The following is a 72,089-nucleotide window of genomic DNA, read 5'->3' on the forward strand; positions in this document are numbered from 1 at the left end:
TGCTACCCCAGGCAGTCCAAGAGTCCCTCCCTTGCATGGATTTTGTCCAAGAGTCCCTCCCCTGGAGGGGAGGGTGGGGGAGAAGCCGAGGCCTTTGACAAAGAAGGTGTGGGTGAGCTTAGCAGAGGGGGAATTAGCAGCTTCTCGTCATCTGTTTGGTTGAATTCACAGGCACTGCCTCAACAACCAGCAATGGAGAGGAAAAACGATGCACATGAGAAGTCGAAAGACATACTCAAACATTCCTCCGGCGACCAAGTTGACTGGAATGGAGTTGAATGGAAACAGAGTTGAGGCATGGGGAAAAAAAGTGTCCAAGAGATGTTGAATGGCTTTCCAAGGATTTCTATTGTCGCTTCAAAGACTCCCTTCAAAGACTCGTTCAAAGACTCGCTTCAAAGATTTTTGTCGTCCGCTTCAAAGACTCACTTCAAAGACTCATGGACGCCTGAAGCAAATTTCCACTTATATCATGAATGACAGGAAAGCGCATCCTCTTACGCATTTCATCCTGAACACAAGAGCAAAAATTCCTGGCAGCCGCAGTAGTGCGAGCCGCATTAGAGGTTGGCTATCATCATTAGAGGTTTGCGACGGGAGGATTTGTTTGTTACTTCTAAGGTTTTGTGCAAAATCTCGCCGCTGATGTGTATTTGAGGGACATGTTGAATGTATACTGTGCTAGGAACCGAAATGGGAATACAATCAAGCTTGCCCAAGCAATTTCGAAGCTTCTTCCTCCAATGCTAGTATTTTAGTTTCTCATATCCAATGCTAGTATTTTCAATATCGCCAAGGCCATGATCGCTTGTATGCATAGCCATGATCGCTTGTATGGTGAGTTGATTGTCGTCCAAAACTTCCAGCAAAGCTTCAGGCCCTTCACTTTTGCAACCTCCAGCAACCTCCAGCAAAGCTTCAGGCCCTTCACTTTTGCAAGCCCCACCCTCAAGACGATTTTCTGTTTCAAATGCTTTTACTCCTGAATTACTCGTCGGCACGTCGCCCTCAGGATGCCTAGACGATAGTCGCCAAGAGCAAGACTGAAACGACCGCGCGGTTTCAACAATGGGAATGTAGAGAACGAAGAGTGTATTACAAACGTAGGTGATGAGGAAAGGGGAGACGCCACTATCAACGATGGATTGAACTACGAAGCTAGCAACGATCCAGATGACGGCCACAGCGATGACGTAGAGCATGCTGACTATCCATTGCCATGTCTATGGCACAAGCAAGGGAGACTTGGCGAGCAATGGAGCAATTGGAGCAATTGGCACAGATCAGCTACAGAAATCAGCTCCTTGGCGTTGTTAATCAGCTACGGAAATCCTTCAACCGTCAAATGAAATGATCTTTACCTGGCATGATCTTACAAAGACTCATTTTGCCTCCGCTCAATCTACAGCCTCCGTTCCATCACAGCCTCCCCCCAAAAACCTCCGCTCAATCTACAGTCTCGAGCACGCCATTCTACTCCACCTCGCAAAATTTCGCTACCAGCACGCCTTTCGTCCCTGCAACTTCCACGCTTGCAACCCATCTTTTCGCTACCCGTCTCTGCAACTTCCATCTCTACCACGTCTCACCGCCATCTGCTTGATTTCTGCCCATTTTCCCCTATTATACTAAAAACCTTTGGATGCCTTTGGTGGCTTCCCATGCCAAAGGCGCCACTCTCTACTAATACTCATGCAGCAGTCCATTCTGCCGTATCTCTTCATTATGGCAGGAGGTGACATTGCATATGCTGAGCCTTCTGAATTGCACTTAGCGGCAAACTAGTTTTCTGTAACGGAGGCTTCAGACCATTTGAGCACTCACATGGGAGGGAGACTCTTGGACTGCCTGGGGCAGCAAAAGAGGCAGCGCGTTAACGCGCTGCCTCATTTGCTACCCCCGGCTGTCCAAGTGCCCCTCCCTTGCATGGCTATGGTCATTGAAGTTCAGAAGAGAAAAGAGGTGTGCTTACCTCAGAATCTCTTTGCTCCTCGAAGTTCGTTGCTCGTTCAACCTTCTTCTGGTTACCTAGCTTTTGGATTATCAAAGCTCTTTCCTCTTTGAAGCTCTTTGCTCGTTGCCCAACTCCTGGAATATGGAAGCTCGCTAAAGCTCTTTGTTTGTTGCCGTTTGGACTTTCTTCTGGTTGCCTAGCTCCTAGATTATAGAAGCGAACAGAGGTAAAGGGACCTGCAGGCTAAACTGTTGAACGTTGACATCGCTTGGTCTTTGTGTTGGTGGGGAGGAAGGGATGGTTGAGGAAAAACGGCCTCCTTCTGACTCCGCCCTTCCTCATTATTAGAGCCGCTTTAATTCTGCCTTTCCTCAAGATTTTGCAAGATACCATGTCGATTTTGCAGTAATGATTTTGCAGGCGTGGCCTTTATAGAAACGATTCTCCAGTGATTCTCCAGTGATTTTGCTATCAGGAGAAGACGTGGAGAATGCTAGCAACCGCATAAACCCATTGTACTAACTCATGATGTCAACCGCATAAACGGAAGGTGGGGGAATAGTAATATTGCTCGTTCATGCAAACGTGAAGTGAACTAACACATTTTAATAGTTTTAAATTTAGATATAGATTTGAGAAGACACACATTTTGATAGTTTTCAATTTAGGCATAGATTTGAAATACTACTCATTTAGTTGTATTTTTTGTGTTCAACTATTGTTTTGAGAAAAAAATTGTCCATCAGTATTAGAAAAAGTGTTATATATTAATATAAAACTATTATGTATTAGTTCTTGTCTTATAATATGTGTTTCTATTCCTCTCTAACTATTGCTAGTAAAATATAATAAATATTAATATTTGATTTTTCAATACCAATATATAAATTTGAAAGTGACTTGTCTCTTTATTCATTTATATTAAATGTACACCCTTACTGAATGAAATGCATGGAGGCATCGTTCAAGTTACTATCTCCATGCTGGCATCTTGTTCAATGATTACCATTATTCTAAACAAATAAACACATATTGTTCAATAAAGACTTACAGTTAAACGACCACCTTGGATGCTAATAGTGGCAACTCTACAAACTTTTTAGTAGCAAGCCATTTGCATTTGACACATAGAGAGACAAACTTGCTCCATCTCTTCTCTCCCATAATCCCTTTCAGTGTCTCTTTCAACACTTCTCTCTACTCCATTCTCTTCGGTCTCAAACTTGTCTATTCCATTTCTTCTTTTGCCTCCCTGTCTCTAGAACCTTTGTGTAGCTAATGCCATTTTTAGTTTTCATTCGCTTTGGAGAACATGAATCATTGACCATTCATTATGACACTCCTTTCCTAGAGGTTTTGTTGGTGGAGCTTAAGGAACACTTTCACATTGAGAATGAGGACATTGAGATGCATCAAGAAATCGGAATAGATGAGCTTGCCATTGTGCTTCCAGTGGTGAACTTAGAGGATGGTCATAAAGGGTTCAAGATTAGTGGCAGCCAACAATCAACTTTAAGAGTTCATGTGCTTGATAAGAGAGGTACTTATGGTGACTTTATGAATCCTGGGGTGAATAGTGTGGGTTCACTTATAGAGAGGATGCCTTTGAATAGTTCTCTTCATGTTGCACTCAAATCTGCAATTCGGGTGGAGAAGGTTACTAAGCTTCCTCTAACTTATGTTGGATATATTGTCTTTGAACTTCCACCTATGCCTAAGGGTTCACCAATGTCTGGAATGGAACAGAATGCTGATGGCCATGTTTGGACAAAATATTCCACATGTTCGCAAGACTGCTTCAATGGTGTTGTGAGGATGAGTAGATGTTCAGGTTATTTGAGATGTTGTAATTTGGATTGTCCTTTCCTTGAACGAATGGAAGTTTTTAATGATACACAGTGGAAAGGAAAGCTTAGGAGGCCTCCTCTACCTGGTCCCATTGATCCAGCTTTGGGGTCACTTGTGTGCAAGCATTGTGATGCAATACCAAAGTGTGTTCACCTATGCAGTGCTATTATATATTATTGCTTTCCCCATGAACGAGTGAAGACAACAAGATGTGCAGTGCATGTGGGTTTCCATGACCATCCAGTTGAAAAAGGTTGAAGTCGAGCAAAGGAAATGCAAGTAGAGGATCTTCTTTCAATGTATGCTAAGTTGAATAGAAATTCATCTTGCAAAAATATCGAGGTGTTTGTGGAACAAGAGTTTGTGATGGATATGATGCTAGCAAAGGATGGGGTTGTTGTGGAGCCGCTAGATGATCAAATGTTTGAAGAAGTACTTGAAACCATTCCACCAATGACCCAGAGATGGAGGCTTCAGAGAGTGGTGCAGAGAGCAAGAAGTGAGGCTAGAGGAGGGGATGGTGGAATGGATTCAGTACTTGATTTAAAGAGGAGATGTAGATATCCATACCTACAAAGTATCCTTTTTCTTGAATAATTGCAAGATGAACAACAACCACATATCTTCAAAATGTCGACCATTGGTCTAGGATGAGGAGTTGATCTAGTGAATCACATGCAGCATGGTGGAAGCTTGGGATCACAATGGGTTCATTTTGACCATGTGCATCGAGTGAGGGGATGGTCAACAATGGATGCTCATGTGTATGACCCATCCATAAGGGAACTGTTAACTATAGCAATATGTGAATTCAAGGTGGAGGATAACCATGCTCAGGTTCAATTCTGGGAGCTACTGAGCAATACAATGGAGAAGAATGGTCTTGAAAAACCTCAATTCCGTGGATTCATGGTAGATGGAGTAGGAGCAAATTGGCTAGCTGTCCGCACTATTTACAATGGTGGACCTGAAAATGTGATGGATGGTAGATAAAGAACTTATGTTTTCCATTGGGAGATGAGCATGGTTGAGCACACCAAACGATGCATTAAGCCACAATTTCAAGAGGAGCATAAAGTTCTATGTCAGAAGTGGAGAGAGGCAACAACTTCAACTTTTGCAGACCGATGCAAACAAACATTGAATTTGTATTGGTCCCCCATTCATGTGAAGGAGGGTGAGCTACCAACATTGCATACGTGGCTAGCTTGGTGGGATGTTAGAGTCAACCAGTGGGGGGGAATGTTCTTATGGCAAGAAGAGCACTCTGGATTTGTTCCTACAGTGAACCTTTCAGAGACAACATTCTAGCATGAGAGCAGCACATGAATATGAAAAACACATAACATTGTATGATGCTTGTGCAGCAGATCTTGCAATGAGTGTCCTTCAGAGTGCCCACTACAATGCCTTTATGAATGGAAAACACTTGGGTACAGGACCAAATTTGGATGCTCTACGTCGAAGAATACTAGGTGGTAGTGGGTCTGGTAAAGGGGACAGAAATAGGCTTGTGGATTTATCACACACAGTGATTGAAGAGTCCGGGATACAATCTCCTGAGATGCATAGACCAGTAACAGAACCGGTGAGCATAAGAAGAAAGAGGGGTTCAAAATGTTCGACATCGGTCCATGCAAATGATAGTCATCAACTAGAGTACATCACAGTGACAACAAGGAGAGTGATAGGAAAAAGAAGACACATTGATTTTAAAAGTCCATCACAGGATGGGGTTTGTAGAGAGATAGATATTCCTGAAACCAATTGGGCCATCAGGAGAACCGAACCACATAGCGTTGTCACATGCTTTGGCTACTTGGCAGAGAGTCGGAGATGATGTGGGGCACTAATCAATGCACTTGGTAGAACTGCAAGTTATGGTGTGCCAGCCCCTTGTTTTAAGGGAAGAAGGCAACATTCTCATGGAGTGACAGAGCAGTTTGTATGGTTTTGTAATACTTTTGTCACCCATACATGGAATGTGGATAAATCCATTCAAGGTGTTCCTGGGGTCTCTCCAGGTGTATGGAAGGTTGCAAGTGGGACATCAATGACTATAGATGAGAGGGGTGCTCTTGTAAGGGCAGGGTTTGTATTTGATAGTGATGATTCTATTGGTGTGATGGGGCCTCCTTGTGCGCAGCAGATCCATACACCTAGCCATGTCCGCCCTTCTCGTTGTGATGGAAAGCTTGTTTCATGGAGAAGTAAGTTGAATAAAGATTTCAAGGAAAGGATACACAAGGTAGTTACGGAAAATGGGGAGGTGGTGAGAGAGAACATCATTATTCCACATGAGGTGCATGTATTCCATGTTCGTACAGCAGGATCAATGTCCAAGGGGCTAACATATAGTGTCTCGATTTCAGAGTTCCCACGTTGCACATTCCTTGATTTCATAGAAAGGGAAGCAAGAAAAAGTCCCTACATGCCTTGCAAGCACATATACTTTGTGTTTATTTGTGTCTTGGGCTTGGCTGAAACGGTGCATCAGTTTATGCAGCAGGCTGCAACGACAAAAGTTGAATTGTTTTAAGCTCTAGGTGGTAGAAGAAACCCATCAAGTATATAGTGTATGGCTTGGATGTCCTTTTTTCGCATTTCCTTCAGAAGCGGATAATATATGTAGTAAACACATAACAATGTGCATTGTTGTTTGTCCGCGCTCGCTTATTTGGCCTCGCTCGCTTTTCTTCGCTCGCTTTTTGGTAATCCCCCCATATTTGGACAGCATGTCCAATCCATACTGCCTCTGTAAGAGCCCTATCCCACTTGTGGATCTAATCACCTCGATACCCAAGAAGTAATGCAACTCTCCCAAATCCTTCATCTCAAACTTCTGCTTCAATAGCATTTTCACATGAAGGATATCTTCATCATTATCACCTATGATGATCAAATCATCAACATAAATGACAAGCAGCATAATGCCTTTATCTGTTTTTCTCACATAAAGTGAGAAATTTGCCTTGGAAATTTGAAAGCCAATAGTGACAAGATACTATCCTATCTTGTCAGGCCATGCTCTGGGTGCTTGCTTCAAGCCATACAAGGCTTTCTTCAACTTGCAAACAAACTCAGGATGAACAACACGCACATAACCTGGTGGCTGCTCCATATAGACCTCTTCTTGCAAATGACCATGCAAGAAGGCATTCTTTACATCCATCTGATGTAAGACCATCCCTTTGATGCAACCATAGCAATGATTGCTCTTACGATTGCCATCCTTGCAACCGGACTGAATGTTTCTTCATAATGAATGCCATATGTTTGTGCATACCCCTCGACATTTAATCTTGCCTTGTATCTATTCACAGAACCATCTGCATTGTGCTTCACCTTATAAACCCACTTGTAGCCTATTGCATTCTTGTCTTTAGGCAAAGGCACCAATTCCCATGTAGCATTTCCTTCCAAGGCATCCATTTCTTCATCCATGGCTTTCTCCCATTTTTCTTTTCCCATGGCTTGCTCAAAAGAAGTGGGTTCTGGTTCATGTATCACTTTGACCATATAGGCATAGTGAATGGTTGTAAATCCATCATATTTCAGCCTATCCATAGGATACTTAACTCTGGTAGACCTGCACAAAATAGGCTCACTACCAGGTGCTCTCAAAACATCCCTTGTCTTCCTTACTCCAGGTATAACAATAGAAGGAACACCCAACTCATCATCAAGGCTCTGCTCTGAGCCACTGGATTCACCATCCACATAAGAGTGACCTGCATTCACATCAAACATGGGCTGATCTACTTTCTCTTTTCCTTTTTGTGATACTTGCATATCACTATCTGCATTGCTTTGAGGAGATCCTCCTGATCTCAATCTGCTTGTCCATGGTAAAGTATGTGAACCACTGCTAGAGGACACTACAGGTCCACTAATATTTTGTGATTGCTGCTGTGAATTCGGTGCAGCATTACCATTTTGTGCATCTACATCATCAATCACATTTACTGGTTTATACCAGCTACTCATCTCATCAAAAACAACATCTCTGCTTACTGTAAACTTATGAGTAGAAGGGTTATAGCATCTATACCCTTTCTGCTGTAAAGGATAACCAATAAAGATGCACTTCTCAGCTTTTGGATCCAACTTGGGTCTCAACTCATCTGGCACATGAACATAGGCAATGCAACCAAAAACTTTCAAATGAGAAATATACGGTTTCCTACCAGTATACCTCTCCTCTGGCATCATGCCATGTATTGCTGCAGTGGGAGTCCTGTTCATTATGTAGACTACTGTAGCAACTGCTTCAGCCCAATAATAATCTGGCAGGTCTTTTTCGTTGAGCATGGCACAAGATACCTCTCCAATATGCCTGTTTTTCCTTTTTGCAGGTCCATTTTGCTGTAGGGTATGACTGCATGAATATTGTTGCTTTATGCCATGCTCCTGCAGGAACCTTGGAAACTCATTTGAGAGGTACTCTCCCCCTCCATCTGACGTTAGGCATTTTATTTGCAGGCTTGTTTCTTTCTCAACCATAGCTTTAAAAGCTTGAAATGCCCAAACACTTCACTTTTCTTTTTCATAAAATACACCCAAACTTTTCTACTGTAGTCATCAATAAAAGTGACAAAATAATCAGAGCCTCCAATAGATGCAGCTTTAGTAGTCCCTACATCAGAGTGGATTAATTCCAATGGCCTCTTACTCTCTTGAACATGTCTAGGAAATGGTTTCCTTGCCTATTTTCCAAATTGACATTCTTCACATAACTTATGCATTTCTGCAACCTTGAACTTAGGCAATCCTGCAACAATATTTTAGGCCTGCATTAATTATAGTCACTGTACATTAACATGACCAATGCGTTTATGCCAGATATCAATATCTGCAACTACACTGGCCCATGTGCAAACATTGCTGCACTCAATTCAAGCATGTCCGCATCCAATGTAAACATCCTGCCCTTCTTCTTCCCTTTTGCTATCAAGCGACCTTTATTTTTCATATCCTCAACAAAGCATCCATGAGGATTAAATCTGAGCTGCAAGCCCTGCTCAACAATTTGACCAATAGAAACCAGGTTCTTGGTGGCTTTCGGGACATGAAATACATCAGACATGTATTTCTTTTTCCCATCCTGCATAGACAAAGGAATTTTACCAATCTGCACAATAGGATGTGCAGTATCATCACCAGTCTCCACAAATCCTGGTCTTTCCATTTTCCTTGCATCCTGCATCCATTCTGCATGACCTATCATGTGGTTTGACACACCTGAGTCAACATACCACACATCATTGCTTTCTTCTACACTTGTCACAGAATTGGTCATGTGCTGCACCATAAACAAATGCTCATTTCTGTCATCACCCTGTCTACTAGAGGATGCATAATTGCCTTGCTGCAATTTTCCAGTCATGATGTCATTTTGCTTTTTATAGCAGTCTTTAACCATATGACCCATTTTACCACAGTAGTAGCATTCAACATTGCTATTTGCATTTTGGCCTCTCTACCATCCACCACGACCTCTTTGGCTCCCCCTGCCTTTAAAGTTACCACGTCCTCCATAGGACTAGTTTTCTTGAATTTGCTGCATATTATGATTTCTGCCACGGCCTCCAGATCGGCCTGCTGCTCTACTCTGCCTCTACCTCTTCTAGCATTTGAGTAGAAGACAGTTTCTTTTCAAGTTTCTCCTGAAGAAGATGCACCACCATTTCTCTATTCTGCAGAAAGTAGAAGAGCAATCAACTCCTCAAAATTAGGAAAATTCCCACGGACAGCAATGGATGTTAATCCTTTCCTAGACCATTCAAGATCACAGAAACTAATTCATCATCTTCCATTGGCGACCCAATAGAAGCAAGTGCATCTGCAATCTTCTTAGTCATTGATGCTCATATTTTCTCTCTGCACATTATGCAACTCCTGCTGGAGCTGCATTTTCCTGGCTTGTGTATTTGTGCTATACAGTTTTGTCAAAATATCCCATGCCTCCTTCAGTGTGCTTGCATCTTGAATATGCACAATCATAGAATCTGAAATACTAATAGATTGCCAGTACATAACTTTTTGGCTCTCTCATGCCAGCTTTTAAATGCCTGCAACTCTTGTTGATTGGGAGCATTAGGAATAACGGGTTCTTGTTTAGCTCTAGTAATGAACTCCCAATAGCCTTTTCCCTTAAGGAAATTCGTCATTCTAAACTTCCATGCTTGGAAGTTGTTCTTGTCACGCTTTTCAATGACTATCTGTGAAAGAGCATTAGACACCATTACAAAACACTGCAAAAAACACAACTTCTGCCTCACAAGGGCAAATCTGCAAAACTGACAAAAGTGGTATTTGACACACAATCACTTCCTAGTGACGATTTTGCATCAACAGGCAATAAGAATGATTCTGTCACTCCCAATATCTCTGCGTACAAGCATACAATGCAATTTTTGCAGCAACTTTTCACTGACCTGCGGAACAATGGTCGTACAGCAAAAAATAGGGCCCTTTTCTAAGTGCCTGCGGAAAACTTCCGCCACCAAAACGGGCCCCGAAATGGCCTCTAATCGAAAAAATAATGTCATATATTGCCCTCTCGCCACACCGTGAAGGGCGTCCCAATCTGAGACAGTGCACTCTTGCACTTTCTGGCTGTGCTACATGCAGAGATTTGCTCCCAAACTCGAAAAAGGAAAGCAACATTGATCCTCTTACCAAGACATCGCGAACTTGGTTTGCTTTCTTGAGCTCCTTACCACGAACCTGGCTTTGATACCATGTGAAGAGAGTGGGAGAGAAGTAAGGAGTCTCACTTGCAGCTTTCTCACATACACAATGGGGGAATACACACAAAGGTGGAGGCTAAAAACAATTTTCCTCTTCTTAGTTGTGAAAGCCAAAAGAACTCTCTCTAAGTACAAAAGGAATAGGTGAACCCTATATGTGGTTCTCAAACCAAACTCAGCTAACCTAGGTGGCATACTAACTGAGCCACTAACTAGAGTACATAAAGATAGCTGTCATCCAGTTATTATTCATGGGCGGTGTACCAACCGCATCTGCAACTAACAAGTCAGTGACATAAATACACAACGGTCACCCTGGCATATCATGAGTGGAGCTCGATATCTCAACATATAAGCCTTGTACCTACTCTTTGAAAACTTCACTGCAAGTGCTTCTGTGTGCATTTTGCCCATTCTTGAAGTGTTCTGTCTTTCCTCTTGTTGTAAGGCACTGATGATGCCTTTTAATGAGGGTTGAGGAAGATTCTTCAAAGTAGTAACCACATAGTCAAAGTCTTGAGGCATGCTCTTTAAAAGCATTGCCATAGCATCATCCTCAGTGACATGATAATTAATTGAGGCTAGTTGTGTCATAAGACTCCTCATAGTGTTGACATGTGCAGCAACATTATCTCCCTCCATTTTAAGTTCAAAGAACTTAATTTTCAGATTTAATTTGGAAGTATGAGAGCTAGCACTAAACAATATGTCGAACTTATGCCATGCTTCAAAAGGGGATTCCAAATCTGAAATGTGGTGTACATAATCATCACCCAAACCTAATGTAATGATTGCATAGGCTTTCTCTATCCTTTTTGCATCTGCAGGTGTAGAAGTAGAGTCAGTGGCTTTTCCTTTACCTTTGGTTGTAGTTTGATTCACCTTCTTGAGAGGATTGAGTTCCTTCCTTGACCATGGATGATTTTTTCAAGTTACTTTCGTTAAGAAGCTAAACTTTTATATTGGCATCGAAAGCTTGTATGTCCTAATAAAAATAAATGTTTGAAACATTCGCCATGATTTGAAACTTTTATGCAAAAAAATTTAAACTTTTGCTAGGATTTGCATTTTTTCCTTCAAAATTCAAAAGAAAATATATAAACAAGTACTACATTCTAGTAATATTGTGAAACTAAAAATTTTATCTTGAAAACTTTCGCCAAGATTTTATATTAATATATAAGCATAGCTTTGATAAAAACGTCCCTGTCCTTGACTAAGTCCCATAGATTTTCTTTCATAAGCATAAACTTTATCTTCATCTACCAAGTATGGAAGCCTTGGCCATTGAACTTGTCAATTTTATAAGTAGCCATGAGAGGGTCTTACCTTTGTCAGGTAGTGTCTACTCTCTTACAAATGACTAATCTTGTTGAACAAAGAAATCTCCCTCACCATACAAATGTATATTTCTAGAGATAAATTTAGAGAATCCTAATTGTTTTAGCATATTCATCCCCAGTTGGCTTCTCCCAAAGTTTCTTGGCTGGGGTCTCTCTTCCCCACGTCCCCACTTGCACGCTCCTCCTCTTCTATGTCGCTTGGGGTTTTGGTGGGGCCAAAATTACCATCTTAAGAATGAAAAAATCTAAAAAATGAGATGACATCTTAATTGTAAGATTGATGATATGACCAAAGATGCTTGAGAACAATGATGATTGGAGTAGACTTACATGATGGACAACCACTGCATCCCAATCAATGACATATCCCTGACGGTCTATCTCTCTGAAGAATGGCTTCACTCCAACTCCCTGTGCGTATCTATACTCCGCATCTACGGGCCATCAACCAATCACACATATTCCTATGGATCCAAATTAAGAGAATTAGACGAAGTGCCATATATGGGTAATTAAAAAACTAGAACAATAAATTATAAGAGAAATAGAGTTACCACCCATGCCTCATTGCCTGTCCTTTTGCCAGTCTTGACATGCAAAATAGCCATGGTATTGTGACGTCTCCTTGTTGCCCTCTTTTGATTTTCCCACTTGTCTGGAATTTATTTGATCTCTTTCTTGGTAAGCTTCCAATCCTCTTTATGCACCCAGTAGGCCTAGCCTTTCCTCCCTGAGCCAATCTCTTATGTTCGACCTACAATATTGAAGTACCAAACCGATGCGAGCTTTCATGTACTCGTCATCAAATTAGTATCTCGGGCGGGTTGGGAATCCCTCCTTGAGCACCGCTATGAGAGCATCCTTCATTGTATTTTCCTACATATGCCACTCTACATATATACCTTGGGAAAGATACGAGATCATTAGGTGACTCATATGAGCAATGACTAAGCTCCTTTGCATCCTCAATAGTCTCACACATGTTATTGATCTAGTAATGAAGGTCCTCAATCATGATAAACTCTCCCTTTCTAAAGCTTGGGATGCTAGATGGACTGGCGGTGGAGCGCTCTAGGGATGGGGGATTAAGCTGGAGTGGAGCAAGCTGGGGTGGTGGAGTGGGTAAGCAAGGGGCCAGTGGCAAGCTATGTCTCATCATAGGTGGGGAGGCAGGAATGTGTAGACTCATCTACATCTAGACTTGCACATAAGCCACAACAAGCACCCCTCTTACTTTTCCTATGGCGAGGGGTGGTATAGCGAGGGGTGACACAGTGTTTTGTGATAGGAATGGATAAGGGGCTACTGGGAAGCTACATCATTTCATCTACTTCTGGGTCTATACCTAAACCACAACAACCACCCTTCTTACTATTCATATAGCCATGCTGCCAGTCCCCAAGCAAGTGATCCCTGTAGGATAGGCATAGCTAATGGCCCGCACTAGGAAGATCCAATGCGGTAGGAGAGGCACGAGATGTTGCAATCCGAGACTAGATTAGAGATTGATATCTCTCTAGTTCGACTAGCCTCATCTGCGAGACAAAGTCCTCTTGACTCATGAGTCCATGGCCTCCTCTCGAATGGATGGACTGCTTTGAGCTAGAAGATTTATTTTGTGAATCCATGATCTATTACATTTGATAGCAAAACGCATATGCAAACAAAAAAAGAAAAGTCAATAAATAAAATTGTGGAAATACTAATGCCAAAATAAGAAGAGAGGAAGGGGAAAGAGAAGGGAGAGAAAGAGAAAATAGGAGAGGAGAAGAAAAGAATGCAGGAAAGAAGAGTGGAGAGGAGAAGAGAGGAGAGGAAAAGAAAAGAATGAAAAACGGAAAGGAGAAGGAACCAAAAATGCTGAAAAGAGGGGTAAAATGACATGGGAAGGGAGGGGAAAAGGAGAGAGGAAGAGTGGAAAAAAGAGAGAGGAGAAGGATGTGAAAATGGGAAAAGATTGCAAAAATGTGGAAAAGATTTAAAAAGAATGCGGAAATATAGAAATATTCTTTTTTGTGGAAAGAAAGTAGAATTGTAAAAGACGATGGAAATGAATGCAAAAATATGGGAAAGAATGCAAAAATACAAAAAGAATGCAAAATTCCAAAAAAGAATGCAGAAAAGTGAAAAGAATGTGAAAAGAGAGGGAAACAAGAGAGGAAAGGAGGGAAAGGAGCAAGGAAACAAGAGAGGAAGGGAGGAAAAAAGAGAGAAAGGGAAGGGGGAAATGAGGGGGAAAGAGGGGAAAAGGAGAGAGGAAAGGTGAGAAATAGAAGAGGAAAAGTGATAGGAAGAAACATATAAAAGAGACGGGTAAAGTCAAAAAGAAGGGAGAGGAAAAAGAGAGAGGAAAAGAGAGAAGAGAGGGGAAAAAGAAATAACAAACGGAGAGGAAAAAGAGAGAGAAGAAGCGAGAAAGAGAGGGGAAGGGAGGCGAAGGGAGAGGGGAAAAAGAGGGAAGAGAAGGGGAAAGAGAGGGGAAGGAAGAGGGGGAAAGAGGGAAAGAGGAAGAGGAAGGGAAGGGAAGCATAGGAGAGAAAGAAAAGAGAGAAAAAGGGGGAAGAGAATAGGAAAGAGACAGGGAAAGAGAGGAAGAGGAAAAGGAAGGGAAGGGAAGGAGGGGAGAGAAAGAAAAGAGACAAAAAGGAAGGGAAGGGAAGGAGAGAAGAGAAAGAGAAAGAGAAGATAGAAAGAAAAAGGGAGAAAGATGAGAGAAAGCAAAGAGAGAAAGAGGAAGGGAAGCAAAGGACAAGAAAGAAAAAAAAGAGGAAAGAGAGACAAAAGAGAGAAAGATGATAGAAAGATGAAGTGCGAAGACGAGAGAAAGAGGAAGAGGAAAGGTTAAAGAGGAGTCCATGATATTATCAAGGTGTTGGCAATAGGCAAAGACGGCATTCGTAGCTGAGGATGGAGGTGGAGCTGGAAGAGCCAATACATTAGCGATGGACGAAGTAGGTGCTTTCGCATCCTTTTCGGCAAGCCACTTCGAACAATCCTTCTTGCCATGCCCAGCGATGTGGTGGCAATGAAAGCAGCGATGTTCTTGGTGGTATCACTTCTGCTCATCGGGCTGTAAATAGCCTCCTGTAATACCCGCTTTAGCCTTCTCATCCGGAGTCATCTTTGGCTTGGATTCCCTCTTTTGATCAAATGCCTAGCCGTCTTTCTTTTGGATGAGAGAATTAAGAGAGAAAGAGGGAAACAGAAGAGAGAAGGAAAGAAGAAGAGAAGAGTATAAATAGAAAAGATAAAGAAGAGAGGGAAAGAAGAAAGAAAGAGAGAAAGAAGAGAGAAAGAGAGTAGAAAAGGTGTAGAGGACTAGAAAAGAAGAGGGAAGTAGAAAAGAAAGAAGGAGAGACTAGAGTTGAAAGAATGTGGGTGGATGTAGAAGAAGTGAATATGAAGAGTAGAGCTAGAAGAAGAAAGAGGGAATAAAGAAAGCAAGTAGAAATAGCAGAAGAGAGTAAGACAATTAGAGGTAGAAAAAGGAAAAGGAAGGAAGAAAGAAGTAGAAGTAGAATAAGCGAGAAAGACATAGAAAAATAGAGAGGGAAAGAAGAAAGAAAGATAGAAGAAGAGAAGAGGGAGAGAAGATAGAAAGAAGAAAAAGAAAGAATGGAGAAACAAAAAGATGAGAAGAGGGATAAGGGAAGAGAAGGTTGAAAAGAAGAGAGTAGAAAGAAAGGAATGAAAGGAGAAAAGGAAAGGAATGAAGAGAAAAGAGAAAGAGAGAAAGGGAAAGAGAAGAGTAGAAGAGAGAAGAGCATAAGTACTACTACTAACTTGCATGGATGATTTTTTCAAGTTAGTTTCATTAAGAAGCTAAACTTTTATATTGGCGTCGAAAGTTTGTATGCCTTAATAAAATAAATGTTTGAAACATTCGCCAGGATTTGAAACTTTTATGCAAAAAAATTTTAATTTTCGCTAGGATTTACATTTTTTTCTTCAAAATTCAAAAGAAAAAATATATAAAAGTACTACATTCTACCAATATTGTGAAACTTAAAAAATGAGCTTGAAAACTTTCGCCAAGATTTTATATTAAAAATGTCCTGGCGAATGTTTCAAACATTTATTTTCAAATGTTTGTGAGCGAGGATGTTCTTGGCTGTATGAACCATGGCTGCTAGGGCCTTCATAAAAAATTGTTATTTTTGTAAGGTACTCCTATCATCCCTTATTAGCTAAGCATATTGTAGCAGAGGTGCAATGGTTGAGCACCTCAAGTGTCAATGGGTGATGAGGCGACTGTTGCTCTGCCTAACCTTGTGTTTGTGCTCGGTGCTTTTGCTTCTTTTAGAACTTGTTCTGCCTTAAGATTTTCTTCTTTGGTGCTAAAGGGACTCGGTGGTGAGATCTTCCTAGGTTCTTGAGAGAGGTCTGTTTGTCTTGAGTGGTTGGCTTATTTAAAGCTTGCGCTAATGCCATGAGCCTCTTTGCCACCTCGGTATCCATTTTCCTGGTCTCTTCTTTCTGCTTCTTCCTGAGCTTGGATAAGAGATGTATCATAGGCATGAAAAAAATGGGATTCCCTATCCAATGCAAGGAGTTGGTGTAGACATTGAGTAGCTCTATGTAAAATTTCTTAGTCCAATGTTTACCCTTTAGTTGATGTAGGCGAGCGAGTAGATTTGGGAGGATCACTTTATGATGCTCCCTATGTGAGACTTGGGCTAGCAATGTGATTGCTCTGGTAGCCTTGGCAATCATAGGATTGCTTATTAGATTTATGGGGATCCCCACCTTGTAAGCCTTTGTTTCATATGACACTATCCCTTTAGAGTTGTTGATCCATTCAGCAAGAGTTTAATATGGCTTAGATATCACTCGTGGACTAAATTCCCTCCGTACTATGCTAGAAATGAACTAATGAAATTTACAGCATGCATCCATTCTATTGTTTTTGTGGCAGTATTGAACTTAGCCCCACAACATCTGTGCCCTGATGAAGATTTAGGTGGAAAGGGAGTCTATCTACCACATATTGAAGGCCCATGGCCTGAATGAAAGGGGCCGCTTTTGGGTACTGGAGTTCCTGGTAGCTCACCACATTGTGATAATATAATAAAAAATATTTGGCGTTACATTCAAAAACCAAGCATTTGCACATGCATGTAATGTGGACTATTCCATTCAAGAACTCCTACAAAACTTTTGACTTGTGTGGAAGGTTTCGTTGGTGATCTCACTAATGTAACCGCAAGCCAAAGGATGTCTTCACTAACAACTTCAACCCAACAATATCCAAGTTATGGGAAGCTAACACTGATCTTCCATTCATTTAAATCTACATGGAGTAGCCTAATATTGCACATCATACATGACCAAGGTAGACAAAGAAATGACTGAAGCCATTCGAAAAGAATTTACTGAGTGCATGCAATCAAATGCGCCTACCAATGAGCACATATGTAAAGTTGGCAATGCAATACTCAACACATAGCATATAAGTGCCCAACAAGCTATGTACTTGTGCCAATCGCTACCTCTAACTTCAAGCACTAGGGAATTCTCCTACATGAACATGAGCCCTATTGAGGAGAGGACCTTGTTGTTGAAACGAAGAACAGACTTAGAAAAGTTGGACCTTGAGAGCAATTATATATTTTCCACAGATTTTGTCACAAAGTGCTTACAACAAAAGGCAAGCATGCAGCAAGTTTGTTTGGCATCATTTGTAAGTGAATATGGAGGGGGAAAAAATACTACAAAAAGATGAAACCGTGAGAGAAAAATCCGTTTCAACAACTATAATAAGAATAAGGACCCAAAGAAATATTACAGAGAATTATGTCTGCTCTACTTGCCTTTCTTTAATGATGAGCATTCACTAAATGTGGACATCCCAAGATGGCACGATCTTAATGAATACAACAAAGAATCAATAGAAAGAAATAGTGCCTATATAACAAACTAATGGCGTTCAAGGCCATAATTTCGAATTCTGCTACAACAAATTCTTCATCATCTCTAAATTATGCCCATCACCACAAAAACCAAGAATTTGACTTGCATTGCATTATCACGTGTGCGAGATCCATCTAACCTCTACATGTTGCAAACATTGGAAATGAAGAACATCAAAGTGGACATGTCTGCTTTGTAGGAAATCGAGTGTTTTAAAAGAATACGTGCATGGAAATTTGACTACATTAGCTTCACCCAACAATACGCTACACTACCAATCTTACAATCCTTGAACACAAGGACAATTCAAAAACACAAGGAAGACATACTTTCTAGTAAAACATTCTCGCCTCAGAATATTTTGCCTACAAGAAATACACCCCAAATCTTGTCACGACCCTCACATTCCAAAGTTCAAAAATATCACTCAAACAATGGGCATCGGAATTTCAACTTACTATAAAAGAGAAATAAATAACTCTAGTAGGGAAGGAATATTTCTTTGATGATGGCCTTCAATGCTTGTTCACAATTTTTCAATCCTCACATATATAAGCCACCAATAAGACAAACAAATACCCTAATCCATTCACTAAACCGCATCCTCATACAAACATCTTAGGAGACTTCAACATTGACTATAGAATGAAAACAAGTAACATGGACAAATTCCTCATGTTAAAGCCCCCTACAATTCATAATTCCACATTGAATCGTATTTGGACAAACACATTCATCAAAAACCGAGTTACAGGAACACTACGCATATTGGTCTGACGATTCATTAATATATATTGCCCTTTCATAGACATCCAACCTACTTGGCAGGCCGCTTGAATGTAATTCATCTTGTTTACATAAGCATACACAAGTGGGCAAGGTTTTTTTTCTCCATACAGTTATAATATAGCATGACACAAGGCTCAATGAGAGTTCGAATATTCTCTTGATCCTTCTATACTGCTTGATTAAAGAGGGCAATACGAAGCTTGGCATTTGAGTAACTTTGCTATGGTTGGGCTACCCACAGAAGGGCTCTCCCCAAGCATGAAGTGGCATTGACAAAAAAGGGCTTCCCCACGCTGCTCCCATTGTTGGAAATGTTGGCAACCCTCTGCCCACCCAAGCACTTGTAAAATCGCAACCCCATGAAGGCTTAAAGTATCATTTAATGAGGCTCAAACAGGTTTGGCAGCTGTTAGAACCAATCCCATGGCTTACAAGATTGTATGGGCCAGAATCCTGAGATTTCAGGACGCTGGCCTAGAGCTACAATGCAAGCCCAGCATGCTCACCGCTCTATGGGGAAGCTCCTTGCGAAGTTTTTGGCGTAATTCATGCCATGAAATTCTGGTGACCATTCCCCCTGCGAAATTCCACCATTTGAGGATTATCTCTGTCTCCTTCGCTGCTGAGACGCTCTGCTGCGAAATCCCAGCCGCACAACCACCTTCGGATCTTTAGGACCTCCATTTTGTTTTTGGCCTGTCGGGAAAAATAGGTGGCATGTGATTTCCACCTTTTCTTCCCTTTTTCTCTCTCTTTCTATTTCAAGGCAAGCCCTTTCTTCCCTTTTTCTCTCTCTTTCTATTTCAAGGCAAGGGGGCTCTCTCTCCCCCCTCTGAGAATCCAAGTCATCTCTCTCTCGTTCTCGCTCTTTCACTCTCTCCCCCTTTTTTCCTTGTTGCACAGCAGGCCACTTGAACGTCGTTCACCTTGTTTGGGACAGTGTTCCACCGAGTCTCTGTTCTCCGTCTTCTCCCGTGCCTCTGGCGCTATGCAATTCAAGCTACAGTCGTCTGCTTGATCGGCTCTTTTTAGCTCCTCCTATTTGCACGCTTATAACATCCCGATGTTAGCGGAAGCCTCTAGAGCTCCTTTTAATTAGTGACGGCGAGATACAAGCATGTCTGCATGGGCGTTGCGAAGAAATAACGGACGCTTTTCATGGGCGTGGGAATGCCCTCTCATCAGAAGGAAGAAAGAGCCAAGGCGTTCCATGTGTAGTGGGCTGATCGCGCCTCTCCCATTCGTTAGTTTGGCTGCCCAGCGAGGTCTGTGGAGAGCTGAGCAGCTTGCAGCAACGCAGGGAGATCCTCTTGCTATGACGCAATTGCATAAACACCAAAGTTCTTACAACGATCGTCAATTGTTTAAGCTTCGTGCTTATGCCCCATGCTTACCAATACAACTCATAATTAAGCTGCGTGTAACGTAATGATATGCATCCTTCCAGAGTTTTAGTTTTATGCGAGTTCAAAGGGGGTAACGCACGTGAACAAGGAGCGGATAAGACGCAAAGCCCATATCAACAGAACATGTCGAAGCTCCAAAACAGCAACGAGCTTCAACAAGTACAGACGAATAAGCTTTATGAAGAGCACTGAAAATATAATGAGACGGTTTCGTTACACAGGCCATACAAAACCCCACCCAAGCCAGTGCTCATGAATGTCTGTACATACTGGGTTTCAATCTGCGCAGTCAAATCCCAATTCGTATGATGCTTATACTGGCCCAGTTCTAGCGCAACAAATCCTCCTGTTGTGCTTCTCATCCGCTTCGGCCATGCCTCAGCTTGCCATTGGGCGGCTGTCCCTGGAGAGAAGCGAACCACTGAAGGTAGCATATGGCATGCCTACAAGCTTGAATGTCTCAGAAACGCTGGGCCATTGGACTACGAAAACAAATAGGGGAACGAAAATAGACATTGGTAGGCACAAGGGCAAATCGTTTGCTAAAGAGGTCCTATGTGAGCTAGGGGACAGGAAGGCCCCTTCTACTCAGATATTAGATGGGCACCATCGGAGTGCTGAAACCTTGCATGTGGAAATCGTCAGTCTGCTAGGACCAGAGACAGATCATGCTACCTATGCCTCGCTTTTGAGGAGCTGCACCAGTGCCAAGGCCCTGTCTGAGGGCAAACTTGTGCATGAACACATGAGCAGCCGTGGATATATTGGCAATACATTTCTGAGTAATCTGCTCATCCAAATGTACAGCAAGTGCGGGAGCCTGGAGAGTGCACGTGCTGTGTTTGACAAAATAGTCCATCCAGATTTCTATTCATGGAGTATAATGATTTCAGCGTCTGCCCAGAATGGTAACTTGGGTGACTCGTGGGCATTGTTTGCAGAGATGCCACAGCGGAATGTGGTCTCCTGGAATGCCATGATCGCTGTTTGTGCCCGCAATGGGCATGGCAATGAGGCCCTGCAACTGCTTGGTCAGATGCAGGCTGCAGGCTTCGAACCAAACAAAATCACCTTCATCTGCATTGTGGATGCCTGTATTGGTATCGCAGCCTTAGAAGAGGGTCAACTGATACATGCTACTGTTGCTGGCAATGGATGGGAGTCGGATGTCATTGTTGGGACTGCCCTTGTTAATATGTATGGCAAGTGCCGGAGCCTGGATGATGCAAGGGCAACGTTTGCAGATATACCACAGCGGAATGTGGTCTGTTGGAATGCAATGATTGCCTCATGTGCCCAGAATGGGCATGGCAAGGAAGCCCTGCAATCCTTTGATCAAATGCAGGCCGAAGGCTACAAACCAGACAGGATCACCCTCGTCAGCAGTGTGGATGCATGTGCCGGTCTGGCAGCCCTAGAAGAAGGTAGAGTGTTCCATGCTATGGTTGCCTGCAACAGATGGGAATTGGATGTTGTTATGGGGAATGCCCTCGTCAATATGTATGGAAAGTGTGGCAGCCTTGGCGATGCAAGGGCGGTATTTGCAGAGATGCCACAACGGAATGTGGTCTCGTGGAGTGCCATGATTGGTGCATGTGCCCAGAATGAACATGGCAAGGAGGCCCTGCAACTATTCGATCAAATGCAGTCCAAAGGCTTTGATCCCAACAAGATCACCTTCATCTCTATTGTTGATGCGTGTGCCAGTGTGGCAGCCCTAGAAGAGGGTCAAACTATACATGGTACTCTTGCTTGCAATGGATGGGAGTCCGCCGACGTTGTTGTGGGGACAGGCCTGGTCAATATGTATGGTATGTGTGGGAGCTTAGATGATGCAAGGGCAGTGTTTGCAGAGATGTCAGAGAGGGATGTGGTCTCCTGGAATGCCCTGATCGCTGCCTGTGCCCAGAATGGGCATGGCAAGGAGGCCCTGCAATTGTTTGGTCAAATGCAAGCCGAAGGCTTTGAGCCAAACAAGATCACATTCATTTGTGTTGTTGATGCGTGTGCTGAGATTGCAGCACTAGAAGAAGGTCGAGTGATCCATGGTCCGGTTACTGGAAATGGATGGGAGTCAGACGTTGTTGTTGCAACGGCCTTTGTCAATCTGTATGGCAAATGTGGAAGCCTAGATGATGCAAGGGCAGTGTTTACAGAGATGCCATGGCGGACTGTAGTCTCCTGGAATGCCATGAGCTCTGCATGTGCCCACAATGGGCATGGCAAGGAGGCCCTGGAACTGTTTGGTCAAATGCAGGCTGAAGGCTTCAAGCCAGACAAGGTCACCTTCATCTGTGTACTCACTGCATGCAGTCATACAGGTCTGGTTGCTGATGGGAGGCAATACTTTGCCTCTATGATTAGAGACCATGGCATAACACCCTCAGTGGAGCATTATGTTTGCATGATCGATCTTCTGGGGCGAAGAGGACTCTTACAAGAGGCAGAGGACCTGATCATCAGTATGCCATTTGAACATGTACCTTCAGCATGGTTCAGCTTGCTTTCTTCATGCAGAATTCACAATGATATGGAGAGGGCAGTACGTGCTGCAAATCTCGTTTTTGAGCTAGATCCCAAAAATGCTTCATCATATGTGCTGCTAGCAAACATCCAAGCTAACTCAGGTGGGTCAGATGATGTATTGCAGGTGATAAAGACACTGCTTGATGATAGTGTGAAGAAATTGCCAGGTTGCGGTTCTACTGACGAGAATAATCTCAAATTGCATCCTGAAGAGGAGGATATACATGCTGAGTTGCTGAGGTTGAATAGGCTCATCAGGGAGTCTGGATACATACCTGACATGCATGCCATGCTTCATGATTGAAGAAAGAAGAGGAAGAAGACATGCTTTGCTACCATGGCAAGAAGCTGGCCATTGCGTTTGGTCTCATTTCCACTCGCCTGGAACAATATTGCCAAGAGCCTTCAGGTTGCTTTGACTGGTCTGCCACAAAATTGTTCAATGGAGAACGATCCTGAAGTTCTCATGTTGATCATAAAGTACGTCATATGGTGCTTATTGGTGAGATAGTTTAAACATAGCTTTGAAAGTGTCTTACGCCCAGCAAACAATGTCTCTCTTTACATGAGTTCGTTTGTGGGGGCTACATGTGAAGATATTGATACGTCGAATTTATTTTGTATAACTTGTACATGCACCTGCATGTTGCTCTACTAAAATGGTAAGCTAATGGTTATGATGCCAACATTAAAATAAAAGGACTAGTGAAGAAAGATTAGATAAATACAAATCACATAAGATACTAGCCTAGTAGGCAAAGCACAAGGATGGTATGTGCTTCGTGCTTACATATTTTACTTCTGAAGTAGGGAATGATCCAATGTAAGGATAACAAGAGTCAATTGTAAGGATCCAATGTAAGGATAACAAGAGTCAATTGTCTGACGTAAGACATGGCTCAAAGAGAGCTAGAGTCCATCAAGGCAATTCGGACACTTCAAGGCTGAGAGTATATAGGAGCAGTACCTATGTTGACATTGTAATGAAGCATGGCATAGATTACATTCATAAGCCTTTCATGAACCACATTGTAATGAAGCACCATAGATTGCATGTCCTTTTGGGTAGAAATGGGCCACAAGTTCATGATTGAGACTCTTGGAAACCTAGACTGTAATGAATGTCTCAATAGACCTTGAGGATGAAGAAGGCTATTAGTTTTATGCAGGACCAAACGTTCGACATTAGTCTATGATTTTGTATTTGTACGATTAGATATATTCTAGTCTTACAAAGGTATATATATCATTCTGTTTACGACTCTCTCTCTCTCTCTCTCACACACACACACACACACACACACACACAGAGATCTTGAAGGGTCTCAAGTGGACTTTAATAAAACCGTATTATAGCCTTTCGAACTATGCTGGTTATCATTTTCCTCTCCTTCTCCCCCTGTTTTGTGTAGTTCTAGGATTGGGCAAAACTTGTGGCCAAGGGAAGAAGACTCGCTAAAACAAGGATGTCTATATACAAATCCCCTTTTTGTGTTGTCTAGTAGGGAACCTGCGATATGTCTATATACAAATCCCCTTTTTGCGTTGTCTAGTAGGGAACCCGCAAGATGCTGCGGCATTATGTCGATCAAATGATTGTTTGATCGCCTGCATGTGTATGTATGTGTGTATACCCCCTGCCTATGTCTGTGTTGTGTATGCATGTGCATGTGTGCGCGCACGCGCGCTCCACCATGCTTGTGTGTACACGTGCATCTGTGTACGTGTTTGTGTGGTGTGCACGTGTATATGTGTATGTGCGCCCATATGTGTGTACATAAGCATGTGTTTGTATGTGTATATGTGTGCGTATGTGTATGTGTGAGAACGCACATGTGTGTTTTTTTGTGTGCATGTATACATGTGTATGTGTATGGCGTACACATATGCATATGTGTTGGAAATAGGAGGATAGAATCTCTCACAGCTCTCTTTGACCTTCAGCTCCAACTACACTCATAAAGACTTGATAGATGATCACATTGATACGATGAAACCTTACTAGAACAGCACACGAGCGAGCGCGCGTGCGCAAGAGAGAGAGAGAGAGAGAGAGAGAGAGAGCTCATAGTATATTCTTCCACAGAGTGTGGGATAGACAAGCTCAAGATGAGCACAAAATAGCCACGCAAGGATGCTGTCCAAAACTGCTAAGTATCCTCAGTGATGTCCTCCCTCAGATGAACGCTGCATGTCTGTAAAGGCTTCAGTCCAGTGGATGGAGAATGGAGGAATGAGGAGGGCTTTATACCAGGGCACCAAAACCAACCAGCGGGAGGTCAGCCCCCTGCCTGCATACCTGACCTGGAGGGCACCCTAAACCGACCTGATTGGTCAGCTATATGAGCCGACGAAGGCCAACCAGGCCGACTTGGCCTGGCCTATAAATCCACCCTTATGCAGGGCTCTTGGGCTGCTGCTGGTGGGCTACATTGCTGACCTGTATGCCCTCTTCAGAGACCCTGCTGCTGCTCCAGATGGCGCCACAAAAATGTGCGACATGCTTGCTCTTCTGGGTATCCCTCCCCAGTCCCCTAATATCTCCTGCCCCCTTGTCCCCTCGAATCGGGGGCTCACAGGTGGGGACAGTGATATTCTAACACCCCCTCTCAATGACACAACTGTAGGCCTATTCCCATGCGTCGAATGAGGTGATACCATCTTCTCCCTAGGGAGCGCCTTTGTGAAGATGTCACATGCACCCCTATGACACACTGGCTACATTGACAAGTGCGTAATAGTCCCCTAATAGGAGATTTTGTCGTATGCTATGACCCCTTTGTGAGCCCTTGTCCAGGGACAGTCAGGCAGCTGCCTTTATGAGGCCTATGGCTGCCATTTATGGGGCCTAGGGTTGCCTTTATGGGGCCTAGGGCTGCCATTTATGGGGCCCGCCAACCAGCCCCAAAAGCCCTATTCTCTTGCCTCTGTCGATGAAAGGGGACCACGGGGTTCTTGGCAATGGCAATGCAACTTTGGTTGTCGCACATGATCACCGTCACATCCTCCTAAGTCACATCCATGTCCTGGATCCACTTGAGCCACAACGTTTCACATGCTGCTATGCAAGCAGCCCTGTACTCTGCCTTTGTCGATGAAAGGGCAACAGAAGGTTGTTTCTTTCTTAGCCACCATGATTTGGCCCTTGATATAAGTATGAAACAATACCCTGTAGTTGATCTTCTGGTATCACCATCACTTGCCCAATCACTGTCACAGAACCACTTAACGCCTTTACTATATGTAGTGCCCTTCAAGTACCTCAGTATTCTCATGCCTGCCTCCCAATGGGCCTCCCTGGGTTTGGCGGAGAATCGACAAAGTAGCCCTATTGCAAAGGAAATATTTGGCCTAGTGTTACTGGGTTTAAGTAGACTGCCCACCATCGTGATACTGGGATGGGTATCAATTTGAAACCGCTTGAGTAACTTCCTGCAGTACTTCTCCTGAGAGATGAATATGTTGCTCTTTTCTTGCTTCACTTCGATCCCAAGAAAATAATGAACAATCCGGAGTCTTGTCATCTCAAATTTTTCCATGAGTAGTTTCTTGACTTGAGCAACTTTTTTTGAGTGATCTCTTGTAAGGATAAGATCATCCACGTACAGGATTAGGACCAGTCGCAAGCCCCTCTCAAAGAAGAGAGAAGTTTTGCCTCAGATGGACTCCGTTGTAGCTCGATCTTCAAGAAGGACCCATCTATTCGCTGGTAGCATGCCCTCAGGGCTTGTTTCAGCCTGTACAACACCTTCTTGAGCTTGCATACCTTGGATATGGACCCTGGAACCTGAAAGCCTGGTGGCTGATCCACATATACCTCCTCCTCTAGGGTTCCGTTCAAGAATGCGGACTTCAAATCCATCTGAAAGATAGGCCATCCATGATGGGCAGCCTAAGCAACAACAGTGCGTATTCTGGCTGTGGGGGCGAAGGTCTCATCAAAATCAAGTCCCTCTGATTGTGCGTAACCTTTCACCACTATTCGTGCTTTGTTTTAGTCCAAGCTCCCATCAGACTTGAACTTCAGTTTATACACCATTTGGTAGCAATGACCTCCACTCGGGCAGCTTGTCCACTAGGTGTTGTTCTTCAGAATGGCGTCCATCAAAAGGATGGTAATCCAAGAGGTAGTGATACCAAGAGTCCAAAGGTGGCATGTGGCATAGTCCAAGAGCCCATGGTAGTCCAAGGGTGGTAGCCCAAGATCTTGTGGTAGTTCATGAATCCATAAAAGTCTTAAGAGTCCAAGGGTGGTAATCTTAGTGGTAGTGAGTCCAAGGGTGGCACATGGAAGCATTTCTTAAGATCTTCACCTCACCCTTCGACCTACCCCGTGGAAAAAATTGGTCCATTGGTTATCAGGTAGACGAGATATGAAAGTACAAGTAGCAAGATGCCTAAGTAGCTGGAGTCAAAACTCGAGCTTGGTTGTAAGGATTGATAATGGTGAATTTGGAGGAGTTAGGTATACCAATGCAATGCATCTCAGTACCTTCTTCAATCAATATTTAGTACTCCTAGAAGGTAGCACTAGATGACATCCATAGACAACCCTAAAAGGGCTTCCTCGAGTAAGGAACCAAAACCTCATAGTTTGGTGCAAATGTACATAAAAATCTTTTGTTCCAAAGTTTATTTCTGTCAAGCCATTAGTTTGAGGATGGTATAAGCTTGTGAAAGTAGCCTGAATTTTTAGTGATTGAGTTCTCAAGCTAATGTCCATCAAGCAAACAACGTGGGGATGCTTTTGGTCATCAAAGCCTACTAGTTTTCTTCAACTGTTACATTTGTGTCGTGAAGTATGATTGGTAAATACCTCCTCTGTAGCAGAATAATTATGTTCAGCTTTAGACACCCATGGCTAGTCTCCTTTTTTAAGCTTTGGAGTCTTGTTGCCTTCTCTAAACCCACAATTAGCAGCGTATATCTGTCTCGCAACAATTTTCGAGTAGGCCTTGTTAGCAAAATTGGAAGTGCTTGCTGGCTATCCACATCATTGATTTAGATTTTCCATTCAAGGACAATATCTAGAGTGTGCACATGAAACTTGTGTGGAGTGATGCCACAGATATTGGAGAGATGACCCTCATGCTTTCCCTATCCACTCCTACTTCTGCTCTCTTCGCTATATGGATTGCATGTAAGTCAGTCTACAAAATCAAACTTAAACGAATCATGACATTGGAAAGCCTTTTAAAACTTGAGTTTCAAACCACAACATGCCTATGCCAATCACAACCAATTGCATCCTTGTTGGACAAATTAAGAGCTCAATTGACTTATTAATGCATATCATGCATGTGTGCAACAAACCACAATGATATATCTTCATAAATTTTCACCATCCAAATTCAAGAATGGTTCAAAAGTTTCATTGCATAGAAGCAAACATTAAGAGTTCAAAAGTATGCTCTATGCTATAGTAACATGAGATCACTGAATCACTCATCCTTATCAAATGAACGATCAATGCTCTTCTCACATTTTGTGCTATGGGCACAATTCCTTTAGCAATTTGTTTGAAAATACACCCAATAGCATACACGTCCACGAGCTACAAGATTTAAGAGCTCGAGAGCCAACTGCTTAAAGAATCAATGTGCCTCTTGGCTTATAAATTTTCCCTTCGTTTAATGAGGACCTTTTTCCTCACTATAGTGAAGAGCACATAGCCCTTTGATAACACCATCTTGAATATTTCATCTTGGAGCATAATCTAACACAATATTCGCCACATGCAAGTTGCAATGAATCTACTTTTGCTCATGCTCAATCTCAATGCTCTATGTATTTCATGTGCCTTTTCCCTCCAAATGCACTATAGACAAGTCATACTTCTAATTACAAGGGTAATTTTATCATAAGGCATTTAAAGTTCCACCATTAATGTATGGTGTGATTACCTAATAAGGTTTATCAGCATTGTCTCCATAGAGGTAGTGCTATAGTGGAGGATTGAAATGCTTTTGTGAATTCCCACGTGTAAGTTTTAAAAAATAATTAAGGTTGGTGTTCCAAATTGCCATTTAATTGCCTTTTTAATAGCTCAAGGCCCTTTAAAAAATCATTTTCTTTCCCTTTTGCATCCAAAAGCACATGCTTTACCACTATACTATGAGGCAGTGCCCATGCATTTGTGTACTTTTGTTTCATACTTTATTCCAATGCAGACACCAACAGTGGTCATTTAACTACAACTATTAATTTTGATAAAACCTTATGCAAAGTCTTTTCATCATCTCCACCATGAAAGTGCAGTGCAAATGTTTAGGAAAGCCTAGCACTTCTCATATTTGTAACCTTGAATGTTGTACAATATCAAGCAACTTTTCTATCTCAATTAGGTCATTTGCATATGAATGAGACCTCATTAACATGCCCAAAGGCATCACTTCAGCTACCACATGGATGTTATCACCCAAAAATCAATGTATACCTATTAGAGAAGTTCGAGTGTAAGCTCTAAGAGCTTAATTTGTAAGCTTCCCTCATTCACTTTGACACTAACTTTATTGCTAAGTCATCTTGGCTCGTTGACCTTGCCACAAGGTGATCCAATATATGATCTCTTCTTTGTCTACTCTTTGTTGTGTGCCAATAGATAAATCCTTTGTATATACGTCTAAAAGAGTGCCAACATATGAATTCAACCTCTAATGACCCCTATTTCTCCCAAATATTTGTACCTAAAATATCACACCTTTCCAAGTCATATAACTATTTATTTTGCAAGATATATCTACCTTGAATCTAAATATCAATGTCATTGTTGATAATCATTTCTATCTCATTGCATTACAAATCATGTATGAAGTTAACCATGCAATGGTATTTAGAGTGGTGAGAATTGTGAAGGTGGAGTGTGTGTTGGGCTAAGAGTCTAAATGAGAAGAGTGAGCATAAAATTTTTAAGTGCTTATGTAGTAGGGTGTTTACTATTTCCCACCACATCTGCCCACCAATTATTAGTTGTGAAGGTCCTTTAAGATTGGTGCCCATCCAATGACTCTTTGTGGGTGCCTCAGAGAATTCTATCCCAATGAACTATGCTATGGCCAAAACATTTGTTGTTCATCTCATTGATTCATTTTGGTAATTTGTATTCTTCTAGGTTTTCCAAGGTGACGATCCGATTGTTGAAGCACTTCTTGATTTAGTATGGTTGTACCCACAACCAATGAAGGTTTTTCTTCATTTCTCCTAGTGGAAAATTTTACATCAATAGAAATCATACCATCTTTGAATGCCCTATTTTTATGTAGCAGTCATGCCATGCCTTTCTCCTCCACTGGATTATGCTTTACATCAATAGAAGCATACCATCTTTGAATGCCCTCTTTTTATGTAGCAGTCATGCCATGCCTTTCTCCTCAATTGGATTACGTTGTACATCCAGATTGCACTCAAGGCAATTTGTCCATCTTGGACAATTTGTCTAGTAGTTTTTTGGAGAGCTTCTTCTTGGCCATTTTTATGTTGGAAACACACCCTTAGACTTGGCATAAGGAAACCCATTATATGACTGCTTCGAGGCTGAATATCAACTAAAAAAGATTGTGGTTTGTTGTGACTTTAAATGTCATTCAATCATTGTGGTGTTATTCATCATCATCTTGTAAAGAATCATTTTGAGCACTTTGTTTGCTACTTTGCTTTGACCATTTTGCTTGGGGGTAGTAATTTGTCAATTTCTTGTGTTGAATAAGAAATTTCTTCATCACAATCTCATTACCAAATTGATGAATTGAAATCCTTGGTTGGACATGATTTCAATTAGACTTGAATCTATAGATGATATTCTCATACAAGAACCTTGTAGTGCTTTAGGCTAGCTTGTCCCTCAAGGCTTTTGCTTCGACCTAGTTATAGTGACATAATTGGTCAGTACCGTGATGCACTTGTTTTTACCAAGGTAATTGGTGACTTTGAGAGGACCAATGAGATCAAATCCTGACTTCTAGAAGGGTTCCCATGGGTACATTGATCATAATGGAATCTGATCTTGGAAGGTGGGCCTTTCAACTTGTTGGCATGCATCACAATTCTTGTTGTGATTTGCAACATCTACATAGATGGTACTCCACCATAACCTACACTTAGAATTTTTCTAATCATGACTTTTGTATGAAAGTCATCAATTCTCTCGATGGTAAGTGTTGGATCGCCTCTTTGCTAAGTTAGAGCATAGATGTGCATGCTGCTTTGCTAATTACTCTACAAAGCTATTCTTTGCGATAAGAGCTTTGTAGTCATTTTTACTAGGAGCAGATTCTAACATTGAGAAGACTATCCTTTATCCCTTTGTAGGGCTTATGAGGTCAATCATAGCTTCACGTGTAGTTACTCTCTTAAAACCTATAGAACATGTGTGAGCAAACACATATTTAAAATACCCTTATATTTAAAAACTTACATCCTTTTGCACAATTGTTTACCCCTCTTCCATACATATATATGTTGTAAATTTGAATTTAAAAGTCCCCTTTGTACATGTACATACTGTAATTATATTAGATAAGTAATTTTTAAAACCCCCTCTTGTCTGTAAATGGACCATAAGTACCCAAGATTAAAAAATCTTCTTCCATTAACAAATCTACCATGTTATGTGTGACCACCCCATGTTATGTGTGACTACCCCATGATAATACCAAAATTTCTAGACGTTGTACACCATCCAAAAGGGCTTCCCTTTCTTTCTTGAATGGTTCATCTCTATCATTGAGAACATTCCAATTTCCCATCCAATTAATCTAAAATGGACCTAATTCCCACATGAAAAATCATGGTTGCATTTAAGGACTATTTGTAAAACCCCTTAAATTTTTTATTAATAAAACACACCCTTTTTCTATTCAATCTGTTAATCCCCCTTTATATGATACCCTTTTGTATTTGAAAAATGTGTGAAAAGGGTATTTAATTTATTCTGTTGAAATTTATAAGTGACCCCTCGCCCCCCCCCTCGCGAGCCATGGTTCAATCTGTAATCTTGAGAATGGGGCTTTTATAGCCATCTTGCAAGACTAGGAATACTTTGGCTCATTATTCCTTCCACTCAAACTTTGTATCCTACCTTGTGATCTGATGAAGGGGCTTGGCTAAACCCATAAATTTCTTGATGAACTGCCTATAGAAGCTGAAGAACTCCATGAATGATTGCACGTGCTAAAGAACCCCATGAATGATTGCACTTGCTTGAATTTCTTTCATATTTATATGGCATCATTTTAGAAATTTTCCTTGGGGCGCTCACTCTCTAATAACTTGTAAAACACGTGTAAGAAGGCACACATTTTAAATATCTCCATATTTAAAATTTTACATTTTCTTGTGTGATTGTTTACCCCTCTTTCATACGTATGCATGATGTAATTTTGAATAAAGTCCCCTCTATACACGAACATACTATAATTTCATTATATCTGCATTTTTAAAGAGCCCTCTTGTTTGTAAATGGCTCATAAATTCCTAATATTAAAAAATCCCCTTCCATTAATGAACCTACTTTGTTACAACATGACCACCCTAGAAATTCTTAGTCATGATGCCTTTGCTTGGGATCATGTTGAGAACACACATAACATGAATTTGTAGCTATTGAGGGAGATCCATGTCTCTCAACTCTTGTAGAATCCCTTTTGTAGGAATTCTAAGTGTCGTGCTTTGTGCTGTAGATATCCAAGAATATTGTGTGAAAATCATCGATGTACTTTTTCACCATGAAGCATTAGAATGTGGCTAGTGAATTCAATGGCATGACTTATGATCCCCACATAGTGATAAATCTCGGCTTCTCTCGATGATCTTTGGCTAGCGTGATTTGATTGTACCTACAATATCCATTCATGAATGAATACGTCTTGTGCCCTACTACTTTTTCCAGGATGCTATGCATGAATGGTTGTGGGAATGCGTCTTTGATTGTCGATTCAATGAGCTTTCGACAATACACTAACTCTGTACTTACCATTTTTCTTTGGTGCAATTATGATTGGGAATAACCAATACTTCTATTGACCTAGTAAATGAAGCTTGCCTTTGACAATTTGTTGATTTTGGCCTTTACTAACTTGGCATATTTGGGATTCATTTGGTACCTCTGCTACGTGAATTGGCTTTGCATCTATAATGAGGTAAATTTGGCATTGAATCAAATTCTACATCAAGCCTTTTATGTCCATGTATCCCCATGTGAATACTTGCTTAAACTCTAGAAAGAGTTCTTGGGCTCTTCCCCAAGAATTTTTCTAGGATCTTTTTATTGATTTTCATATTGAGCCTTCAGAACTTCCATCAATGCGCACTCCCTTCACCATATGATTTTGAATTTTGACCCTCATCTCATTGTCCCAAACACCATTTTGGCCACTTACGCAATTGTGTATATTGTCTCTATGAAACAGGTTGTTTTTCGACTATCAAGAACTTCACATAAGTGGGTAGAAACTTCCAATTTTTGGCCGATAAAAGTTGTTATGTTCAAAGCCTCTCAGATTTCTCCCAATTTGTGTTGATTTGTTTTTGGACTATTGGGCCTTTTGCTTTAGCTTCGATCCTTATTTTTTTTCCATCCTTTCTTTTGTTGTTCTTTGGCTCCTCCATTTGGTCATTCATTGCTTGACTCAATGGATCCCTTATCACGATGAGAGGTTTCAGGGTGTGGCTGATTTCCTTTTCCATTTTCTTCTCATCCTTCTTGTAATTCCCTGGCTCATTTGACTTCTTTGGACTCATCTGGGATGGACCTTGTGATATTGTGATCTCTTGTGTATCCATTTTTGCTAACACTACTCCTACCATGGTGCACAATCATACTGATTGTATGCCTTTTATAGAATGTCCAATTGCTTCCTAGTAATATCATTTAATGGCTTTGTCCATGAACATAATGGGAAACTACATCTAAGTACTCTTCCTCCATCTTAATTTGCAATATTATTTCTATTCACATAAAACTCTACAAATGGGATTGGGGGAGAACACCTCTTGGTCCATGTATTTTTGAAGTTTCATTATTATCTTTGGTCCTTGTGTCACTTTGCCATCTCATGCAGACTTGGTGGGGGGATTGCCCCAAACATGTCCACACCCACATTTACAATCATAAGCACTTAGTCTTTAGAAGGGTAGGTGCCATTCTTTGGGCACTAAAATAGCCATGACATTTTTGGTGTGGCTCACTGAATACAATCATAAGCACCTAGTCTTCAGAAGGGTAGGTGCCATTCGTTGGGCACTAAAATAGCCATGACACTTTTGGTGTGGCTCACTGAATCTTTCTCTTGAAGAGCAATGGCTACCTTGGATTTAGCTTGGTGAAAGCAACATTGGATTGCATGAAGGGGTCAACCTCCCATTTTTCCTTATCCTTTGTCAAATCCAATATTTTCACTCCTCTACTTCACTGCCTGTTCCTCTTCCATCCACGCTTGGCCTTAGTTGAATCCCTGCTAAGTTTGATTGGGTTTCAACATTAGCCAATTCAATAGAGCTTTGATTATGTATGAACAAAAGAGTTGGATCCATTTGAGTAAGACTAACATCATTTAAGATCCTTCTTAACAAAATAGCCTCATAGGCTATATTTAAGATCCTTCTCAACCAAACAACATCATAGGCTATTTTCTATATTCAAACAACCTCTGTGGAGGATAAAGTAATAGTACTTTGCTTTGTGTTGCTCCATGATATTATGTCTTATTAAATGCTAAAGAAATATCCAAAGTTAGATCTTATGTCATTTAGACATCTTGCCTAATCACTATTATAGTAAACTTTGATAGTTTTAGCTTATTGCTCTTTTTGCATTCAATTCCATTTGTTATGTTCCCTTGGCGTAACTAAGGATACTCTTAGCTATCTTGTAATGGCTTTCTTTTGGATTTGTTGGCAATATATTGGGACACTAGATTAACTGAAAGAAATATATCTGATCTTGCAAATATGTGAAGCTTCCTATGTGTTGCTTGTATAAGGTACTATTTACCTATCCTGATCCTTTCATAATTTCTCATGATCCTTTCATAATTTCTCACGATCCTTTCATAATTTCTCACCTAGCTTCATTGGTATATTAATTGGATTGCAATCCCCCATCCTAAATCGCTTGAGGATTCATTTTTCACACTTCATTTGGGATGAATGTCCTCTCCAAAATTTGATTCCCAAATAGTAATCCATATAGCCAAGATCTTCAAGTCAACAGCTTTATTTAGGTGTGTCTATGCTTTTGGGCTTTTTGTTTGAAAAGTTGTATGGAGAAGAGAAATAGATGCATAGGTCTTGGAAGCATAGTGAGAGAATGAGATTCCAGTAGGAAGCAAGATATTACAAATGTACCTAAAAGTATAGAGACCTCACTCATTCATATTGCTCATAATGTGGTTGTTGAGTGTATGTCTAGAGCTATGAATGCTAATACAAGTAAAAATAAAGATCTATAACCATAAGTGGATGCAACATCTCCCCAGCATCATGTTTATGAGAGTTATATAGTCAAGGTAGAACTAGGGCCTTTGTTGCAGCTTCTCGAACAACACAAAGGATAGAAAAAACTAGCGGGAGTGAAAAACATAAATCTATTGGTCTAGATGGGAGTCTGTAGTCAATTTGCATGACTATGTTGAATTTTCATTCAACATAGTAATGAGAAAATATATGGAGGTACCCCTCATAATAACGGGTCAGCTACTTGGCTCTGTAAATAAATCTACATCACTTTTCCCAGATATCACCAAGCTCAGTGGGTAAGGGCAAGTGCAGTTGCTTGACAATTAAAAGATGAACTAAGGCCAAGTGAAAAAGGGCAAAAAAGAACAATCTAGAAAGTTATAAGTGATAGTTCCAGTGTCACGTCTGGCACCATTTCAACACAGTCCCAGACTGCAACCATACAAGTTCCCAAAAGTAGCAGGGGTACTTAGGCCAATTTCAATAATATTGATGCAAGCATGTCTGGATTGAAAATTTAGGAAACACCCATATTTACACCCCATAGAACCACAGTTATTACTAAGAGTGGAAATCATAACATGAGGCAGCCATAAATTATACATAGAATTTGGATCTAGAACCTGAAGATGGCTTAATACGTTCTTAGGAAATCAATTTTTCTTGCTGATATCCATTGATTATGGTTGATAATGTTGACATGCAAGATGCATAGATTTTATACAAAATAGTGCAGGTTTTAAACCTCGTGAACTCTTATGTCCATTTGCCATGATAATTTTGGTATAACCGTGCTCCAACTCACGCATTGGAGCCAATATAAGTACATTCACAATACTTTGAGGAATAGAATCCTAGAAGATTGATATGAGACACTTCTCTATATTTATTACAATCATAAAATGTTATACCTTAAGAGACACAGGATATGAGAAGAACGCTTCAAAATGGACATATGATGTTATTTTGAATTTCACCCCTTGTGAAGAGGTTCCTCCCATCACTGAAATGGCCATTACAGCCTTAATAAGCACGAAGGATCAAGAGGTAGCAGAAGGTGATGCTACTGATGAGGACGATGAGGAAGACCTTATTGGCCACAATGATGATGAGTAAGATGAGAAAGATGAGAAAGATGATGATAACTCTGATCCTTGTAGCCTTGATGATTAAATTTTTTGAAAGTGGAGAAATTTTTTGAACTCTTTTAAGTTTTGACAAATGAGATAGATATTTTGAATGTTAAACTTTCTTTGTGGATGATTCTATGCATTGTGCATGCATTGATTTGACAATATGCATGTGTTAATGGTTTTCTCCAATGTTTTGCATGCTTGCTTCTTATGGTTTGCTTCAATCAGTATTCCAATCGCTATTTATCATTTACTACACTAATCCCTAGAGCCAACCTTGTGACTCAAAATAGTATGCACAACTAGAGTTTATCTTTTCAAGGTACACAAGTTACTCTAGCGAGTATGTGCATTAGATTAGTGTAAGAGCTATGTGCTTCTATCATATGTGCATTGGTTTAACATCAACACATATGTACTAAAGGCTTCAATTTTATATGCTTTCTTTAATAGTTCCCTTCAATGGGTCACTTCAATGCATCAGCTTCGTTGGGTTGCTTCGATCATTTATATTAAACTTGCAAATAATATTTGAAAGAGCCAAGTATGAACAACCTATATTAAACTTGGACTACCTTGAATGGACATTTTCAGTATTAAGAACTGAAGATTCAAGACACTTGATGTTAACCCAAAAAAAATATATAGATAACATATATTCAAATATACATAAATTTTCAATTTGCATGAGTATGCTAATTCCTTAAAAAATATATAGTTGGCATACATTCAATATATATAAATTTTCAATTTGCATGACTCCTGTGCTTAGAGCAAATATTAGAGCGCAAAATCGCCACAATGCTGGAAACCATATATAATGATGGTGGAAACTCATAATACCAAAGTGGGCACAACCTACTTGCTCACATGGCTCATAACGAACATATAAAGTGAAAGCTATGCCCAAAGATGTGATATAATATCCTCTAGATGCATATAGGACTGCATCTACACTACCCTGCGGAATTGCCTCCACTAGGTATGGTTGACTTGAAGGATGGTGTCATATTAGCATTTCCATGTCCTCTAATTGTGGCCCTTGCAATTTTGCTCTATGCTCCATGCACTCTTGCCTTAAGCATGCGCTCAATTTGCTTAACTTTCGTAACTCTACTTATAGAGCCATGACATTGTTTCTTAGTTTGTAAATGTGGAACCTCCTCAAAGCGAGCTAAAGTTCGTAAAAAAGCTTCCCCTCTCTCTTCCATTGTCTCTCATGCTCCCACCATTGTAACTGAGAGCATCTCTTGTGTTACCACAACATCCATCCAAGGCTTCATACATTTGTTGTTGTACGAGGAGACTTCTATTGGGATTCCTTTCACAAAGTGCATATATATTATATCTGTGAAGTACAAAGGCACACGCCCATGGTGCTCTTTGCCATATACATCAATGTATTTAATATTAATGCATGGAGCATGTAATATTTCACAATTCAAGAATGTGTAACATCTAATATGAGTGCATCAACATGATACAAAATGCATACGTGCATCACTATGGAGAATGCATGCATGCAACACGATAGAAAATGCTTGCATGCAACATGCATGAGTGCAACACAATACAACATGAATACATCCATACATGCATGCAATATGATACAACATGCATACATCCACGTAACATTATACACGCATACATACCAACATGCATGCAAAAGAAAAAATGACACGCATACAATAAGATACAGCATGCAATACAAAATAATGACAAAGCAACTTTTCTTCAAGAGATTCTAGGTACTTGTGCCCTATGAGTAGTTCCATCTAGCCCGTGCCTTTTGAGCACAAGGACTAGAGACCACTAGGATGATCATTGTGTGTGAGAAGTAGTGGCAACGTTTCACTTGTAACACCTTGAGATTGAAAGGCATTTTGAGGAATTTGATAGCCTAAGCTTAGATAGCCAAAATGCTCTCTAAAAAAAATCTAATCATACTTGGAAAACCATCTGTTTTTGGTACACTTGTGTGTGTATGCGCTTAATCTCCTAGCATCCATGCTTCTCACTATCGTGTTCTAGCATGCACTCTCACTATTGCAACCCTTACTCTTGCACTCCCTCCTCCCATCTCCTCCCTCCTCCTCTCCCCTCCCTTCCTCCCCCTTCCTCCTCCTTCCTCCCTATCAACCTTGTTCACTCCTCTTCAACCCGTTACTCCATAAATCTATGAAGGAGAATAGCTCCCCACTCCTCAAGCTTGAATTCATTCCCAAGCTTGTTACTCTTCTTAACCTTGAGCTCTTTCTAAAACTGGAATCTCTAGTTAGCTTTCTCAACCCCATTTTCCTTCTGAAAACCTTTCCTAAACCCTTGAATGGTGGACATTCTCGAGCTCATTCACACATTCAATTAGCCTCTTGCTGTTTCAGGACCCAAAGCAATCGCTCCAACACATGCATGATGCTAAAGAAAGAAAATATCAATATCTCCAAGCATTTGAGCATAAAATAAAAGACAATAAAAGATTATCAACCCATTTGTGCAGTTGTCAAAAACTGATAAGGCAAAGCTTTGACACCAACAACGAGCATTCAATAGATATCCCAAATGGTTAAATTTACCCATAAGCTCACTATAATCCATCTCTGGAATTAATACAAAACCTTCAGTCACCAAAGGCGAATTTGTGAAGTGTCAAAATGTATAGTACATACAACGAAATGTGTGTTACTACACAACTATCTTTGTTATACAAGAGAACTGAATTTGAATTGTTCTCAAGGACTGGAGTGTATGAAAAATAAAGGGTATACATAAAACATATTAAACATATGCTGAACAAGCCACTAAGCTATGATTAACCTCAAATATGCAGCTCACAAAGTAGCTCTGACCTTGCAAAGCTAAATAATGCTCTAGTCTTCAGCATATTATCTGTTACCAATTCAAATGATAACTGGCTGCTTGTAATAAAGGATGAGCAAAATATGCACCAAGTGTCAAAAATAATATGGTAGCATATGGCAAGCGTAGAAATTCCTTGTAGTAGTCCTTGGGAAGCTTCTGCCGACCATCTAAAATAGCAGCAAACGGTATAATGCTGGTACGTCCCTTTACAACTTCAAAAGCATAACCATACCGCACAGCAAGTCGCCTGTCTCCATTCCAAACTCCAAAGAGATGATGGGCAAGAAGGCCCAGTGAAGTTGTTAATATAAAAGAGTTGCCGATCCAAAGGGTGTGTGCAATGCACCAAAGGAATTGGCCGACCATCTGAACAACCAGCAGCAAAGGGGAAGAAATCAGGTACTTGAGAGAGGAATACATACCTGATCCATACAGAGCAAATCAAAGCAGCTATACCCAAAATCAACCATCCATGATTTCCATGCACTTAGACATACATTAAAAATGCAATAATTTACTTCTGATATGGGCTGCCACCAATGAACAAAGAAATAACAAAATTTAACAAAAGACTTCTTGCCTGAGGATGCCTCGTGATACGCATAATGCCTGTCTCGTACATGTGCATCTTTGGTTTATCAACAGCGGCAACCTCTAACAAATTGAAAGTAGAAGGATATAGAAAGAAAAAAGAGAGAAATGACATCGTCCAGACAAATTCATGCATGCCAGGAACATCCCGCAATTGCCATAATTGGATACCGTCATATCTGTGATCAATAAAGTAAACCTGCAAAGCATTATGAACACACACAGTAAACCTGCTAAGCATTACAAGCACCAAAAGGAAGATTAAATGGCAAAAAAGGGAGCCACTATTATGAAAGGTGAACAGTGAAACAAAAATATAGACATTCCTGCACATACCACAGCAGAGACTGCCAGAGGTAAGGAGAGCCCTGCAAATAGGACCCTGAAAGCCCGCTCACCAATCAATTTCTCCCCCAGGTCACGATAGCTAGCCAGGCCACTATGAACAAGAGCAAATATAAAGAGAATAATCAACATGACGACCTGCACAAACAACCGTGAAACCATTTTCACATGACCTCCAATTGAATAATCAATCAAATTACATGATTTGTGTGCTGAAAACAATATATGCCTTCATAAGACTAGAATATATCCAATCTTACAAATTATAATATTTTAAAGACAAGGTAAAATAACAAAGGAAAGAAGGGAGTTTGTAACTGACTTTGGACACAAAGTTATGAGTAAATGAGAAAAATCAAAAACCAAAAAGTCAAAATTAAGAACTAAAAACATAGAAAGCAAAACTAAAAATGAAATAACTTAGTAAGCAAAGCTATGCTTCTGTTCTCATCAGTACCCAAGCATATGCTGCTATCTGGACTTTGAAAGATTTGTGTGCTGAAAACGATACATACTCTAACCCTCTCACATGCATTTCATGCAATACAGGCAGCCACCTTCTATAACTCATGGGAACTTAACATACCAAGTATAGTTCCTGGTACACGCGAGTCCATTAAGAGTGAGCGTGGTTGCAAATGTCCCCTGCCTATGCTAGCCCAAGTTGCAAAAGTTCCCTGCCTATGCTAACCCAAATCGCTTCTTGTCAAACTTTAAAAGAAGACAGCTCGTTAGAATGCTTAACGTGGAAAAACTTTCCAAACAGGGGAGTGAGGATTGGTAAACATGAATACAAAAAAATCAGTCTAACGTTTAGAATCGCCATTCCCCTCAATCTCATTGACAAGGGCCTCCACAGCTGAATGAGTGAAAGATGTTACACCACTATCTAGCCATGTTAGCCAAATCCCCTTGAATTGGAGTATGCCACTTTATACTCCACTTTCAAATGGCTGCAGATGACATGCAGCAGGAGTCAGCTTCCATATAAACCTATGACCTAGAGCAAAAAAGATTGGATGTCCTAGAGATCGAAGATTTGACAGTTGACTCTTTTACACAGCACTGCTTCTCAAAATGTCATAAAGGAGCACTAAAACGCTATAAGGATTCCACAAGGTCTTGTCGGCATACCCATTTATCCTTGTGAGAGATGCGTTTCAAAAGATCCTGAATATATCATGATTGTTTTGAGCATGCTCTATTGAATCAAAGCATTGTCGTTACCTACCACCCTAAAAGTGCACATTAGTGTGCATCCATAATGTGTTGTTCAAAAGATTTTGTTCATCATGGTATGTAAAAAACGACTTCTATAACAAAAGTCTTAGGTAACAAGCCTATACTATTCCAGTAAGACACTAAATACTCTCATCAAGCAAAAAGATTCTATTACAAAATAGTCTTACGCAGCACGCCTTAAACAAGACAAGCTTCCCTCTGTTATTCTACACCCTTTCCTCCTGCTGAGATAAGAGACTGACGACATGATTCATGCCTTCCATTTGCACTGGTGCTGCGTTCCCATTGTTTATTAGAGCTTAGGCACTCAGTGTCAACACCCCTGCTTGCACTTTCTAGAGTCAAATGTAGTATGAACGTTTCCGATCAGCCGTAAATAGAAAGGTAACATTACGTGGCTTGCCTGAACAATCCATGTAGCACATTCCTTTGCTCTCATTAGGCAAAGAGCAATATTCCTCTCATACACTGGATCATGCTGAGATAGGAGCTTCGTTACATTAACCATACCAAGTAATGCCAGGCACAAGACTGAACCTGAACTTTATTTTGTGCTTGGGCAGACTTGGGATTCACAAGCCGGCTTGTGTCTCTTCTACGGTAACGTCGTCTAACATGCCACAAAACTCACCTTGACCTACTGGATTGAGTGATAATCTAGTCTGATGCAAACTTTCTCCTAAAGCTACATAGCTGAAAGAAAGAACTTAGCATCAAGCCGCCTTCCGCCCTTTGGGACTCCGAGGAGACCTTTGTTATTATGGCTCCCTAAAATAACTCACTGAAAATACGGATATACACCAGGTGGCGCAAAATCTTATAAGGCAGAGCATAACAGGCTTGACTTTTTACAATACAAAAAACAACGACAGAATTTGCGTCGAAGCTACAAAGTAATGCGGTAAGTTACTATCACTGTACCTCGTGATTGCCGGAGACGGAGGATATGGCTTGTACAAAAGCAGTTCCGTACCCAGTATTTGGGTCAATCCAGATGAAATTCAGAATGGCTAGTACAACTCCCAGAATAACTGTGAAATAGATCCAAGATGACAACTTTTGGCTGCTCAGCTCGAAAACGGCTGCGTCTTCTCCGAGTACGATGGGCTCCGCTTGGCTTCCCTGAACTGAATCTCTTCCAAAGCCGTTGTCGGGACTTTTCATCAACGTCGGAAGAGAGTCTGATGTCGAAAAAGATCCAGTAGAGTCTTTTCCGACACCGGACTTTAGCTCGGCAGAGCATCGTCTCAAACCGACGCGGTTGAAGCCGTAATTTCCCAGAAGGGGAGGCAGGCAGACTGCGGCCGTATTCGGAGCGGGCCGTCGTCCCTGAAAAACGAGAGGACAAGTAAGGCATTCGAATCGTAGCGTTCAACGCGATTGCAAAAAATGCCTGTAGCAAATGAGGATGAAGCTGCGAATGCATGCGGTGCGAGCAAGGGATATGAGAGAGAGCGAATGCAAAACCACAAAAGAAGGGGCGACGGGGCAAGGGTGGAGCACAAACCTGGGGGGAGAGGAGGAGGTGGTGGAGGAGGGAGGAGGGAGGGAGGAGGAGGGAAGAAAGGGAGGAGGACATGGCTATGGCGATGGCGGTGGCGATGGCGATGGCGATGAAGATGAACAACAACAGAGCAAGATGAGTATGAATCAATGAAGAAGAACAAAATGGAGAAGAAGAAGCAGGTTGGCCAATAATACCTTGAAACGAGAGGATTGAAATACTTATTATTTTGTTTCTTTGTTTGTAGCCAAACAGCATCTCCCCACACGCTTGTTCCCTCCCCCTCCACACGCTTGTCTTCTCTCCCAGAGCGCATAAACCCACATCACATGGACATGAACCGCATAAACATCACCCAGATAACATCCCAAATGCCCAGGAAGGCATAAACCCAGGTAACATCCCAAACTCCTGTATAAATACCCAATTACCTCCCACACATTCCTAGGACGACAAGAGGAAGACATACACACAGGTTACATCCCAATTTCCCAGTTACCTCCCATATTCCCAGGACGAGCAAGTTATACACACCCAAGTATAAATTCCCAGCTTGCCTCCCACACTCCTGGAAACCCTCCGACACCTCCTTCCTTTCCTCCCATCCTCCACATCCTTCCCCCTTATTTTTCTTCATCTTCCTCTTTCTCCCTACATTCCTCCTCGCATCCCGTTCCGCTCCTATGCTTTTGTTAGTATTTCTTTGCATGTCTCCAAAATTTGGCATTTCAAGAAGTTCTCTTTTGCATGCATGTTCTCATCCACTTTCCCATGATTATATATATTGATCACTCCAATGGCACAACATATTCACTTGAGATGGAGTTGAGTAACAACAACATCAATTGCTCAACCTTAGGACACCCCATCTAAAAAAGACACATCCATGCTTACCCCTTTATGGTGCGCCTTCCAAAAAGATAACCCTTTCATCATAGCCCACGATCATCATGCCCCCACCACTACCCTCATCAAATCAACTCATTCAAGAAGGAGACCAAAGAGCCGAAGGGCTTGGACATGAGTGAGCTAGCCTTCAATTTGCTAAATTAGATAGGTCAACAATGGAGGTTAGGAACCTCCAAGGAGGTGCCAAGCAACCCCCACTTTCCACATTCGTAAGGCATGCACAACAGCAGTTAATTCTTTATCATATGTGATATAATTGCATTCTACTGGTTTTAATTTTCGGCTCTCATATGCTATTGGATGTCCATCTTGCATAAGTACGGCTCCAATTCCATATCCACTAGCATCGGTTACAACTACAAAGAATGGTCTAGAGAAATCGGGTAATTGTAACACAGGAGCTTGTGTGAGAGCTTCTTTCAAAGCTATAAAATATTTATCTTGACGCTCAGTCCATAAGAAATGCTTAGCTTTTCTAAGAAGGTCTGTCAATGGATGTGCAATGTATGCGAAATTCTTGACAAACTTTCTATAAAAGCTACACAATCCCAAGAATGATCTCAATTCATGTATATCTCGGGGTTTAGACCATGTGACTATGCACTCAATCTTCTTTGGATCTACTTGAATCCCATCGACGGATACAATGTGACCCAAATACTCTATCTAATCTTGAAAGAAACTGCTCTTTTCACGATTTATGTACAATTGATTTTCTTTCAAGAGTGAAAAGACTAGCTCAGATGTTCTTTATGCTCCTCAACATCTTTGCTAAACACCAGAATATCATCGAAAATACTATTACACAATCTTGGTGTTTAAGAAAGATTCGGTTCATCATTCTACTAAAAGTAGCTGGAGCATTGGTTAGCCCAGAAGGCATAACTAAGAACTCATAATGTCCCGTTTGAGTTCTAAAAGCAGTCTTGTATATATCCTCTTCTACCATACGAACTTGATGATAGCCAGATTTGAGATCTATCTTACTGAAGACCTTGGCCCCTTTCAATTTGTCCAAAAGATCATCAATCCTAGGGATTGGATATCTGTTCTTCACTGTGATTTTGTTCAATGCACGATAGTCTATGCACATTTGATAGGTTCCATTTTTCTTTTTGACTAATAAGACAGGTGCTCCATAAGGAGAACTGCTGGGTCTTATCAATCCTCTCTCTAGCAGTTCCTCCACTTGCTTTTGTATTTCCTTTTGCTCTAGGAGGATGAAACATGTTAATCTCGGCTCTCAACTTAGACTTTAGACCTGCCACATACTTCCTTCGTTGATCGCGCTCATTAATTTTCTCTAAAGACTGTAACTGGATCAATGTTTGCCAAAATCTATCAGTATATGTGGAGATCATTTCCTTATCGAACTGCCTGAAAGTGTCCCATTGTTGTCTAGCTTTTGCTTTGAAATGTGAGGGAAGGAAATCTCGCTTGATGAGCTTTTGAAAAGACTTCCAAGATTTTGGTCGCCTTTTACTGTGCTTAGTGATGTTCCACTAAAGTGCAGCACTCTCTACTAAATGATTTGCAGCACATTTAATCTTATCTTTTTCACAGAATTTCTCCCCCGAAAAATAATCATCTAGTTGACTGATCCAAGACAATACAGTGCGTCCTTCTTTCTTTCCATCAAAATTTTGAAATGAGAAAGCTTTTCTACTTATCTTACTCTTCTTCCTCGAATTTTGTGCTCTCAGTGTGGCTTTGACTGTCCTGATAATAGTATCATCGTCGAATGACTCATTATCAGATGAATGTCTCTTCCTTTTCTTACCATTGATTTTCTTTTCCAATCTCTCCCTATGCTCACGCTCATCGGCCAACTGTGCCTGAAGTGCATCTAACTGCTCTTGGAGCATGGGTGGTAGTGGTTGATGCACCATGAAAATGCAATAAGTACAAATAAAGCGGAGTGGAGAAAAATAAAGATACTAAGTGTATGAGAATTAAACAGATGAAAAAGTGTGTTTCAAGTGTATGGTAAGAAATGGATGGCAGAAGATACTAAGTGTGTATGAAATATAAAGCAAAAGAAATCACTTATCTCGCTCTTTGATCGGAGGTGGAAAGGACTAGAGTGGGAGATATGTGACCAATGATGTCGTTCGTAGTCGTTTATGCACTCGACTGATCTCCAATTAATTGCTCAGTGATTTGTGGTTCCAATCGCCCTCTTGATTCAAGCGTTCAAACTTGGCTACGGTCTTCGCCTTGTTGAGCTCTGTTCACCTTGTTGAGCCTCGTAGCTCGCTGCATTTTTCCTCTTCTTCTTTCTTTTTCTTTTTTTTATAAAAGGGCCTTTTGAACCTTAGGGTCCCTTTGTACGAAGTCAAAGGATTTCCTTTGACTTAATGAACGATACATGCTGTCTGCGTTGACAGAGACCCGCGGGTCAGAAGCTACTGCTGCCTTGGAATTCGGTCTACGAGAGGGCATGTTGGTCAAGAGACTGTAGGTGGGGCAGAAGCTAATCAGATGCGTAGAACGACAGAGGTACAGTAGGCCGGAATAGGCAGCTACGTAGGTTGGTAGAGACAAAGGAGGTGGCCACTATGTGATGAAACTATAGGACTGCACTGCGCGCGAAGTCAAAGGCTTCGGAATCCGAAATGGCACGTTGGTCAAAATACGACAGGCAACTACAGGCCCGCAGACGGGGTCGCGCAGAGAAAGAGACTCCCAAATCTAGAGGCGGCTACGCGAATCGCGATGGCTAGCAAAATACTACGAGAGACTGTAGGTCCTACAAATGGGGCCACGCAGAAGGAGGAAATTTACTGTAGGTCATTCCGCACATGATGACGGTTGCTCCCAAGTCTCAAGAGTCTTCAAAGTTCGCAAACGAGCTGCTGCAAGGCTTCCGAGATGATGACTCTGGGTTTAGTACTTGGCGCGATCTTCAAAGTTCATAGCCTAAGGCTCGATGCGCACATCCCTCGATGCAAAATTTCTCTCCCCCACGACCACGAGCTTTATTTCATGCATAAGCGTCACATAGTACTCTTGAATCTTCCAGAGCGCTTCTCTTTAATTTCTTCACAAGAGCATGACCAAAGCTCTGATACCATTGAAACCAGAAGGTAATTCTTTTCACACAAATTCACCACTTAATCAACTGGAGAAAGAGAACACAATCACACCATGAAAACGACAGCAGAATGGGTACACTGCTCCCCCCCTAGATGAGTGGCTCACGCTTCCTCATCTAGAGGATTTATGACATTTCATAAAAGCACCAAGGAGCCAAAATTATCCCTCTCATCCAAAAATGAGGGATTTGCTTTACATAGCCATCTTAGGGCCCAAAATGAATTATGTCCTCAACAAAATATATTGCTCAAACTTGCAATAATTAAACAAATACAAAATTGGCCCATGGCCATATGTAATGCGCGGTGCGACACCTCGATCGGTACCCTCGCACTAACTCCAATTCTCGCTATGAGTTCCATCACCTGTACTCAAGCCGCCAATTACATTAGTTATTAACAATCGATTGAACGAATCACCGAATCAACCGATCCCAACATAACCGTGCTCAAAGCACAATAATCAAGCACAACACCAATAACGCTAGCGACATCAGTATTAACATGGAATCACCCACAATACCAACCATCTAGCATGGCAAAACACAAGCTAGTCAGGCGTCCCCAACTAACCACACAAAGTATCCACTAGGACCCCCGCCGCGTCCGGTGCGCTCCTATGGAGTACTTTGTCATAGTCACACTCGACTAAAATAATAATGTCCAAAGCAAGATATATCAAAAATATAATTTTCGTAACAGCCCAAGGCTAGCACCCTCGCCCTCTTATAAGGAAACCTATCCTGACCCAGTCAAGCAATACATAATAGACACTCAGAACTTGGTACGGGACTGCCAGGAAAAGTTTGAGCATAGACAAAAGGTGAGCAGAGGGTCGAATACTATCCATCCAGCCCACCTAATGGGCCACTGAGGGGCAAAAGTGCTCAAGGTTCCAAAAAAGGTGGATGAAGAGGAACGTTTCAGCTTTGATCAATCAGAGGCTTCAGATCTAATGTAGAAAATGTTCCAAGAGGACCCAGTATTGCAAAACGTACAGGAAGAAGGAGACCTTTACGGTTTCGAGCACCTGTTATCCGTGGAAGGAGAGTCTTTAGAAGAACCCTACGATAGTGCCGGGTTGGCTGTCTTCCTATTGATAGAGGTAAAAGTGCAATCGCCTCCGTGCTAAGAGGGAATACCATCCTTTGGCGCGACCTATCCAACTAGATGAATAGACCACTCCTGCTGCCCCCAGGCCCTGCCAGCCCTAAGGCCAACCAATCATCGCCAGAGAAGGGGCAGAACTTACCTAAGGTTCCCATCAATAAGCTAGGTCAATACTTGGAGGTGATGACATGAACGCGGCTATCCCCATAATCTATCAACACCAAAAGGTTGAGGCCATCCTAGATGGGGGGTGGGAGTGAGTGTACCAAGGACTGCTGGGTAAAGTGGGGAAAACCTACACTTGAGTAAACCCATTTGGTAGTGAAGTTGGCCGATGGCAGAACTACAGAACCCTTGGGAGTCCTTACTGGCATTAACATTAAAGTATTTGGATTCACGTACCTCGTCAGGTTTGTAGTCATGGACTTCACTTGGTAGCCGAGATCTGAGGCTATCCTAGACAGACCCTTCTTACGAATGTCCAAGCTTGTACACGACTGGCATACTGATGATAACATCTATTTGCGGCACGAGGAACAAATCATGCGAGTGGACTTGCACACCTACAAGGCCCACCCATTATCAGGACACCTTTTTGCCGTGCAGAATCTAGCACAACCGCCCACACCACATCCGTGAAGCTATTCCAACACTGTGAAAGGGAAGAGGGTGAAAAGGAGTCTGATGAATTCTGGTATGCACCTCTTCCCAAGTCTCAGAACTGGATGCATATCTTAGCCAACATTGATGTCCCAGAGAGAATAGGGTTCCAGATCACCACCCCCAAGCTCAAGGGTCTGACCCCGGTGGTCCCCCTTAGAATGTTTAACATGCTCAAACCCCGAGAGTTGAGCAAAGGAACAATAAGGGTCAAGTCAGATCTCCACTAGCTATCATACATAGGTTCCACGATTGCTCACCATGAGTTCTCTTCCAATTGGGGAGCCAGGGTGAGTAAGATAACCTCCCCCATTGGCTTTATAAGTGCAATGAAAGAGCCCCCTTTTGGTCCAAAACTCACTTTATCCAAAAGCTCAGTTAAGGCCAAAAGGACCACTTCTCCTGTAGAAATAGAGGAGGAGGTTGAAGAAAAGGAAGACCTACAACAGGTACCAGCCCACTACAAGGACTATACGAGGGAAGATGGGTGATCCCAAGGATACGATGGGCCAGCCCCAGTCAAGGAGGTAAACCTAGCTTCGGAAGGCCAGTACCCCCAACCTGTAGTCATCACCGATGATCTCACCCTGAATGAGGAGAACGCTTTGATAGCTCTCCTATGGGAATACAAGGATTGCATGGCCTAAAAATACACCGATATGAAAGGGGTTCCTACCGAAGTAGTGTAGCACACGATCCCCATGCTAGACGATGCTAGGCATGTACGTCAACGCCCCCACCCTATGAATCCCAAGTATGCACTCATAGTGAGGGAGGAAATCCATAAACTCATAGATGCGGGATTAATCTATGAGATTGAGCATACGGACTGGGTGTCACCCATCATGATAGTCCTGAAGAAAAATGGAAAAATTAGAGTATGTGTGGATTTGAAAAAAGTTAATGCTACAACTAGGCGTGACCACTACCCTTGCCATTCACAGAACATGTCCTAGAAAGGGTCATCGGAAAAGAAGCCTATAGCTTCCTAGATGGATTTTCTGGTTACAACCAAGTGTCTATCGCCCCGCAGGATCAACATAAAATAGCCTTTGCAACCGAGTGGGGTGTGTATGTGGCTAGACTAATGATATTCGGATTGACCAATGCGCCTGGCACCTTCCACAACGGATGATGATCACGGTATCCAAAGAGTACCTGAGAGTCTTTGTGGAAGTCTTCTTAGATGACATATGTGTGAACTTGATGTGGGATGATCACCTAAAATACATCAGACTTATCCTAGAGAAGTGCCGCTTATACTGCATATCCCTGAACCCTGTTAAGTGCCAAATCTGGGTAAAACATGGTGTAATTCTCGGCTACATAGTGTCCCGGAATGGAATCTCTACGGACCACAACAAAATCAAACTCATCTTGGAGTTACCACCCCCCACCAACGCCAAGGGAGTCCAACGATTTACTGGCCACATAGGCTACTATAGAAGGTTTATCTTGTTCTATACGAACATAGCCCGCCCATTATACAAACTGCTAGTATCCTTTGAATGGACCGAGGAATACCAGAAATCCTTCGAAACCCTCAAACTAGCCCTAGCCACTGCATCGGTGTTGAGAGCACCTGATTGGAATCTAATTTTCTACGTCCATATCGATGCTTCCAAGTTTGCTATCGGGTGTGTGCTAGCCCAACCAGGGGAGCATAACTTGGACTACCCGGTGTACTTTGCGAGCCGCCAACTAAATAAGGCTGAGGTTAACTACACAACAATCGAGAGAGAAGGCTTGGCCACGGTTTATGCAGTCAAGAAGTAGGCACTACTTGTTAGCTAACAAGTTTGTCTTCTTCGTGGACCACCAGCATTGTTATACTTGGTCAACAAGCCATGCATGATGGGACGCATCACCAAGTGGATGCTAATCCTCTTGGAATTCGACTTCACAGTCCATGTGTGTAAGGGGAAAACCCATGTCCTAGCCGCGACCACCTGTCAATAATCCCCAACGGCGAAGTCCCATCGGGAGTCGAAGATGACCTCCCAAACACTTCCCTCTTCTTCATTGACATCATACCTGAATGGGCCGCCGGTATCGGTCACTACCTGGCCAACAGCCTACCCCTTGGCCAAGCTCTTAAGAAGGATAGAGCCTACAAACTCATTAAGGATGCATTGCCATATCAGCTAATTCCAGGCCAACTGTACCACATGGGCAAGGATGGCCTGGGCAAAGATGTGTGTGCGAGCACGAATACATTGATGTGCTCAAGGAAGCCCACTAGAGAATTGTAGGAGGTCATTTTGCCACTGATGTTATAGCACGTAAGGTGCTCCAAGCTGGCCTTTGGTGGCTGACTCTCTTCGGGGAGACAGCCAAATTCATCAAGTGGTGCAATGCCTATCAGTGTGTCCAAATCCCACACAAGGTGAACATGATGCCCTTAACCGGAATCTTAACCGATCAGCCCTTGGAGAAATGGGAAATTGATTTTATTGGACCTATAAGTCCAGCAACTAAAGGGACTGGGGGGCCAGATACATCATCTTGACCATAGATTACTTCACCAAGTGGATAGAAGGGAGAGCCACCGTGAAGGCAGATGTGAGATCCACCACCAAATTCGTATATGAACAAGTTATCACGTGGTTCGGATGTCCTTTAGAGCTAGTCAACGAATGAGGAACTCATTTCCTCAACGAAACAATAGTACTCCTGAGACTATTGAGTTCATGATCATACATAGGAAGTCAACACCATACTACCCTAGGGCGAATGGCTTGGTTGAGAGCTCCAATAAAAGGACCTCCCTGTCCATCTTCTCTATGGCTTCGGTTGACCTCCCTGAAGAAGCTCTCAACACGCTACTCAAAGCAGCCAATTTTGTCCAGGTAGCCGATGATACAATGCCAATGAGCACAACAGAGGCAGAACCCATGACCGTTGAAGATGACGAGGCTCCGCAAGCTCCTCCTTGCTCCCCACCCAAAAATGTCTAGTGGCATCCTGACTTGCAGTCATTTCAAGAGTTGCCAGATAGTGCACTTATGCACCATTGGAAGCGCCAACTCGAGGGCTCCCACCTCCACCTCTATGAAATCTTAGAGGTGCATCCCCTCACACAATTTATCACGCAGTCTTTCGATGACTAGAGACACGCGCATCCAAAGTGCACAAGAGGAGGGCACAACCTCACCCCAATGCTCCAGTCCCACGGACCGATGCAGATGCCAGTCTACAGCCTTGCTGGTGCATTCCCTTCCTAAAGATGGAGCAATTTTGGCGGTACTACCGTAGTGCCCACATCGACCGCCAGATCCACCCCCTGTACATGCCAATGGAGCGATGATGGACTTGGGCAGAATTCTAAGAGCTCTAGCAAAAGGGCCCAAATATGTTGTAAAATTTTCCAAAAGTACAACTTCCCCAAGGAAATGACTCAAGAGGGATTTTGCTTCTGCCTCCAGTCATTCAACGACACGTACGGGTCAATACCCAATCTCGCCATCATGGCGGCGGTCCACTTCAACCGCCTCCTCCTCTTACTCCTCTGTGACCTCCCCGCCCACAATCGCCCCATCAAGGACTACCTCCACAATTTGACCAATCAGATTATCTTCAACCCCAACATCGGTCCTATGCAATTTTAGGACCTCCACCTCTACGTCTGCATCTGCAATCTCCACAGACACCACGTCCTCATGTACGAGGATAAACACACCACACATTTTTGGAAGTATCACTCGTACCTTACTCAGCTCACTCCACAACAGCTAGACCACTATGGAGTCCTACAGACAGTCCTCACCACAAACCTCCTCTAGTGCGGCTGACCAGAGGGTGATAAGCAACAGGAAGTTAACATCCATGGAGTACAGTCGCCGAATGCAGGGTAATCAATGATGAGAGGAGATTTAGGCTTCATGATTTACTTCAACGGTTGCAGCCATGGAAGGAGTACAGTACAAGCTCAGGGAGTTTAAGACCCAAATACCCCAAGACTAAAGATTGTAGGCAACGGGAACAAGTTGCATGTTCCAACTCACAGGTTGTAGGTTCCAGCTGCAAGATGTGGTTAAGTGTTGTGGGAGTTAAGCCTTGCCACTCCAGGTTTTGAGCCTCCTATTGGGGGTTTGAACCCCAAATAGCTTAGGGCTTGGAGGCGTGAAGCTAACGCAAGTGCTATTTGGGAGCCGGTTAGGAACACCTCCTAAAAGGCAAGCGCTCTTATATGGTTAACACAAGTGCTATTTCCGCTAGTAGGGAGAGATGGAAAGAATAGCAATATGCCTTGGCACCCTATGGTCCCAAGAGCCTTTTAATGTAACAAGAGGGAGAGTGCTAAAAAGAAAAGGGTTGGCCCTCCCTTCAAAACGTGACATGTATAAAAGGCCAAAGGGTTGACTTGGTCTTCATTGTTGCTTGCATAATTTTGAATACAAGCTCCCTCTTCTCTTCCAGGAGTGTTTTGGGTGTTCCCTTGTTTATATTGTAGTGCCCTTGTGTTTGCCACTCCATCCCCCTTCACTCTCCTCTTCCCTCCTCCTTCTCCCTCCCTTCTCCCCTCTCTTCTCCCATCTCCCCCTTCCCTCTTTCTCTCGTGGAAACACATTGCAACAATCCGGAAGCCGCTTGAGTGACACACGCAGATGACTCGTGCCTTGCATTGCTCTCATAGGGATTAGCTTGGAGTAGCAGCTCCATCAGAATCTCTTCAACATCCCCATGACATGTGAGTCACCGTCGAGACTACACAATACTTTAAATGAGAACTAGTGTGCAATCTGCATGTCTAACACACACACAATACTGCCAATTGCCATTATAATAGATGGCCATCAACATTCTCAAGTGCAAACACAGTGGCTATCCCCCACATCTAATGATCCAAGAGCAACTTTCTCAGGCAGCACAGGGAAATTCAAAGCCACAACAACCAGCCTAGTCAGAAGGGTTGGAGGTCATAGTGGAAGTGGTGGTCGTAGGGAAAATTGCCCTAAGAATTGCCTCTTTTGACTGGGAGAGGGACACTAGAAGAATGAGTGTCTGGAAGACTAGGAGTATGATCACAAAAAGGCCGAGCAGTAGAAGATGGCTAGGAAGATATGCTAAGTACATCTATGGTGCAGATTCTAGATGATGACATGGCAATTGATCTGAAAGTCAATGTAGTCACGTGAGAAGGTAAGAAGGTGCACGGCCCTTTTGCAACATAGAGCACCTTACTCCAATGGCTTGTTGAGGAATTAGTGCACTGATAGGTGGTGGAATGGGTAAAAGAGGCTGCTCTACTAGTGGTGGCACTAGAATCAAAGAAGAATGTGGACCTGCTGATCCATAGAGTGCATTTTGCAAACCATCCCACATCAGTTGAAGTGGAACCAGTCCAGATTGGGAGTCGGATCTAATCATCCCACATCAGTTGAAGTGGAACCAGTCCAGATTGGGAGTCGGATCTAATCTCTGTGGGATAGTTCAAAACCGCTCAAAGCACACAAAACTACAGTCAAAGGGAAATGAGACATCACAAAGGTTGATGAGCCTAGAGTGGAGTCTGCCCTGGATGCTCCTATTCAAATTCCATATGCAATTAATTTATTCACATTGATAGTAAATCCTGCATGTAGATGTATTCCAAGATGCATCAATGCTATTTTGAGTAGTTTTGCTCACAAATAAGAGAGTTTTGGTCATCACAACAAAGTCATAGGATCGTTGATTTTTTCAAGTATTGATTGATGGCGGATTTAGAGTAAACATTGTCACTTTAACGACCTGCAAGGAGATGGGGTGGAAGGATTGGGAGCTCGCAACATTCCTAGTGGCAGATGGTGGATCAACAGTGAGTGCAACCACTAGGTATTCTCAAGTTGGTGGTCATGGAGGTTGCAGAGATGTCTTTTGTGGTCTCGTTTGTGGTCCTAAATATGGATGCGTCCAGCCCAAAATACAACTTTCTCTTAGGCAGACCATGGCTAATGGCAAGCGTAGGTCAAACAGAACTTGGAATTGAACACCTTGTCACTGCAGATAGGGAATAAAAAAGTGTTCCCATCAGATCAACATGCTTGCTAGATGGGGCCATGCGTCCCATGCTGGTAAAAAGGGTGAGGGGAAGGGGCAAGAAGCAAGTGTAGGAGCGAGTTTTTTTCTGCAACCAGCATGTTTTGTTTCACCTATTCCACTTATGACATCTCTCTCTCTCTCTCTCTCTCTCACACACACACACACACACACACACACACACAATATAATTTTTGTCTATTTTCTCTCTTCGTCCTAGTTGTCCTCATTGCAACCCTCTATCTCCATCTATGTCTAACTCTTTCACGTCACACACACACACACACACACACACACACACACACACACACACACACTCACACTCACGCACACACACACACACACACACACACACACACACAATAGTCTTTTTGTCTCTTTGTCCTCCATGACCTCATTGCAACCCTCTATCTCCGTCTATGTCTAACTCTATCACATCTCTCTCTACCCCCACCCCCCCTCTATCTCTCTCTCTCTCTCACACACACACACACATCCTCAACAAGCTTATATGGTACACAATTTGTAAGCACAAATGCCCTGCATTTCATTTTTATAGCTTCCCAATTTCATCCACTTGAGGTTCTAATAGTCTCTCTCTCTCTCTTCCTCCTACATATAGACCCTCTATCTCTGTTTATGTGTAACTCTATAATATCTCTCTCTATCTGTTCTCTCATGCTTGCACTATGGTTCTCTCTCTCTCTCTCTCTCTCTCTCCCCACCTTTTTTACCATGATAATTTTCCTTTTTTCCCCACCATTTTGGGTAAATTTTTCAGCCCAAAAGGGCTTCTAGAGGAGAGCTAGCATGCATAGAATCACACCAAAGACAGGATTTCATGAAACTAACAAGAGAAATGAGATCATTTGATGTGTTCCGATCACTTTAATACCAAACATGATTAAATTTGGATATTTTTAGCAAAAGTTGTGAAATTGTTTTTAGCCCAAACTGGCATCTAGAGAGAGCGCCGGTGCCCTCCTCTGGATGCCAATTTGGGCTTTAAAAAAGTTCTTTGATTTATTTTTTTACTCTCTCTCTCTCTCTCTCTCTCTCCCACCATGATTATTTGTCTTTTTTTACCACCATTTTGGATAAACTTTTAGCCCAAAAGGGCTTTTAGAGGAGAGCTAGCATGCACATAATCCCACTAGAGATAGAATTTCATGAAACTAACAAGATAAATGAGATCATTTGATGTGTTTTGATCGTTTTGATACTAAACATGACTAAATTTGGATATTTCTAGCAAAAGTTGTGAATTTTTTTAAACCCCAAACTGGCATCCAGAGGAAGGCTCCAACAGCCTCCTCTGGATGCCAGTTTGAGCTAAAAAAGATTTTATTGATTTCTTTTTTTAGTCCCTCTCTCTCTCTCTCTCTCTCTCTCGTGTGTGTGTGTGTGTGTGTGTGTGTGAGAGAGAGAGAGAGAGAGAGAGAGAGAGAGAGAGAGAGAGAGAGGGACTTCAAAAAGAAATCAATGAAATTTTTTAAAGCCCAAATTGGCATTCCTCTAGATGCCAGTTTGGTGTAAAACAAATTTCACAACTTTTGCTAGAAATATCCAAATTTAGTCATGTTTGATATCAAAACGATCGGAACACATCAAATGAGCTCATTTCTCTTGCTAGTTTCATGAAATTTTGTCTCTAGTGGGATTGTGTGCATGCTAGCTCTCCTCTAGGAGCCCCTTTGGGCTAAAAAATTATCCAAAATGGTGGGAAGAAAAGACAAATTATGATGGTAAAAAAGGAAGGAGAGAGAGAGAGAGAGAGAGAGAGAGAGAGAGAGAGAGAGAGGGAGGGGGGGGAGAGAGAGAGAGAGAGAGACTGCAATGCATGAATGAGAGAGGTGGTAGAGAGAGATGTGACAAAGTTAGACATACACGAAGATAGAGGGTCTATACGTAGGACGAAGAGACAAATAACACACACACACACACAAAGAGATGTGTCTTAAGTGGAATAGGTGGAACAAAACATGTTGGTTGCCAAAAAAAACTTGCTCCAAAACTCGCTCAAAAAACTCACTCCTCGCACACACTCAAATGGTAAACATGGTGAATGGCCTGGATGATGATGTAGAAGATGAGATTTTGAAGGCCAATCCAAACTTGCTTCCATTTTTCATGGTTGATGTGGAAGCCATCTTAGTGCAGTACTCATGGCAAGACCTTTTTGCAAGAGCTGCAAGCCTCATTCCAGAGCCAACAGAGATGGAGGATCCTATACCTATGGATATAGACTTGTGGGTTGTGTTCAAGCAGAAGAGGGAGTGTGAAGAAAGGATGAGTTGCATGACACTAGGAAGATGTTCTTGAAATAGTGTTCTTGAGGGCTGACGGAATTTCCAAGACTATCAAGATCAACACCTTGCTAGATGAAGAGTTCCAAGCTACATTGGTGGCAAAATTTGTTGTGTTTGCTTGGGACTACTCAGACATGTGGAGACTTGATCCAAAATTTATCATCATCATGTCAATTTGAAGAAAGATGCTACCTTCCAATATGTAGAGGTATCACATGAATCCACATGTGGCAAAGCAATTGAAGTTGGAACTCGAGCATCTACTATGAGTGGTATTCATAGCTTTCATTAAAAATTTGGAGTCGATCTAACCTATAGTGATCGTGTCAAAGAAGAATAAAAAGCTGAGGATTTGTGTGGACTACCACAAGCTGAATGCAGCTACTGTGTTGGATCCATTCCCATTACCCTATATGGATTTAATTTTGGATGAGGTTGCAGGACATGAAGTCTACTCTTTCCTGAATGGGTACAATGGCTATAATTGAGCTATAATTAGTTACACATGGAACTAGAGGATCATCAATGAAGTCTACTCTTTCTTGAATGGGTACAATGGCTATAATTGAGCTATAATTAGTTACACATGGAACCAAAGACAGCCTTCATCATAGCATGGAGTGTTTATGTTTGTACTATTATGTGGTTCAAAGATCCATGCAATAGATTTTTGTGATGTATTTGACTAATTTCATGAGGATCTTTTTGGAAGATCTTAGTGTGTTCAAAGCACGGACCAATCAATTGAAGCATCTAAGATTGTGTTTCCAACACTGCAGGGATGTATCCTTCAACTTGAATCCTATGAAGTGTGCATTGTGGCTTGTAGTAGTGGCTACTTTTTGGGGCATGTTATCTTGACAAGGTGGTGGTGAGAATGCAAGCTCCTGCACTAGCAAGGCCAAAGGAGTATTTACAGTTCTTGGGACATATTAGGTGGCATAAGCAGCACTGACGATTCTTGGTGCATTTGGCAATTCCATTGAATGTGCTGGTGCATGTTGAACCAAGGAATTTTCATGGAGAAAGGAGTGTGACAAGGCATCACCAACTCAAGATTGGGAATGTCCTGATGCAAAGAATATGGTCAGATGGTATCGCCTAGTGCACAATGCTAGCCATAGGCTATCCATAGCTGAAGAGAAAAACTATTTGATGATAGAATGAGAATGTTTGGGAATGATTTACTAGGTGAAGAAGTTTCTCTATTACCTTCTAGATTGCCCATTTGTATTCCATACTGATCATTCAGCATTACTATACTTGGTGTGGTAGTAGAACCTTACCGGCCATCTAGCATGATAGATGCTCTTACTCCAGGAATTTGATTTAGAAGTGGTCCATTGGACGGGGTCACAACATGTCATCACAAACTACTTGTTCCAGCTTGAATTAGGCGAACCATCCATCAGTGTCAAAGGTGAATTCCCAGATGCAGACCTATGCATGGTGTTTGTAGCGGATCCTGCCGAGAAGCACCAAATGGAGGGACTTTTGAGTATCTTTTGGTCATGGTATGAAGAAATGCTTGACTTTTTGACTATAGGTTCCATGCCAAAGCATCTATCTCACAATCAACACAAGATTGGCATTGCGGAGCCATGGATTCAAAGTGGTCATGTGCTCACAATCTCTTAATCATGTGACTCTGCTATGTTCTTCCATATGAGCAAGGCGTGGTTCTGACCACGGCGCATGTAGAGTCATAGCCGACAGCCATCACTGCAAAAAAAGTGCTGCAAGCTAAATTGTGTTGGCCGCTGTCACAGCGGGATGCTAAGAGATTCATGCAAAAATGTGTCATATGGCACACATCATTCAAAATGGCCACCGGATTGATACCATTCAAATTGGCATTCAGCATGGAGGCCATACCCTGCTAGAGTACGTGGTGCCCAGTTTCTACATCATGATTGTGGATCAACTGCTTTTGGAAGACTCCATGGAATGTCTTCTTGACATCTTGGAGAAGACAACACCACAAATTGTGACAACAAGTGTTTTTGGAAGGATGTGTTCTACAAATTTGGGTAGAGGCCTCGGCATTGCAAGACAACACCGCAAATTGTGATAGCCGAGTGTTTATAGAAGGACGTGTTCTACAAATTTGGTTGTCCAATTGAGTTGGTCAGTGATGACCAAGGCAATTATGTTGTGAACAAAGGAATCAAGCGGATGACATTGTTCTATATGGTGATCCACAAGAAATCATCTCCCTACTAGTCAAAAGGCAATGGATAGGTGGAGTCTACAAACAAAACATTCAAATGGATCATGATGCTGATGATCAATGTTCACCAAATGGATTGGGATGAGAAGTTTTTGGTAGCACTTTGGGCATACCACACATCATTCGAAATGGCCACCGGATTGATACCATTCAAATTGGCATTCAGCATGGAGGCCATACCCCGCTAGAGTACATGGTGCCTAGTTTCTACATCATGATTGTGGATCAACTGCTTTTGGAAGACTCCATGGAATGTCTTCTTGACATCTTGGAGAAGCTTGTTGAATCTTAGATGGAGAGCTAATATCTAACATAGGGGTTCAGCCCCACATGAAGTATAGAGTGGATTTGGCAGTTGAGAAGAAATTTGTTGAGCGTCGTCAACTATTATTAGTTTTCAATAGCTGCATGGGCGGAATGCCAGGTAAACTGAAGGTGAAATGGTCTTGGCCCATTTTGGATATTTGACGAGTGTGGCTCCACATCCTTTTATCTGGTAGATCTGTAGGGACATGTGTTACCTCTGTTGATGAATGGGTTCTGATTGCATCATAACCATCATGAAGGCCACATTTAGTGCCCCTTTCCAATTATGAAGGAGGTGATAATCACTTCATTTATATTGGATAAGCTCCTCAATTGACAGGACTAGGTGTTCCTGGGATGATCAACATTTTAATGGTGCCTATCCCTTAGGTCTTGTCCTAGCTGCCATGCAGATTCCTCTAAGTGAAATTGAGTGTGCATTCCTTTGGGTCATTTTAATCCTCATCTACTAGCTTGCCTTCTCTACTCATGCACTCATTATTGCTCTTGTACTCCTTTTTTTTGTTCCTTCATCTCTTCATCTTACTTGCATGAGATGGTTGCTATGCAATTCCTTCTTCTCACACCACTAGCTTGTCTAGCGGATGTCAAAGGAGACATGTGGTTACATTTGTGCATCAAAAGCTATAGCAACATCGACGAGATGCAGATTGTTGTATACCCTCAATAATTTTAGCTTTGTCGACATCTCATGGAGCATGATCAAGTGAAATTTTTGGGAGGCCAATGGACATTCATTGTAGAACTCATCTATGACAGGCTATTCTTGCTTATGGACGGGAGAGTCAAATGCATGGCACCTTCAGCCTAGCCACAATGGAAGAGGAGTTTAGGAAAGGCACTTGAGGTGAGTATCATCTCAATAACTGGGTGACACAGTGGCTAGGGAGTGTTTTTGATAGATTCTGGAGTTAATGTTCATGTAGGTCAAGACATGATTTCATTGTGCACACGTGGTATGATTGACTTGTTGGAAGAATAACAACCTATGGCTTGGGCATGGGTGCTCAAGGAGGGTCTACATGCATAGGTGCAATGGGTGGCATTGGTACCATCCCATGAATACAAAGGGTCCTCTCCCTTCTATTTCCTATGTTAGAGGACTCGGTGGTTCCTAGTGTTTATACTCAAGGTGAGCTTAAAGAGAATTTCAAGGGTTTATTACTAGAATACAAAGATATTTTTGCATGCATCATACTGACGTGAGGGGAGTTGATCTGACACCTTACTATTAAATCTAGAAGACGATGTAGTTCCCATTGTTAAGCAAAAATACAAAATGAATCTGAATTATGGCATATAGGTCAAGGAAGAACTTGAAAAGCTTTTCAAGGTTGGCTGTAATCATTCATTAGAGGAGGTAACATGGTTATCACCTATTAGGGACCCAACCATCTCATCTTTGGTTTGTGGCCCTATATGAAAATTACACACTAATAATGCATCACCTATTTTTATACCAAAACCTAGTATTTTGATCCAACCAAATCTTGTGTGTATATGAAACCACCTCTTCTATCCATAGACCATGCAACCTTTCTCCTTTAAAACCAAAATTAGGGAAGCCGAGGCTCCCTCCACTTACTCATACTAACTTGAGTGTTCCCATATAAATCTAATGAATGAAGCATGCCCCCATGGGCATCTAATGATCGCAAGCATTTCCCATAGAAATCCAATGACTGGGCACTAGAATTCCATTCAAACCATAGCCTCAAAGCCATATATTAGAGAAAATAGAGTTTGACTAGCAAAGAATTCCCAAAGGGAGAAATGCAATTACTTACTATCTTCTTCAAAATCCTTTACGAATCTTATTTTTAGACTCTACCTAGCCATTTTCCTTCTAAAAATAATATATATTTGACATCTTGTGTATTATCATGTACCTTTGAGTAATGTGGCAGATTACAACATTCAAAGATTACAACATTTAAAAATTGACCCCCTTGTTCACTCACCTTGGGTAGAGTCAATGAATAATTTTTTATATGAGTTGATCATGCCATGGTTTGGTTATGGGAGATTCTATTGATAATACTAAAAAATTTATTGATTCTGGGAAACTGCATTGGTTGTGAAAACTTTCATTGGTTATAGGAACTCGAACATAGCATTTTAGTAGTGTGGCAGAGTTTGAAAATCATGTAGTTGGTGGTGTTAAATAGACACCATTTGGGGATGATGTATTATCATGTACCTTTGAGTAATGTGGCGGATTACAACATTCAAAAATTGATCCCCTTGATCACTCACCTTGGGTAGAGTCCATGAATAAATTTTTATATGAGTTGATTGGCCCTTGTCCCCCAACCATCGTAGCTCACACAGACTCACACACACACACACACACACACACACACACACACACACACACACACACACACACACACACACACACACACACACACACACACACACACACACACACACACACACACACACACACACACACACACACACACACATGCATGCACGCACGTGCATGTGCACATGCACACACACACACACTTTTTTTAAATATAGTGAAATCCATGTAGCTTTATACTACAAAAAGACTATTTCCCAAGCAAAATATCAGCCAATACAAAATCAAAAAATCTCAGTATAAGAGAAGTAGACAACATAGTCTATCTGCTTAACAGACAAGCAATCATAGAGTCATTGCTTGAGTGACATGCAAAAGTAAAACAAGTTGAATAGCCTGCTCTGATACCAATGACAAAGTAACACAACAGTAGAATACTCTGATAACAATGACAGAGAACTAATACAAAATAGAACAATTGCTTAATCGATTGAAAGATACAAAGTGATCTTTATAGATCACAGTACAACGATCATGCATGTGATCTTCTCCTAGAATATAGGATCTAATATATTCGGTGCACACGATATACAGTGGAGCTCTCCATCTGTTACTCCACATGATGCTAGTAGGATGCACATGTGTGTACTCAGCAACTTTCGCCCAATTAACTTATATTTGGTCTTTCAAGAAGTTTTGTAAAAAGCATGTATAAATAGGAAGAAGCAAAGATAGAAAAAATATTTTTAAAAATAAGCAAAAAGCTTGAAAGTGGCAGATCACAAAATGCCACAGTCTCTGAGAATGTTCTATAGAGGTCAAGAAGGACATGGGTATGCACTATTACTTTATTTAGGAATGACTAGCTTCAAAAGAAGTGAAATTTTGAATGCAAAAGTAGGAGATGTCAAAATTCAAGAAAAATGAACGCCCGTGTTTTGCCACCTTGGTTGTTCACGTGACCAGCTTGTGACTCCTAAACAACTGCATAGAGGCCCAAAATGGTTGCAAAAACCGAAGAGCAAAATGGCTCGCCAGTGGGTTCGATTTAATGTTGTGGATTAAGAAATGGAACCACCTTTAGCATGCTTATGGGCCTCATTTTGCGAGGTAGTGGCTCAAAAAATAACTAATGTGAAATGATAAATAGTGTTGCTAATGGATCAATTTAAAGAGAATTGCACATGTATCACCTATTATATCCACTTATGGGTGAATTAAGCTACAAATATCACCAAATATCAAAGTTTTAAGACCACCATGGAGTAGCTCCAAAAGTGTGGAAGCATTTCTTCAAAAAGTTTTCCTTTCCAACCAAACTAGAAAAATTTATTGAGTGTGCCCTCATACGTATGCATACAATTGTAGCATAGCATTGGATACCCCCTAAAATAGTAACGGTTCTCAAATGGTTGCTTCCTTTGGTCTATGGGAAGCTCAAATAGTGCACTTTCAAATAGTGCACTTTCAAATAAACAATTGGTTCCATATATATGTAGAATAATTATTTGAAGTTTTTAATATATTTTAGACATCCTATATAGTCCAAGATGCATGGTTCATAGGCATTATATCATTTGCAATAGTTTTATGATCTCATTTAAGATGTCGATTCCATAATGTTTTGATCTCAGATTCAAGTTCAAAATGTGTAGATTAGTTTAGAGACCAAGTTTGTCAAATTCCATTGAGAAATGCATAAGTTGCAAATTGAGCAAGTTACACATATACAATATATTCCCTGACCCTCACAAAAAATGGCTACACCCGATCATGCATTGGCCCAACCCACATTACAAGTAGCGTGTGTTTCTTAGTTGTACTTTGTGCATGAGATATTATAAAAGGAAGGTTTCCTTTGCAATCTCCATGAAGAAGCACTATACATGTAACCATTAACTATGTATAGTCACGACAAGAGCCCCCTTTTCATAATATAACTCGACATGGCCTTATTTGGTTTGTCTATTTCTTAAGTGTTTATTTTGTGTAACATTTCCATATATCAGTGACTGTATTATAACAACATTTATAGTATGTCCATGATTGGTTCCCCCACTCCCCTTTGCAACCTAAGTAGCACTTTGTTTGTAGCATAGGTATTACACCCTACAAATTAGTACCGAGTGGCCGAGGGGAAAATACCTTCAACATTTGGCAATCATGGTAGAATTGTTACCATGAGCTGAGTGCACAATGGTTTGTATAGTCAAGGCACAAATTCTAGAAATTGTTGGGAGTCGTGTCCTACTTCAATTAAGTGACACTAGTACCAAGTGAGGATGTACAGCTTCTATGAACATAGGTGTCTAGACAGATGAGTGCAGACAAGCACTTGTCAGACTACTTGAAGCCATAAGGCATGTCAAGAATGATATTTGGGCACAGTCAAAGGTATGCTACCCGATAAGAGGAGCACCTAATGAGATGGAATAGAATGCAATAACCAAGAACTAGAAAGGTCACAGGTGAACTCCGAACTGGGAATGGATGACCAAATGCTTAGAGCAAAAGTGGATGTTGGCATAAGACATGAGATACAAGGAGACCTAGCCTAGCTACGCCAAGACCAAGAATGAATCAGGCCCTAGCATATTGAACCAAGGCAAGTAAAGGAAAGTAGGCAAGGCAAGCAACCTCAAAGAAAATGCATGTAGAAGATGTCAAGGTGTCATCCTTAGAAGGTGAAGGTTATGTTAACAAATACTTTCATGAAGATGCAAGACAAGACAACCACAGACAAACTTTGGAGTCAAAATACACACTTGATCAAGAGCAACGTGCAAGATTGGACCACCAAAGGCAAAGTCCAAAGTTGAGGCATGCATCTGACCAAGAGCAACACTTAAGACCAGACCACTAAAGACAAAGTGTAGAGTCGAGGCTCGCATCTGACCACAAGCGATGTGCAAGACTGGGCAACCAGCACCAAACTATGGATCACCGTGCAAGATTAAAAACAAACAATGGAGTCAAGGCCTTACCAAGGCATTCATTGACCAAGAGCAATGTCCAAGGCCAGCAACCAAATAGAATGTCTGGATTCAATTAGCACCTGACCAAGGGTGCCACCATTTTGCACGAGGATTACCAAAGGGGCCTCCGCTCTAGATTGCATTCCTTATACAATAATGTAGACATAAGAATCGAGATGCCCAAGACAAGGGATCCCACACTCAAGAAGAGTCTTAGGACATCGAAGGATGGCACACTTAAGACCAGAGGTCATAAAGATGGAGACACCATGACCGAGGAGCCCCTTGATACCCTCTTGATACCAAGGCACCATCAGATCTCAGCCCATCAAAGTGAAGTTTCAAGACTTCAAAGGGGCAAAGATGAGGATTTGTACAGTCAAATGCAAAGTTTTCTCTGAGAGTATGCCATCGATGGGTGCATGATAGAAGATGAATACATTAACTAGTTTCCCTACACGTTGATGAGAATGATACAATTCCCCATTGGCTACTTCTTGATTGGTAGCACATGGCAAAAAGAAGTCTTGAGGCGATTTTGCGAACAAGTGAATAAAGATGTCAAGACCAAACTCAGCAATTTAAAGCAAAATGAGAGAGAGTTGACCACGAACTTTGTCTTATAAACGAGAGATCTGATCAACCAGTTGAGTAGGTTGCCAAGTAATAAGGCAATGTGTACCTGGCTATTGGCAAAACACCAATGGATATTCAATCACTAGAGATTGTGAATCCAATAAGAACCATGAAAGCTCCTCGACCGAGCTATGAAAGAAAAGGAGAGCTATCAACACAATCAAATAGAAGCCAAGAAGAGGACCAAGGAGAGTCAGATCAAAAGGTAGCATATCTCCCGCATCAAAGAAAGAAGCACTAACCATGCAATTCAAGAAAGCATAGAAAGAGCTAGGCATTTGAGGAAGACACGAAACCAACAATAAAGGGTGCAATACGTCCGCATAATCCACACAGAAGTAGAATGCTATACAAAGTACTGCAAGATGTGTGAAACAAGGACATTGCCACATACTTTACTTTGAAGCTGCCATGTGGGTGATGTTAACTAACTAGACAACTTTATTCCATCCCCCGCTCATGAGATAATACTAGAACACCTCGATCGAGGTCCAAGACATTGCCACATACTATACTTTAAGATGTAATGTAGGGGATGTTAACTAGCTGTAAAACTTTATTACAATGTGCTGCTCGTGAGATACTACCAAGATACCTCGATCAAGGTAATCCTCCCAAGACGCTACCATGTAGTATACTTTGAAGCTACCATGTAGGTGATCGAAGTAATAGCCACCAAGTTGCCATGTAAGATAGCTTCTTGAGAGATTTCCATGTTGGCTTGTGCCAAATAGAAAACTTAGCTCAAAGTGCTGGCACTATAACAAGTGGATAGTCGATGCTAATCAAGTCACACAAGAACACCAAGCCCAAGGGATGACATAGCACTACGCCTTGTTGACCAAGGTCAAGAAAGAGACTAGGCCCAAGGAACCATGGTGATTGAGACTTGGAGCCTTGTCAAGACCAAGAAAAAGGAAAAGCAAGGGTTAAGTGTTTCTTCTATGAAGAAGAAATCCATGTCAAGACTAACTGCAAACTCTGGCAAGAACATATCAAGCTTCTCCGCATTAGTGGATCCCGATGTGGATTGCCGCAATTATGGTGGACCTCGATGAAAGGAGAGAAGTGGACCCCAATGTTCCCAATTATGGTGGTCCTAAAAATAATTAGGAAGTTTGGAGTATATGTGGATTACAGGAAGTTGAATACCCAGATCATAATAGACCCATACCCTTCATAGATAGCATCCTAGACCAAGTAGCTGGCCATCGTATCAGAAGACCAGCAAAAGATTGCCTTTATTACCAAGTGGGGTGTCCATGCAAGGTGATGAATGTTTTTTTTTTGGGAGACCCACCCCCCTTGAAAAAGGAGCACCTAAATGGGCTATCCTACCATTGAGAATGATAGCCCAAAATGGGTTACAAATTTGGTGGAGAAAAGTAGCCATAAATTCATAAAATGCTTATTTTAATGCATATAACATTATTAAATGGTTCAAAAAATATGGTAATTGTCTAAAAACATGTCTTGCCATTTGATTGGATATGTTACATGACCTAATTTTGGATTTGTTGATCAAAAGATATAGGTCACCTAAACCAGCCCTCTTATTCTATATTAATCATGCCATTCATATTACAAATTGCAATTAATCACAATTAATTAATTATTTATTTATTTAAACATTTCATTTGGAAGAACCACGTTTCTAGTGCCATATTTCAACCTGAGGATTTTTTTTTGTCACTAGGGTAAGCAGCCAAGTATTGCACTTCTATAGAGACCATTTATTGTACCTACTGCTGTGTAGAACTGCTCTCTAATGTCGTGTGCCTCTTTGTTGGCTTTAGTAGCTGGTCAAGGACAAGCTCTTTGTCACCACAATGTAAATATCCTAAGTCAAAGTATAGTTGACCATTTATTTGATCATAATTAAAGAGTTTTCCATATGTATTAATTATGGTCAAAGAGTTCTTTTAATGGTCAAAGAATTGACTACAGTCAAAGATACTTGACTTTGGTCAAGTAAACCTAACTTCGGTCGGGGAGACTTGGTTTATTACCAACAGGGTTAACTGCGGTTAACCAGAGAACCATAGAGCTGACTACGGTCAGAGAGTGTTGACTTCGATCAACGAGACTTGGCATGCACCAAGAGGGTTAACTACGGTTAACCAAGATGTGCCAACTTCGGTTGGAGAGTTGTGCCAACTTCGGTTGGAGAGACTTGACTATAATTAAGGCGCATCAACCCTTGGTCAAAACCCCTTAATTATGATCAAGAGCGTTGACTTCGGTCAACCAGAGAATAAATATATATTTTTATATTTGTTATGTGTGCACATGTGTTCAGTGGGGATGCCCACCATGACTAGAATTAGTCCACAATGTGTTATTTGCATGCAAAGCACTAACAATTAATGGGTACCATGGTGGTGTGCTTTAATTAATTATTGCAAGCACTTGGAAGAGTGATTTTCCTAAGCGCAATGGAGCCTAACAAGAGTCTAGGAGGTGGTTCGCGTGACCAAGTGCTTCGAAGACTCCAGAGTTGCCCTTAGTGGCATGTAATTAGGAAAGTAATGTAGAATTTGACAAGTGGCTTGTTGCCAAGAAAGGAAGCCTAAGAGCTCATGTAATGATTTTTTTTTATGTTTTGAATTTATGTATGAGTAGCTTCCATGCTGAACTATGTATTCCTTTTTTTCTCAAGTAATAAAATCCTTTGGGGGGTTCAGCCTGATTGTTGTCCTAGGCCCTAGTGTATTTGTAGACAAAGAGAGAGAGAGAGAGAGAGAGAGAGAGAGAGAGAGAGAGAGAGAGAGAGAGAGAGAGAGGGAGAGAGATAGTGTTTGTAGAAATTTTTGCTTACGAGATCCACGTAGATGGTTTCATTAGTATCAAAGCCAAGGCTCATAGCCTTCTCAAGCTGTGACGATCCAGCAAGAGAGTAAAGATTCGACGTTGATTCCAAAGAAAGGATGGCGTTGGCCCAAGAGGTGGCAGCTGGAAGGATTGGGGATTCAAGTGTGAAGGGACAGGAATGCTTACTTCGAAGCCTATGAATGCACAAAAGCCCCTAAGTCCAGACTAATCAGTTATGTAAAGGAATTGCCTTACGCACAAGTGTACAAATAGGCATCAGTGACCATTGTGGGGAGCAATACCAGAGATAGTTCTCTGTGAAGAACTCTGCTAAGTGTATACTTGATTTCGCGTGAAAGGTGTAATTCTCTAACCGTAGGGAGTTTGCTCTTGATATAAAAAGCAAAAATACTTCATTTTATGTGCTCTATCCCTTGATGGGATACCTGACAGTGCACATCTAACGAGATTTGTAGGTTTTGTCGTTGATCCCTTGTGAGGGCGTTAGGTGCTGCAGAAGTGATCAGGACACAAGCACAAATTTCCAGAGTATATTTTCCCAGCCAAGGTTTGAACCTTAGGCTGATGTGGCAGATCTGACATGTGGTAGCCAAAGCTGACATGGTAAAGGAGGACACGTGGCAGAGGTTTTGGCAAGTGCTGACATGGCACATGTGTAATTTGACACGTGGCAGGTGACATGGCGACACACGAGTGAGATGACGTGGCAGCCAGCTCAGTGGATGATGTGGCAGGACATGTGGCAGCTGACCTGGAGTGCCAGCTAGACACGTGGTTGAGGTGGTAGACCTGAGGTTAAGCTAACCCCAACTTAGTTAGTTTAACTCTGGTTTAGTTAGTCTGGCCTAACTTGACTCAACCAGTATAGTTTGGTCACTATAACCAGATTGTGACCAGTCCAGTTAGTCTAGTTGCAGATAACCTAACCAAAACCAATCAATCTAGTTAATGTAACCAGTCGGTTACTTCATCCAGTTATTGTCCAAAAAAAAAAGGACAGTTGCAAAGATTGTTTCTGCTAGCAGTTTTCACCTATCTGAGAGAGTATTTACTGTCAAAAAAAGCAAAAATCAGAGATTTGCATAAAAAGAGTATGCATGCCTCTGAGCAGTGAAAAGAGAGAAAAACTGATGCTTTTTGAAGTCATTTGTAGTAGCCATAAAAGAGGCACACATCTTTAAGTTTATGCCTTGAGTTGACAGCCCGGTACTGGCACAAATTGTGAATGCAAGACACCTCTTGTTGAGGTAATTTTTCTCTTTGAAAAGCAAAGGTTGCGTGCATTAGTTGCATACACAGTGTGTGTGAGAAACTTGCAGATCTCAGACGAGTTGTAACAAAATGGCTCAATCACCTATCCAGTGGGATTCACAAGATAGGGATGCACATCCAAGACAGAGAAGTGTGCAGCAAAATCAACAAGAATTTGAGCAGATGGTATGCACTCGTATGCAAGAGATGGAAAATCTCAGAAGGGATCCAAGAGCTCAACATTTGTTTCAAACAGAAGCTATGCCTAATGCAGCTTATGATGTGCCAATGCCAGAGGCACACTCTCGTGTACAGCCAAAGAAAGAGAGATCTTATAGGGGACGGCGGTCTCATAGTAGGAAGAGATCGAGGCATCATCACCGATCTCCAAGACCTTCACCGTCTACCTCGAGCTCGACTTCTGTATCTTCTTCTTTATTAGATAAACCAGCTAGGAAAAGAAGGAAACACAAGAAGTCTAGGAAGAGTAATCTTCCAGAGAGACCAAGGAATTCAAAGAGGGAGGTAAATCTATCAAGTTTATGACCTATAATGGACAATATGGTCATACAGATAAAGCATTGCAGTTCATCAGGCAGTTTGATGCTGCATTCGGTACAAAAAAGTTTTCAGAATCCTCCAAGTTAAGAATGGTCAGTTTGCACTTGACAGCAACAGCTAGTGCATAGTGGAGTGCACAAACCACAAATGGGTCAGCCCCAAAGAGGTGGAAGGACTTCAAGAAAGCCTTCTACCAGCAGTTTATGCCGAAACAGTTTAGAGATCATGTTCTTCAAGATTGGGACACTTTGCATATGGATGCAGGAGATACAGTGGATGTGCACAACCAAAAGTTTTGGGATGCTTATTTGCAGGTTGCACCTTTCAAAAAGATCTCCAAAGGAACCCAAATGAGAAAGTACAGAGCAGGTCTCAATCCAAGAATTTTAGCAGTAGTGAATGCTCTGGGGGCAAAGAACATTAAAGACCTTATGCATTCAACTTCAGTAGCCATTCTTGTGCCGTTACAAGATCCATCAACAGTACTATCCTTGCATGTAGGACGTGCTGAAAGGAAGAAAATCGATTTTTCAAAATAAAAAAAGAAAGAGTATCCCAAGGTTGAAAAGAAATGGTTTCAGCCTCAGAAGCCGAGGGGTACTCAGTTTTCAAAGACATATAAAGGCAAATCCCCATTCACTCCTAAACAGATAGCTGAGTTTCGCAGAGATGGGAAATGCTTTAAGTGTGGTAAAGAGGGGCATGTGGCTGCCCAATGCCTAGAAAAGCCTTCAACTTCGAAGGGAAAAAAGGTAGAGAAACCACGGGGACCGCAAAAGCCAATGGTAGGAGGAATTCCTGACATACTGGGTCATGTTTCAAACCCAGAAGAACGAGAATTGCTGCTATCATGGGGCAAAGTCAAAGACCAGCAAGTGCTGATTTTATTTGATCCAAGGGCTACTGATAACTTCATATTAGAGGACCTAGCACTGAGGCTGGGAATAAAGACGGAGGAGTTGGGTAGGGCTTTGGATGCTGATCAGATGTTCTATGAGAACCCTGTGCTAGTCACTCCCTTGATAGGGAAGCTCCGTCTTCATGTACAAAGTTATGTGGATCAAGAAGACTTCTTCATTTCTCCACTGAAACATCATGATGTAGTCTTGGGTATGCCTTGGTTCCATCGCAAGGCAGTGAAGTTGACTCTTCTTAAAAGAGTGCTAGAGTTTGTACATAGGGGCAAAGTATATCGTGTGGTTGCTAGGAATAGAGGGAAAACTATTCCCATTGTATCAAATAGCTCTGTTGGAAAAGAAATAAAGTCTGCAGTTTCAGCTTACATGATTTTTGTAAAAGAGAGAGATGTGGAAATGCATGCTGAAATAAGTGAGGCAGATCAGAATAAATTTTAGTTCCTTGAAAATTTTAAAGATTGCTTTTCTAACACTTTGCCAGGGGAGCTACCCCCTGAGAGACCTGAGGATCATGGCATTGAACTCATTCCTGGCAACGAGCCACCCAATAGGCCCCCATACAGAGTTAGTGCAACTCAGCAAGAAGAGATTATGACTCAAGTGCAGGACTTGTTGTCCAAGGGGTTGATTCAACCCAGTTCTTCTCCTTTTTGTTCTCGTGTACTGCTAGTACAGAAGAAAGATGGCTCATTTCGTAAGTGCGTCGATTACTGCGCACTGAACAAAATGACCATCAAGAATAGATTCCCTATTCCGCGCATTGATGATGTGCTGGACCAGTTAAATGGAGCTTCAATTTTCAACAAGATAGACTTAAAGAGTGGCTATCACCAAGTGAGGATACAGCCTCAGGATATGCACAAGACAGCGTTCCGCACTACTTTTGGGTTGTATGAATATCTGGTGATGCCTTTTGGATTGACAAATGCCCCAGCTACTTTCAATAGGATGATGGATCGTATCTTCCGACCCTACAGACAGTTCACTGGTACCTTCTTCGTCGATGACAGCTAGATCTCCAAGGAAGGGGATTGGATACTTTTGAAGTTCGAGAAAGCTCGGCTCCGTAAGTTTAAAGGCAAACAAAAAGTGTATGCAAAGTTATCTCCCAATACTACGGCCCTTTCAAGGTTACAGAAAGAATAAATGACGTTGCATACAGGTTACCATTGCCAGAGCATTGAAGGATTCACAATGCATTCCATGTGAGTCTTCTAAAGAAATTCCAGGGGCCAGAGCCTACAGAGCCAGTATCAGAGGATCCACCAGAAGTGGATGAGCTGAAGGAGGTCC

General features: G+C 41.7%; 2 protein-coding genes across 2 annotated transcripts; one reads left to right on the forward strand and one right to left on the reverse strand.

Moving 5' to 3' along the window:
- Positions 1 to 20,258: 20,258 nt before the first annotated feature.
- On the forward strand, positions 20,259 to 22,832 carry LOC147889699 (pentatricopeptide repeat-containing protein CRR2, chloroplastic-like). Its single transcript, XM_087391293.1, has 5 exons — positions 20,259 to 20,910; positions 21,112 to 21,266; positions 21,348 to 21,813; positions 22,024 to 22,175; positions 22,260 to 22,832. Exons 1-5 carry the CDS (start codon positions 20,259 to 20,261, stop codon positions 22,830 to 22,832), a joined length of 1,998 nt encoding a protein of 665 aa, XP_087247419.1.
- A 15,836-nt stretch (positions 22,833 to 38,668) lies between these two features.
- Z-ISO (15-cis-zeta-carotene isomerase) lies at positions 38,669 to 42,856 on the reverse strand. Its single transcript, XM_087391567.1, has 5 exons — positions 42,659 to 42,856; positions 42,073 to 42,480; positions 39,901 to 40,047; positions 39,554 to 39,763; positions 38,669 to 39,339 (listed from the first exon to the last, which is right to left on the reverse strand). Exons 1-5 carry the CDS (start codon positions 42,728 to 42,730, stop codon positions 39,004 to 39,006), a joined length of 1,173 nt encoding a protein of 390 aa, XP_087247693.1. The 5' UTR covers positions 42,731 to 42,856; the 3' UTR covers positions 38,669 to 39,003.
- Positions 42,857 to 72,089: the final 29,233 nt, after the last annotated feature.

This window comes from Dipteris shenzhenensis, chromosome 20, assembly GCF_047967505.1.
Source record: "Dipteris shenzhenensis isolate YYH24624 ecotype China chromosome 20, Dip_SZ_1.0, whole genome shotgun sequence".
NCBI classification, from domain to species: domain Eukaryota; kingdom Viridiplantae; phylum Streptophyta; class Polypodiopsida; order Gleicheniales; family Dipteridaceae; genus Dipteris; species Dipteris shenzhenensis.

Coding starts and splice junctions, on each gene's coding strand:
- LOC147889699 (XM_087391293.1), top strand. CDS start 20,259: ATGTCTGTACATACTGGGTTTCAATCTGCGCAGTCAAATCCCAATTCG. Junction 20,911..21,111: donor TTCAGCGTCTGCCCAGAATG/GTAACTTGGGTG, acceptor TTGGTATCGCAG/CCTTAGAAGAGGGTCAACTG. Junction 21,267..21,347: donor ATATACCACAGCGGAATGTG/GTCTGTTGGAAT, acceptor GATCAAATGCAG/GCCGAAGGCTACAAACCAGA.
- Z-ISO (XM_087391567.1), bottom strand. CDS start 42,730: ATGTCCTCCTCCCTTTCTTCCCTCCTCCTCCCTCCCTCCTCCCTCCTC. Junction 42,481..42,658: donor ACCTCCTCCTCTCCCCCCAG/GTTTGTGCTCCA, acceptor CTCGTTTTTCAG/GGACGACGGCCCGCTCCGAA. Junction 39,764..39,900: donor CTCTGGCAGTCTCTGCTGTG/GTATGTGCAGGA, acceptor AATGCTTTGCAG/GTTTACTTTATTGATCACAG.